The following is a 72089-nucleotide window of genomic DNA, read 5'->3' as shown; positions in this document are numbered from 1 at the left end:
CAGATTGAAAGAACAATCTGTTCTATGAACATAGAGCAGCCAGACTGCCCTGCACGCTCTCAGCAGAGCAGCTGACTGGAAGCTCTGCAAACAGGGCTGCCTGGGGAACCAGAAGCCCTCTCTGTTGACAAAAGTGGCTACACGAGCACTCTGTTAACACTGTTGATAGAGGCGCTATACCTGATCTGGAAGAGCTATAATGCTACCCCATGAACAGCTGAGTTTTGTCAGCAAACTCTCAACAGAGCACTTTAACCATGTAGATTCTCAGTGAGTTTGGGCGACAAAAGCCCAGTTTTGTCGACAGAAGCTACCCATGTAGCCATGGCCAATATGTCTTCCCCCTATTGTCACTGTATCGCTCCAGTGGTGCTTTAACAAATGTATTTGTGCATAAACTTTCATGGGCTGGATAGAGCCTATCCTTAGAGTTATTCTGTTACAGGTTTGTCTTTCTCCTCACAGAGTTTCCTTTCCTCCTCTTCTTTTACTCTTAAATGCCCCTGTATCCTCTGCGTATGGTATGTTATTTGAAGCATTTGTTTTTATATCTATCTTGCTCACACTGAGCTATACAGCTTCTCTGTGCTGCAAAGTAATACACATGGCAATATATAACCCCAAATATACATACAAAATGGTGGGATCTAGATTAGCTTAACTCATCAATAAGGAGATCTTGGACACATTGTGCATAGTTGTTTGTAAATATTTGCTCCATGTCTAGTGACAATCAAAAAAAAAACAACCCCTAACTGAATATTGGGACTCATTAGCAAAGGGATAAGTCAGAAAATATCATATTGCCTCTATGTAAATCCATAGTACGCCCACATATCAAATACTATTTGCAGATTTGGTCATCCCATCTGAAAAAAGAAATACATATTTAACTTAAAAAAGGTACAGAGAAAAGCAATAGAAATTATTAGGAGCACTGAACACATTCCTTATGAGGAGAGATTAAAAAGACTGGCACTTTTCAGTTTGGAAAAGATGATTAAAGGGGAGATACGACAGAGGTTTTTTATGAAATCATGAATGATGTGGAAAAGTTGAATAAGGAAGTGTTATTTACTCCTTCAAATAACAGAAGAACTAGAAATCACTCAATGAAATTAATAGGCAGCACATTTAAAACAAAATAATGTATTGAGGAACACTTTGCCAGAGGATGTTGGACAGGCCAAGACTATAACAGGGTTTTTAAAAGAATTAGATAAGTTCATGGAGAATAGGTCCCTCAATGGCTATTAGCCAATGTGGGCAGAGATCCAACACCGTCCCCAGCATGTTTCTCATCTCTATTTGCCAGAAGCTGGGAATGAGTGGGGGGATAAATCACTCAATGATTGTCCATTGTGTTCATTCCTTGTGAGGCACCTGGCATTTGCTCCTGAGAGAAGATAGGATACTGGGCTAGATGGAACTCTGGTTTGACCCAGTATGATCATTCTGATGTTCTTAAGTAGAATTCAAGTATAGCTGTCCCCTGCTATAAACCACTGGAATGAGAATCTCCTCGCAGTGCTGAGCCAGAAGCCAGAAGTTCTGTTAGGTGCTCTCTCTCTCTCTCTCTCTCTCTCTCTCTCTCTCGCCACAGAATTAGTAACAAAGTAAGAATATATATTAAAATTTTAAACTTAACAGTATCCCTTAAGTGACTGGCCAGGAAATGTCACAATAACCGCGTCTACACGAGCCGGCTACTTCGAAGTAGCCGTGCCAACTTCGAAATAGCGCCCGCCACGTCTACACGTGGCGAGCGCTATTTCGAAGTTGAAATCGACGTAAGGCGGCGAGACGTCGAAGTCACTATCCCCAACAGGAGATGGGAATAGCGCCCTACTTCGACGCTGAACGTCGAAGTAGGGCACGTGTAGACGATCCACGTCCCGCAACATCGATATAGGGGGGTCCGCCATGGCGGCCATCAGCTGAGGGGTTGAGAGATACTCTCTCCAGCCCCTGCGGGGCTCTATGGTCACCGTGTGCAGCAGCCCTTAGCCCAGGTCTTCTGGCTGCTGCTGCTGCAGCTGGGGATCCATGCGGCATGCACAGGGTCTGCAACCAGTTGTCGGCTCTGTGGATCTTGTGCTGTTTAGTGCAAGTGTGTCTGGGAGGGGCCCTTTAAGGGAGCGGCTAGCTGTTGCCCCGGAAGTGCTAGTCCACCCTGTGACCCTGTCTGCAGCTGTTCCTGGCACCCTTATTTCGATGTGGGCCGCTTTGGTGTGTAGATGCTCCCCTGCAGCGCCTACTTCGATGTAGTGCTGCCCAACGTCGACGTTGGATGTCGACAGCACCAGCCCTGGAGGACATGTAGACGCTATTCATCGAAATAGCTTATTTCGATTTCGCTACATCGAAATAAGCTATTTCGATGTAGCATCCCCGTGTAGACGTAGCTAATATGTTATTATTTGAGCTGAGTGGGTTAATAATTTGTCCTTTTATACAGGAACTAGATACAGGACTCCTGCCAGTTAAATGCTAGCTTATCTGCCAGAAAACAAGAGTTTTCAAGGGCCTAAATAGCCCCTTGTTCACAGACGATGCTGCTGTAGCGTCTCACACAGAAGACCAGCTTGAAAAACTGCTGGATCAGTTCTCCAAAGCGTGCAAGGACTTTGGGCTTACCATCAGCCTAAAGAAGACAAACGTACTCGGTCAGGATGTTGCTGAATCCCGATCAATCAGCATTGACAACTATACATTAGAGGTCGTCCACGAGTTCATTTACCTCGGGTCCACCATCACTGACACCCTGTCGTTGGACACTGAGCTAAATAGGAGGATCGGAAAAGTGGCCACAACTCTGTCCAGACTCAGCAAGAGAGTGTGGAATAACAACAAGCTGTACACTCACACCAAAATGCAAGTCTACAGAGCCTGCATTCTCAGCACCCTCCTTTATGGCAGCGAGTCTTGGACCCTATATGCCCGCCAGGAAAAGAGGCTGAACGTCTTCCACTTGCACTGCCTCAGGCACATCCTTGGAATATCATGGAAGGACAGAGTGACCAACACCGCCGTCCTCGAGCAAGCTGGAATCCCAACCATGCACACCCTCCTCAGGCAGCGTCGACTCCGCTGGCTTGGCCACGTCCACAGGATGAACGATGGAAGGATTCCAAAAGACATCCTGTATGGTGAGCTAGCCTTTGGCAAAAGACCACCCGGACGCCCCCAGTTGCGCTACAAAGATGTCTGCAAGAGAGACCTCAGAGATGTAGACATCGAGCTGGACAACTGGGAAGAACTAGCAGACGACTGCAGCAGATGGAGGCAGGGGTTACGCAAGGGCCTTCAGAAGGGCAAGATGAAGATCAGACAGCTAGCAGAGGAGAAGCAAGTGCACAGAAAGCACACTAAGGACTTGCCAGACACCCACCACATCTGCAAGAGATGCAGCAAGGACTGTCACTCTCGTGTGGGTCTCCATAGTCACAGTAGATGCTGTAAATGAAGTCCTCAATTGAAAATATAAAGGGCGCGATCCATAGTCTATGCAGACTGAAGGATACCTACTACTACTACTAAATAGCCTCTGAAATCGTGGTTAAAATTGCCTCCCCAGCCAAAATCCGAAACGGTGTGTCTGCAACTGACCTTACATCGTGTATGGGTAAAGCTATGGAAAGAATGGTGGCTGAAAAATGAACAACATAGCTAGAGAGAAATGGATTTATAGACAATGCACAAAGTAGGTTCAAGAGAGGAAGGAGCATAGTTGATCATGTAGGGAGAGTGGAGATAGAAGCATTCAAAATTATGAGAAATAAAAAATAGACTTTCCAGATACTCAGAAAAGCATAAGAAAAGTGGGCTTATTGCATAAAACAGCATTCCTGGGCATAAAAAGAAAAGTATAGGTGGATAAAGGCTGTGGAACTGGAACACTTTGGCTAGTGGGGATGCTGAAAGCCAGCTCCCTTATCTCGTCCACTCCTCTCTGCCCGATCTGAGTTGGGAGCAGGACCCTGTCTTTGAGGGGGAATCTGGACAGAGATAAGGGGCCCAGGCTGAGGCTTGGACTAGGTTAGGGCAGGCACTGAGTGCAGGGCCAGGAGTGAAGTCCCTCTGGACATGGGTCCATTAGCCAGGGCTCCTGGGTGCAGGGGTTGCAGCAGAGCCCCAGGCATGGGAGGGCAGATGGAACTCATGTAGAATATGAGGGTGCTGGAGCACCCCCTTTACCCTTAGTGCCTAAATCTGTGGATTAAGGATTTCTTAAGTAAAAGAACTATGCAGCTCAGGGTAGGGAGAGCCTACTCTAACATATATACAATGACAAATGGCACTCCACAGAGAGCACCAGCAGCCCTATCTTATTCAATATGGAGATAATCAGTCTCCTGAGAAGGATGATGGCAGGAATGGGCATGTCCTCCTTTGCAAATGAGAACCCCATGAGAGCTTAAAAACAGAAACCAAGAGAAGCAAATTAATGAAGAACTCAGGAAGAGTGCAGAAAGGGAAATGTACAGCTTTAAATTTCCAGTACTATACACTAAGGCTGTGTCTACACTTGCATTCCTCCTTCAAAAGAGGAGTGAAAATGAAGGAAATCGAAAAAGCAAATGAGGCACTGATTTACATATCTCATGCTTCAATTGCATAATCTCTTTTCGGAAGAGATTCTTTTGAAAGGAAGAAAGCAGCGTAGACAGGGCTCTTTCAAAAATAAACCCCATCTTTGAAAGAACCCTTCTTCCTATTTTGTTTCAGGAAGAAGGTTCTTTCGAAGATTGGGTTTATTTTCGAAAGAGCCCCCTCTATGCTGCTCTGTCTTTTGAAAGACTCTCTTCCAAAAAGAGATTATGCAAATGAAGCCCAGGATATGTAAATCAGTACCTCAGTTGCATTTTTTGATTTCCCTCATTTGCATTCCTCTTTCAAAAGAGGAATGCAAGTGTAGACACAGCCTGAAGGAATGATATTCACTAAAATAGAAAATAGGTTGTAAACTGGGTCAACATGGGCAGCAAATCTATCTGTGTGTGGTCCATTGGTTTGCCAATGACGCTCTCTATTTTTGTGGATTCTGGAATGACTCTCAAGTCCAGTGTATGACACGTATGCTCATGAGTATATCAGGCCAACAAAGTCAATAGTGAGCACTGTGATAGCTATAGCAGAAATATGATGCTTTCCTTTGGCAGCTAACAATTATTTCTGTCCTCTTCAAAGGCTTGGAAAGCTCTAGTCTAAGCACTATGTGCAGTGAGGCTGATCCATTTAATGCGGCTTTCTTGAGATCATCTGATTTTATTGCACCAAAGTGTGTGCTGTTCTTGATGCTCTTCTTATAGTTCTTTTGTGGGTGGCCTTGATTCTAATGTCCTTGTGCCAATTCTCCATAGGAAATTTTTTTTCGTGACATCAGTGTTCAGACATCCTCCTGAAGTGCCGAAGCCCGTGTAATTGGGCTTTTATAAGCATGGCTTCAATGCTTATGGCATTGGATTTTTCGTGAGCTGCCAGGCTGGTAAATTTGTCCTGCCAGCAGATGCCCATAGTGGCACACGGAAACTGCATATCGAAGACATCTAGCTGTTTGATTTGTGTGGAGCTCTACAGTCGACAACTATAGAGGAGAGGTGTGAGCACTAAGGCATTATACACCTTCATTTTTGTCCAGTGGGTTATGTTGTAGGATTTCAGGACTTCATTACATAGCTTTCCTCGTGACTGAGATATTTTCTGTTTGTGATCTCTCTGTGAAGAGCTCCGTCATTGGAAATATTGTTACTGAGATAGTGGAATCCAACTAGGACAAGTGAAGAATTTTACCTAATGGATAGGCTAGGCGATATGACACGGCATGGTGAAGATGACTGATGCAACATTACATTTTTCGCCAGCCTGACTGTAAAGCCAAATCATTCTGATGTTTCAGTGAAGTGATCTACGATGCACCAGAAGCCACACATAGAAGTGAGGTGCAGTGGGCTGGGAGGGGGGTGGGGTGGGGTAGAGCAGGCTTCTGGGCCACTCTGGTTCCCATCATCCATGTAGTGAGCTGGGGAGGAGACAAACCCTGTTACCACCATCATACCAGCCCCTGTAAATTCCGGTAAGGCGGCAAGGCAAAGACAGAGCATGGGTGGGGCTTGGAGAGTGGGGGAATACGGGGAGAGGATTGCCTCAGGCCCTGCACCAGGGGCACTGGGGAGGGGGTGCCCAGGCACCACACCCACCTCAGGATTGCTTTGACTACATGGCAGACAAAGTAAATATAAACAAAAACCAAAAATAGATCTAAAAGATTGCTAAAGGATATTAACTAAACGGCTTAAAAACCTAACTGAAAATAAACAAAGAGGACAGTGGCAGAGACAAAAGAAACAAGGAGGAAAATATTTCATGAAGTATGTCCTAGAATCAAAAATGCTGACCTACTGCAAGAACCAGGGAGGAAAATCAAGATAGCTGTTCTCCAAATAGTTACTAAACACTGTGGCTTACACAAAAATTAGGTTGTAATGAATAAAGCCAAAGACGGACTGTGTGAGAAATGGAAGATCAAAGAAATGGCTGATCAAATCCTCTGGAGTGTAAAGAATATAACACTGATGAGGGGAGGAGCTTATATGACAAACTCAGGCACGTAAAAGTGAAAAAAAATTACCCCAAAAACACCTAATAAGAGCATCAGAAAAATGGGGCACCATTAATATGGCAATATTACATTTTTTTAAAAACACTGGAGGCGAAAAAAGAGTCCCCAACTATATATTCATGAAGTCTAGTCCTGGGCTGTTATACGCACAGAATGCAAGTCTGTTAGGCTGTAAGAAGGAAGAAGAAGAAATGCTGAGGGATCATAGACTGGCAGAGGAGAGCCCTGGGAGTTGGGGCTGAGACTCCAGCCAGCAGCACGACCTGCCAAAGCAGGAAGGGAAAAGGAAGGGAGCCTTTTGTCTGGAAAAGCCCCAGGCAGGAAGGCATGGGAGGAGTAAGAAAACTTTTTAGTTTGATGTGGACATTTGGATGAGCTTTGTTTTGGGGGGTTGAATTTGATTTGGGCTTTGATTACACAAACGAATGCAGCCCGTTGTGGGGTAATGTTGTCTGTGGGAGCACCTGTATGAAGTTCTAATATTGATCAATTTAAGGGAGGGAAACTGGGACAGGCTACCTGAGGAGTGACTTCCAGGCAACGCAGAGAGGGTGGTGCTCAGAAGGTGGCTCCCCTCATAGCCACCATTGACCATCATTGACTTAATGGACAAACAAGAGCCATTTGCTTTAGTGCTCTACCTCTCACCCTTGCTGAGATCACAGGTGGTGTTTCAAGGTGTCCAAGCTTGTGAACGGAGAACACGTATCGACTCAACATAAAAGGACACACTTCTTCCCCCAGGGGAGAGACACTTAATGGGAAGACTGGCACTCGGAACCCAGAGGTTAGGGTGACAGGAATCCTTCCTGATCCTCAGTTTGCCAACCCCAGAATGGCAGGCCTCTAGATAAGACAGACATGCACGTACCTCTTCTGTTGTCAGAAAGCCTCTCACTTGTGTTATGCTTTGTTCAAATTGAGAGCAAGCAGTCCTTTGGCTTATGGAGGCTGCCTGTTCTCTATGTTCACCACTAGTCATAGACTCCTACTGATGTTACTCAGGGCTCTGTCTATGAGTAGGAGAATTGCAGGGTTCCTTTGGGGATGTACTTGGAGACCAGAGAAGAAAAAGCAATGAAGCTAGCTCTCTAAAGCTGTGTCTACACGTGCACGCTACTTCGAAGTAGCGGCACTAACTTCGAAATAGCGCCCGTCGCGGCTACACGTGTCGGGCACTATTTCGAAGTTAACTTCGACGTTAGGCGGCGAGACGTCAAAGTCGCTAACCCCATGAGGGGATAGGAATAGCGCCCTACTTTGACGTTCAACGTCGAAGTAGGGACAGTGTAGACGATCAGCGTCCCGCAACGTCGAAATTGCCGGGTCCTCCATGGTGGCCATCAGCTGGGGGGTTGAGAGACGCTCTCTCCAGCCCCTCAGCTCACTGGTGGCCGCGTGGAGCGGCCCCTTAAAGGTCCCCTCCCCCGCCCTGACTCTGCAGGAAGCTGAGGCAACGTGCAGGCTGCAGCCTGCACAGGCGGGCAGCCTGCACAGCCCTCAGTCCCCCACACAGCGGCGATGGCTGCCCAGCAGCCCCCCCAGCACCCCCAGGGGACCCCCCCCAAGGGGAGCCAGGGCAGCCAGCCCAGCCAGAGGGCCAGGCAGTCTGGGAAGCGGCAGCGGGGCCCCTCCTGGACGGAGGCCGAGCTGCGGGACCTGCTGGGGCTCTGGAGCGAGGAGGAGGTGCTCCAGGTAATGGGGAGCAAGAGGCGGAACGCGGATGCGTTCGCTCGGCTGGCCGAGGGCCTGGCTGCCCGGGGTCACCCTGTCCGCACTCTGGACCATGTCCGGAGTAAAGTGAAAGAGCTGCGGCAGGGTTACGCCCGGGCCCGGGATGCGGCCAGCCGATCTGGGGCCGCCCCCGTCACTTGCCCCTTTTACAGGGAGCTCAGGGACATCCTGGGCTCCCGGCACACCTCCTCCCCTCCGGCCACCCTTGACACCTCGGCTGACGAGCCCCAGCAGGCCCTGCAGACGGAGTCCGCCCCGGAGGCAAGCCCTGCACCCCGGGGGCTCCCCCCGGAGGCCATCCCTGGGACATCGCGGCAGGAGGAGGAGGAGGAGGAGGAGGGGGGCTCCTCCTCCACAGAATCCAGCCTGCAGATCCTCCTCCTGCCATCCCGGAGCAGCAGCAGGGCCTCCGACCCCCGGGGATCTCCGGACCGGTGGAGTGGACCCACAGGTAGGTACCCCTCTCTGGTGGACACCCCTGGGCTTGAGGGGCGGGGGTAACAGAGATGTGTCCAGGGCCCCCCACACACTCACATGGCCATGGCCCCAAGGACACCAGGGCCATGGCCCTCACAGCACTGCAGCCATCAGCCCCTGCCCCCACCACCCTGCATGACAGTGCCATGCCCCATCCCCGGGCCAGGGGGGAGCGGAACCTCGAGGGGCCCCCGGCCAGAGGGGGTGGGACACCCCGCAGCAGCAGCATGTGATGGAGTGGGGGGAGTGCCAAAGGGAGACTCAGGCTACATATGAGCCACAAGAGCTGAAGAGCTCCCAGGGCCAAAGGAGGATCCTGGCGCTACAGCTGGCAGGTGATACCTCTGCCCTGAACAAACAGGAGGGAGGAGCCGAGCTGGCTTGGAATTGGGGGGCAAGGGTGGGGGCCACAGGTAGAGGCTAGGGGAAGGGAGAGCCGGTAGGCAGCCAGCCAGAGGAGGGGGAAAGCTGCATCCCAGAGGAGCCCCCCTTGGGGTCTTCTCCCCACGACGGGTTGGAAGGACTGTCTCTCCCGACAGCTGGTGCTGTCACTCCTGCCAGAAACTGGCCATCTGTGGCCTAAGAAACCTCTCCTGCTCTCAGACCCTGCGGGCTGAAGTGAGAGTCGCTCCCACCAGGGGACGGGGTGCAGGGCAGGGGGACCCCTGAACCCCATCCATCACAGCAGCATCTCCCGGGGATGGGGATGGGGAACCTGCAGCACAGGGCGGGGGGGACAGAGGCCACGGCTCGGGGCCCACACTAACGCCTGTCTCCATTCTTCTTTCCCCCCTCCTCTCCTGTGTCCTGCACCTGCACCTGCACCATCCGAAGGACCGGAAGAGAGCGCCGGCGAGGCCTCAGTTGTCCCGGAGAGCCCTCCGGGACCATCGCTCCAGGGCAGCCCCTCGGCCGAGGAACCACCGGCCCCGCGGAAGGCAAGATGGCAGACCCCGCGCCCACTACCGGCGACGGCCACGGACTCCCAGCTGCTGGCCATCCTCCGCCGGCAGCTGGAGGTGTCGGAGCAGCACCTCCAGCTGCAGGAGCGGGCCCTGGCCTGGCGCCAGGAGGCATGGGGGGCCTATATCCAGACATTTAACCGCCTGGTTGAATACCTGGCCCCCCATGCCGCGCCGGCCCAGCCATCGCCCGCCCCGCCCGCTCCTGCAGCCCCACCACCAGCTGCTCCGGCCGTCGCCAGGCCGTCCGCCGTCGCCCCACCACCCACCCGCGAGGGCCACAGCGCCGAGGGACCCCTGGAGCCACCTGAGACTCGCCGGCACTGATACCTTCCGGTCCAGCCCGCTCCCACCCAGCCACGGACCAGACTGCAGGCACGGCGGGGCTCCCGGCCGGGCACGCCCAGTGCTGGGCTCTAGGGGCGAGGGGCCCGGGACGTGGCCCCCCCCTTGTTCTTGTGTATATAGTTGGACTGTTTTTTTTTGGTGCCCCCATTTGCCCCGTCCCCCCCATGTAAATAGTTCTCCCCGTTCTCCTCCCTGGTTTTCTTTTTGGTTGATGGCGCACACTTGTTTGCTTTGTTGTTGTATTGTTTTATTTGTGCACATCTTGCTTTTGTTGAACGTTTGTCCCTACTTTTTGGTTTGTGTTTGACATATTTATTGAAAAAAAAAAAAAGTTTCTGAAAGACAAAAAATAAGTTTACGTTCAGCCACAAGTTCGTGCTGTCATTTGTCCAGGACAAGTGGGGGGGGGGAGCGGTGGGGTGCTCCATGGTGTGGGCGTTGGGGCAGGAGTGTGGGGGAGGAAGGGGCGGGCAGTAGGGGACCTGGGCAGAGTTCACCCCACGGCCTGTTGGTCGAAGTGGGCCCGCAGGGCCTCCCGGACCCGGGTCCCCTCGGGGTCCACCTGCCGACTGGGAGCAGCAGGTGGCTGCATGTGTGCCCTGCCAGCCTCCGCGGCCCAGCCCTGCAGAAAGGTCTCCCCCTTGCTCTCCATGAGGTTGTGCAGGGCGCAGCAGGCACCCACAATCTGGGGGATGTTGTTGGGGCCCGCATCCAGGCGGGTCAGGAGACATCGCCAGCGTCCCTTGAGGCGGCCAAATGAGCGCTCCACCACCTGGCGCGCACAGTTCAGGTGCTCGTTGAAGCGCTCCTGGCTAGCGAGAGATGGCCTGTGTAGGGGTGCATGAGCCACGGCCGGAGGGGGTAGGCCGCATCTGCGATGACGCAGAAGGGCATGGTGGTGTCCCCCAGAGGGATCTCCCGCTGGGGGATGTAGGTCCCCGCCTCCAGCCGGCAGCACAGGCCCGAGTTCCGAAAAACCCGGGCGTCGTGGGTGCTGCCAGGCCAGCCCACGTAAATGTCCTGGAAACGTCCCCGGCTGTCCACCAAGGCCTGCAGGACGACAGAATGGTAGCCCTTCCGATTGAGGTATCGTCCTCCACTGTGCTGAGGGGCGCGGATGGGGATGTGAGTCCCATCCAGAGCCCCAAAGCAGTTGGGGAAGCTCAGGGTGGCAAAGGCGGCGACAGTGGCATGTGGGTCCCCCAGCCTCACGAGCCTGTGCAGGAGCATGGCGTTGATGGCACGCACGACCTGCAGAGAAAGCACATGGGACAGCCCCAATGAGGGGTCAACAGGGTGTGTGTGGCCCTGCCCTGCCCTGGCCCCCCTGCCCTGGCCTGCCCTGCCCTGCCCTGCCCTGCCCTGCCCTGCCCTGGCCCCCCTGCCCTGGCCTGGCCCCCCTGCCCTGCCCTGGCCTCCCCCTGTGGGTTCTCTTACCTCCATGAAGACAGCCCCGACGGTGGCCTTTCCGACACCAAACTGCTGTCCCACGGATCGGTAGCTGTCCGGAGTGGCCAGCTTCCAGACAGCGATGCCGACCCGTTTCTCCACAGGGAGGGCACGCCGCATGGCAGTGTCCCGGTGCCTGAGTGCGGGGGTGAGCCACTGGCACAGCTCCAGGAATGTCTGGTGGGTCATCCTGAAGTTCCTGAGCCAGTGGTCATCGTCCCACTCCCCAAGCACCAGCCGCTCCCACCAGTCGGTGCTGGTGGGGTAGCTCCACAGCCGCCGGCGTGTGAGGCGGGGGGTGGAGCGGGGTGCTGCAGGGGTAGGGGTTGAGCCCTGCTGCCCTGGGGGCATCTCCTCCCCTGGGGCAAGAAGGTACTCAGCTGCCTCCCACATGGCATGGGCCAGGGCAAGCCCTGCTCCTGCCGGGAGGGCTGGGTGGACCTCTAGCTGCTGCTGCTGGGGGTCCATGACTGCGGCGCCCGGGGGCTGTGTGCCTATGGCTCCTCAGACCGCATGCTGTGCAGGCTGAGTGTATGTGGGAGGGGCCCTTTAAGGGAACGGCTAGCTGTTGCCCCGGAAGCGCTAGTCCGCCCGTTGACCCTGTCTGCAGCTGTGCCTGGCATCCCTATTTCGATGTGTGCTACTTTGACGTGTAGACGTTCCCTCGCTGCGCCTATTTCGATGTTGGGCTGAGCACCGTCGAAGTTGAACATCGACGTTGCCGGCCCTGGAGGACGTGTAGACGTTATTCATCGAAATAGGCTATTTCGATGTTGGCTTCACGTGTAGACGTAGCCTAACTGTGACACCCACAGCCTTCCTGAAAAACACTGTTTACATGTGTCAATCAAGTTACTCTATTCAAGCACCCAGATTCATTGCCCTATGCTTCCTCGATTCAAGAATTTTGTGACTCCTGGTGTCTATGCAGTGTTTAAAATAGATCAGACGACACAGTCAGCAACTATCTCACAAACAGTGTGTGTTTGTGTCAGCAGCTTGATTTACAAGGTAAGGAAATTGTGGTGGTGCTACTGGATGTGGGGAAATCTCCTTCCTCCACAAGAAGCCATGCTCTTGAATGAGTGCTACTGCAGCTCACATATTGAAAAAGGAAGATAGTAAGCTATGAAAGCCGTCAAGAGGAGATTGAACCAACTAAATCAGGCAGTGTTGTAAATCCAATATTAGCTTGGCAGTCAAGACTATTGACTATTAGAATGAAGAGGTTGGTGAGTAAATCTTTATCTTCCATTGTAAAGAAATGAATGGGACTCCTCCAACCTATAAAAACTTGAGATAAGATTTTCACAAGTCAGACCTAGCACATTTTCTGACATTTTTCCTCCTCTTCCTTCTCCACTTATGGAGGTAGCTCCCTTTGCAAAACATGCATTTCCATGAGTGTCAGCAATAAGTCTTCAGCCACAATTTAGATGCTCAGTATTAGTGACTGATTTTATTTTTCCCTCTAATATATTTTTAGCTAATTTTTATAAAAGTAGTTTTATAACGAATGTTCTGTTCAGGTGCTGTGCTTCTGCTAGCAGGGCAGAAAATATCAAACAGAAATGGGTTTTTGCTTCTTTTCCACTCATTCCGAATCACTTCCTTAAGAAGACTGACAGCGCACATGTTTAAACAACATGGGTCATTGGAGTGAAGCCTAGCTGGAGAAATGCAGGAGTTTCCAGAAGAGAACACACTCTGTGGATGCAGTCTTGGAGTTCTTGTACATCCAGTGCTGTTCTCTACCTCTAGTAACAGCAAAGAAAACTCGGTGCTGTATAAATTATGGAAACAACACATATCTGTTCTGACCTCAGACAAAGAATATAATACCTCACATCAAAAGTGATTGATATTATTAAAAATAAGAGCATGGTTTTCTAACAGATTAAACATATTAACTCTTTCATTTTTTACTAAGTGGCTGCTTTGTTCAGTTACACAATTTTCCCATATTATTTCAGGCGCTCTGCCAACAAAACATTAGAAATGAAGGAACACTAGAAAATACAGTATTATTCATCTATTTTGCCAGCATGTAGCAAATAGGTATAATCCATCATTTCCAATGTCCTTTTCAATAGGATCTTTCACTACTTCAGATAATTTAACAATCACTCTGACAGTCTAACTCCTTCCTTGAATAGCCAAGATGTTTTCCAAAGTAACATTGTTTTTTTCCACTAGCATATTCTGGGTAATCCGCTACAACCCCTTTAGATGCAAAACGCCTCCCTTTCTTGGGATGATTTCAGGAATGTTGGAAAGATTTAGAAAAGATATTTTCATTTTTTAGGTAACTCCGAAAAAAATCCTCACAATCTTCTCATCATTTCTGTTCTTTTTGCACTCAGTCTTATACTGGAACTGTGGTACGAGTCTGAAAATATTTGGTTCAGTAATTTTGCCAGTGGTGAGCTCGGGACATTTCTTGATTGGGGGCTGTCTTGTCTCCCATCTCTTTTAGTGGAGAAAGAATGTTGTTATTAGCAATGGGCCAAGTGTGGATTATTTGATGCCCCTGAGTATCCAACATACGTAACTGTAGGTCCAGTGAGTGTGTGTGTCTTCCAATACTGCACCCATGACTGAAGACCTTATTGTATAATATCTGCAGACAGAATTTAAAAGGCAAAAATAATGCCGCACAAAAGGAAGTCCTTTGTTTACTTAATAAGTGTGGCTTAGTTTGTTTCACAATTAGCTCTCTGTAAGGTTATATAAATAAAATACCTGACTTTCTTAAAGCCCTCCAAAGAACCCTATCCCATGGAGAATAACTGGCACTGGGTCTATTATTTATTTCCTTTTGTAGCCAACCAGGCTCGGGTTCCCCAGAGACGAGGCTGCACCCAGAAGGCGAGTGCTATATTTGGTTTATTGAAAGCGCGTGACACCCGCGATGGGAGCCCCGGAGACGCCGCAGTCACCAGTGGGGAAAACCCGACGCGTCGGAGCTTCGCTCGGGGAGAGGCTCTACAACAGGCCTCCTAACGCTAGCTGATAAAGCTGAGCTCATTAACATAAAATTGCCTACAATTGCCTATGCATTCCTTATCACTATCTCTAGTGGCCTACTGCCAATGTAGCCTTGGAGTTTTGGCAGGCGCAGCGTGTTCCACAGGTGGTGCGAGTTGTTTTGCAACTTTTACCTTGCACAGCAATTCTGGTATCTCTTGTTTGTTGGCAGCATGCTTCTGTATATGATTCCTGTGAGAGTTCACAGAGGGGTCGGACTGCTCTCATGAGACCGTTACAAAGTCTTCTCGCACCCTACACCTTTTACAACATAAAACATTTTAATCAAATATGCCTATGACTGGACCAAATGTCTGATCTCTTAGAAATGTGATATGCACTTAATAATAGACGAATTATACTAAAGGGGCTCATAATATTAAATACTCTCATTCTGCAAAAGGAAGAATAGACAAATACTGTATTATATGGACATCCTATGTTGTGCCTTGGAGTGAATTTGTTTTTCTCTGTTGGTGAAAGGAGTATCATCAGTTTCATTCCTGATAATGTCATTAGCACTAGAGAAAAGTTTTTAACCTTGTACTAGTGTGTTTCTTCATTTTTCAGGTGTCAGTGGTATTAATAGGCTGGAAATTCAATAAGTAAGTCAAAAGTTTGTTTGCAACTGCAGCACCTCATATTGCTCCCATATATCACTGATGTGCTGGGGTTTCGAGTTTCACTTCTTTATAAAAATATATACTTTCTGAAACTGTAAGACACTGGTGATCAATCTGCAGCAACCATGTTCATATAACAATATAACATATTTAATTGATACAACAATACAATATTCTGCTCAAGAATTCTGCAGTAGATGCCTCCCCCGAAAGAGACTGGAAAACTAAAACACTGCTAATTGCTTTTAATATTACACAAATTACTTTCTGGCAAATAGCCAGAATAGCCCCATTTAAACAAGACTTTGCCCATAGTACTTTTTCTATGAGAGAGTGTGGTTTTCCAGCAGAAAAAAAGAATCATCATCATCATCATCAATAACCATGGGCTCAGTGCTTGTGGGTGCTGGATGCCTCTCTCATGATTTCCTTCCATCTTCCTCTGCCCAGTGTTGAGTGGCTTAGTTTCTGTAGACTAGCTCTGCACCAATCTACTACATCACCTATCCATTCTCTGTGGGGTCTGCATCTCCTATTCAAACTGTCCATTATGCTGAATACCAGGGTCTTGACTTTTCGTTTGTCATTCATCCTGCAGATATGCCCAAATAGCTGTAGCTTCCATTGCATAACCTTCTGCAGCAGGTTCTCTTTCAGCTGTATCTTCCTATATAATTCCTCGTAAGTGACCTTCTGCATCCATCTTATTCTCAGGATCTTTCTGTAACAACTCCTCTTGAATGCCAATATCCTTCTCTTTGAATCTTCCGTTATCACCCGTGTCTCACATCTGTGCAACATGCTGCTGAATACACACATTTTGAAGACGTGCAGCTTCATTCCTAAGCTAATCACTTTGCTTTTTCCAGATCTTATCTATCGCCTTCAAACTTGCTCCTGCTTTTGCTATTTTAGTCAGTATTTCCTTATAGTCTAGATCATATGTCATATTGCTCCCCAGATAAGTGAACTTCTCTAGTTCAATCCCATTTATATTGATCTTCCTTCCTCTTTCCTTATCTCCAAACACCATTGTCTTTGTTTTATCGATGTTTATAATCAGTCTGTACCGCTTCCCTGCCTCATTTAGCACCTGCACCATTTTCTCTAGCTTCTCTTCATCCTCCTCAATGATAACTATATCATCCGCGAACCTCAAGTTGTTAATTCTCATCCCATGCACCAATATCCCTTCTGCCTCTTCCTTGATCCTGACCATTGCTCTCTCTAGGTGTGTGACGAAGATACTAAGTAATATCAGATCTCCTGGTCTCATACCTCTACTCATCCTAAACCAACTTCCCAACTCTCTGCACGTACTCACCGCTACCTCCACACTGTTGTAGATATCCTTCAACAACCATATCAGTCTGCTTACCGCTCCATACAACTCCAACACTACCCAAGTCACTTTCTGATCTATACTGTCAAATGCCTTCAGAAAACCAACAAAGCAATTGTAGATGTTCTTGCTCTTCCATTGAGCTTTCTTCACTATCAATCTTAGTGCCAATATCTGCTGTATGGTATCTTTCCTGAATCTCACTTAATCATCCACTAGATGTTCTTCTATCTGTTCTCTCAGACTCTCCGTCAGTATCATCACCAGTACCTTGCACAGAAGACTCATTCGGGCAATTGTTCTGTAGTTCTTGCACTCCAGCGTGCTTCCTTTCTTGTGTATTATCACATTATCTTGCCCATTCCTTAGGTGCATTCCATTCCTACCACTCTATATTACATAGTCAGTATATTTCCTGAATTATACTTTCTCCACCATATTTGATCATCTCTCCTGTGATCTTATCATTTCCAGGGCTTTGTTGTTCTTTAGTTGTTTCCCTGCTCTTCCTACCTCCTCCTTCAAAACATCAGTCTCACTCTTGATACTTAGTGGTGACATCTCTTTCAGTTCTCCGATCAGTCCCTCTCAGATACTTGGGTTCAACTGTGCTTTGTATAGATTGGTGCAATATCTTGTCCATTGCTGCACAACCTTTTCCTTGTTCATGAGCACGTTTTTGTTCTCATCTTTGATCACCATTTGCTTCGCCTGCCACTTTCTGTTAATACTTATCATCATCTTATACACCTCCCTGGTCATGCACTCACTGTAATATCTCTCTATGTGTTCACACTGCTCCTCTAACCATTTTGCCTTATCCATTCTGGATGCTTTCCTTATCTCATTGCGTTTCACTCTATATTGCTCTTCTGCCTTCTCGGAAACATCCCTTTTGATTGTCAATGCACTCTTCTCTCGAACCAACTTCAGTGTCTCCTGCATAATCCACTTCTTACTGATGTTCTCTTCTGGAACAGTCTGCACAATTGCCTCTTCTATCGCCATGGCTATCCCTTCGACTCTTATGTTGGCCTTTCCCAGTGCCTGCATTCCTGATCTTCTCTTCAAACATGGCTCTTTGTTTCTTGAACTGTCTTATACTTTCTCTTGAGTTTCATCTTGATGTTCACAATCACTAGACCGTGGTCCAAATCCACATCGGCTCCTTGGAAAGTTCAGCACTGTTGTACTGATGTTACCCATTTTCTTCTTATCAAGATCATATCTGCCATGTTCTTAGACTTCCCATCTTTCAATCACCATCTACTTCATACAATCTTTTGCATGGAATCTTGTGCTGCATATCACCATCTCATGCTCTGTAGCAAACTCTAGTAGTTTCTTTCTCCGTTCAAATCTTCCCATGTTTCTCTCCCAATCTTTGTTGTCTGTTCCAACCTTTGCATTCCAATCTCCTCCAGTGATTAACACATTTGTCTTTGGTATGTCCTCCAGTGTCTTTGTCAAGTCTTTATAGACTAGCTTGATCTCTTTCTCCATGTTGTCACCTGAACAGCCAAGATGTTGAATGGTTTTGCTTCGAATCTTGCTACCATCATTATCGTACTCACCGGTTTGTATGCTAACAATGCTCCTCTCGCTCTCGTGGTAAGAAGGAATCCAACTCCTGTCTCATTTCATTCCCTGACCAAGTGACTTCAAAACCACACATCTGTCCCAATGCTGTCCAACGCATCTCTGCCAGTCCATGTATATCGCATCAGTATCTCTCCATCTCCTTTCAAAGCAGCTCTAACTTTCCAGTCACCCACAGTGTTTGGACATTCCACATTCTGATTGATTTTGTTTTGATTGATAAGTATATGTGTTGGCTGCAATTTTCTTTTGGTAACCAAATTGTCTATCCAACCCCGATCGCTCAATTGGCATTGCGGACCTTGTTTATCCAGATGACATCTTTTATCAGTTAGTCGTACTGGCATCAGATTTTATTCATATTGTTCTTTTATGATCAGCTCATCAACATTCATCTGACCAACTCTCCTCCTTCACCTAGGTTTGGGACTGGCATGGAGCCCCTAGAGGCTTCATAGTGGAATAAGAAAAAAGAAGCAGCAACATAAAAAGTGAAAATAATTTTAAAAAGACAAAGAGGAATGGAACAAATAACAAGTATGCAACTTTGGGTTGCTAGTACCATGAGCATCTCTGACTTGTAAAAATAATAACCTTTGATTTGATGTCACATTTTTTATTTTTAATTTTCTTCTTTCTGTAAGACAGCAGAGCTTTAAAAAGAAAAAGTGAAAGCATGTTTTGAGAGCCAAGGTCATGGTGTTGTAGTATTAAAGTATTGTCCCATATTGTTATGTCCATAGAAGAGTTTTTAAGAACAAATTGATTAATGAAACTATAATAAATCCCCAGGACTAGACAGTATTCACCGAAGAGTTCCAAAGGAACTCATATAAAATTGCAGAACTATTAACTGTAGTGTGTAATCTATGCTGAAATCAGCCTCTGTACCAGATGACTAAAGGGTAGCTAATGTAACACCAGTTTTTAAACAGGGCTTGCAAGGTGACCCTAACAATTGCAAACTGGTGAGCCTAACTTCAGTACTGGGCAAACTGGTAAACATTGTAGTAATTAACAGAATTATCAAACACATAGATCAACAAACATTGCCAAGGAAGAGTAAACATGCCTTTTGCAAGTAAAAATAATGTCTCACTGATCCATAAGAATTTTCTGAGGTTGTCAACAAACATCTGGATAAAGGGATCCAGTCAATATAGTGTACTTGGATTTTAAGAACACCTTCGACAAGGCCCCCTTGCCAAAAGTTGTTAAGGAAAGTAAGTGGTCAGGGGATAACAGGGAAGGTCCTCTCATGCATCAGGAAAAGATGATTAAAAGAGCAGGAGTAAATGGCCAGTTTTCACAATGGAGTGTAGTAAAAAGGAAATTACTCACCTAGGGTTTGTCTACACTAGCCCCCCTCCTTCAAAGGGGGCATGTAAAGAAGCCCATGCGGTGAATAGCAATGAGGTGCTGCACTGAATATGCAGCACCTCATTAGCTTAATTCTCACTGCACAAACTTCAAAGTTGCTAACTTCGAAGCACCAGGAAGCTGTGTAGCTGCAGGCACTGCAAAGTAACCACTCAACTTCGAAGTGCCCTTACTCCCAAAACGCTCCAGTGGGGGGGTGTAGGGGCCACGCTCTGGCAGAGGGAGTAGGCCATGCTCTGTCCCTGTGCTCTGGTGGGAGTAGGGGCTGCACTCTGGCAAGTGGAAGGAGGGTGCTCCAGCCCCATGTTCCAGAGCTATGGCCCCGTGCTCTGGCAGGGATGTGGGCAGACCTTTGGCAAGGGGGGACAGTGGCATGCTCCAACCACATGTTCTGGCTGTGGGGACAGCTATAGCCCCAAGTTCTACCAGCAGGAGGGGCCCAGCCCTGACCCCATGCTCCAGTGTGGGGCCCAGACCCAGCCCTGCGCCATGACTGGAACGCTGCACTGTGGGCTCCAATCCCAGCCCTGGGACTTAGCAGTGGAGCTCTGGCCCCAGCCCCATGCTTCCATCATCTCCCATGCTGCATGGGGGGAAAGAGGGGTGGGACTGAGCTCCCATCATGTGCCAACCCAAGTTGGCCTGAGTACCAGGAGTAGCTTGCATGTTGGTGGTTGCTGACCCCCGGGTATAAAAAGTCCCATTAGTTTGGGCTACAGGAGGTAAAATATAGGATAAAGAGACTGACACAGGTGCAATCAGTTTATATTGGCACCATGATTCAAAATGTTTCCACTTCCGTGTGTGTGTGTGTGTGTGTTAGGTACATTTCCTAGTTTAACAACTTGTTCTGTATTTCTGTGGAATGTGTTGTTTCAAATCCCAAGAGCCTTGGAGAAACCATGCTTTGAGTGGAAGTTTGTAGGGGTCTGGACAGATGAAACAGCCTGTGGCTTGCCATGGGAGCTGAAGCAGAGACAGACGCTTACACAGTGGAGAGACTGTCATGTGAAGAAGGTATGGATGCCATGATTGTCCATGGTTAAGGTTGGCAGTATGGATGGTGTGGATGCCATGTTTGGCCCCATCCTGTTTTATCTAGTAGAATACTTGGGACATAATGGGCTTGTGGGCAAGACATAGAGGAGAGGGGCATTCCAGTTGATAAGGAAGGCATTGCCCAGAGAGTGGTGTTCGAGTCATGCTCTGAACCAGAATTGGCAGCATTTGGAGATTTGTGAGGTTACAAAGAGCCCTGACAACTGGAAGATATCTTGGATGCTCCATGTTTTCAGCTCCCATTTGTGGTCTTGTTAGAACCTCCTACTCAGAGCATCTGCCATATTGCTATGGTAGCCAGGTAAGTATGATGTTATCACATGGATGGTGTGTCTGATGCACCATTGCCAGAGATACATGGCTTCCATGCATAGGGAATGTAATTGTGCTCCCTCTTGTCTGTGTATGTTGAACTTATTGGATTGTCCATGATGCACAGTATCGTTTTATTTTAGACCAATGTCAAAAAGCAAGAGTGGGCATTGCAAACCACGCAAAGCTCCAGAAGCTTAATATGAACTTGGGATTCTGTTGTAGACCAGCGGGGCTGTACAGAATGTGCTTGTAGGTGTGCCCCCCTCTCCCACTGCCTAGGTAAGGGTAGGCGGATTCTGCATGAAGAGCACTACAGTGCAGACATTGTCTGTGTTGGTTTACCATAAGGAGGAATCCTTGACTGCGCTGGGCATGGTGAGGAGTGTGTGCATGATGTGTCTCTGAGGAGTTTACTACGTCCATTTCCAGGCTTGAAAATAATGCATACCGAACTTTGTACGGTGGTTGACAAAGGTCATAATGGCCATGTGGCCAAGCAGCGGAAGGCACATTCTGGCAGAAACCCCATGTTGCCGTTCCATGTTGTTGAGATCAAAGTAGCTAGAACCTGAAAGTGTTTTATTGGAAAAGAAGCTGTTGCTTCGTGGGAGTGGAGATCTGCCGCACTGACTTTGAGGTTCTGAACTAGTGTTAGGGTGGGCTTTTGAAAGTTTGTTTGAAGCTCTTGGGAGGTAAAGAGATGGATCGTATGTTGGGTGGACTGCACGGCTGTCTGCAGTGTTGGTGCTTTGAGCAGGCAGCCATCTAGGGCTACGTCTACACGTGCAGCCAACATCGAAATAGCTTATTTCGATGTTGCAACATCGAAATAGTCTATTTCGATGAATAACGTCTACACGTCCTCCAGGGCCGGCAACGTCGATGTTCAACTTCGACGTTGCTCAGCCCAACATCGAAATAGGCACAGCGAGGGAACGTCTACACGCCCAAGTAGCACACATCGAAATAGGGATGCCAGGCACAGCTGCAGACAGGGTCACAGGGCGGACTCAACAGCAAGCCGCTCCCTTAAAGGGCCCCTCCCAGACACAGTTGCACTAAACAACACAAGATACACAGAGCCGACAACTGGTTGCAGACCCTGTGCCTGCAGCATAGATCCCCAGCTGCCGCAGAAGCAGCCAGAAGCCCTGGGCTAAGGGCTGCTGCCCACGGTGACCATAGAGCCCCACAGGGGCTGGAGAGAGAGCATCTCTCAACCCCCCAGCTGATGGCCGCCATGGAGAACCCGGCAATTTCGACGTTGCGGGACGCGGATCGTCTACGCGGTCCCTACTTCGACGTTGAACGTCGAAGTAGGGCGCTATTCCTATCTCCTCATGAGGTTAGCGACTTCGACGTCTCGCCGCCTAACGTCGAAGTTAACTTCGAAATAGCGCCCGACGCGTGTAGACGCGACGGGCGCTATTTCGAAGTTGGTGCCACTACTTCGAAGTAGCGTGCACGTGTAGACGCAGCTCAAATATGGGAATATCATTATGCCCTCGCTCTGTGTAGGTGGGCTGCTCCTATGGCAAGTACTTTGGAAGACACACTCAGCGCAGTGGAAAGGCCGAAAGAGCTTTGTCCTGAAAATGGTCCTTTGCTATGGTAAACAACAGAAATTTCTGATATGATGGGTGGATGGATATGTGAAAATACTCATACTGGGCACTGCAGGCTGAGAACCAGTCCCCTATTTCTACAGCTGGGATTATGGTACTTAGTGTGACCATTTTGAATCTTTGCATTTTTACATATATGTTGAGTCACTTTAGCTACGTCTACACGTGAACCCTACATCGAAGTAGCTTATTTCGATGTAGCGACATCGAAATAGCCTATTTCGATGAATAACGTCTACACGTCCTCCAGGGCTGGCAACGTCGACGTTCAACGTTGACATTGCACAGCACCACATCGAAATAGGCGCTGCGAGGGAACGTCTACACGCCAAAGTAGCACACATTGAAATAAGGGTGCCAGGCACAGCTGCAGACAGGGTCGCAGGGAGGACTAGCGCTTCCGGGGCAACAGCTAGCCGCTCCCTTAAAGGGCCCCTCCCAGACACATGCAGCCTGCACAGCACGCGGTCTGCAGAGCCATAGGCATGCACACCTCAAGAGACGCAGTCATGATGGACCCCCAGCAGCAGCAGCAGCAGCAGCAGCAGGAGCCAGAGGTCCACCCAGCCATCCCTGCAGGAGCAGTGCTCACCCTGCTCCATGCCATGCAGGAGGCAGCTGAGCACCTCCTTGCCACAGAGGAGGAGCTGCCTGCAGGGGAGGAGGACGCAACCCCCAACCCTGCAGCACCCCCCCCCCCCGCCGCCTCATACACCACCGGCTGTGGAGCTACCCCACGAGCACCGACTCGTGGGAGCGGCTGGTGCTCGGAGAGTGGGACGACGACCGCTGGCTCAGGAGCTTTCATATGAGCCAGCAGACGTTTCTGGAGCTATGCCAGTGGCTCACCCCCGCACTGAGGCACCAGGACACCACCATGCAGCGTGCCCTCAGTGTGGAGAAACGGGTCGGCATCGCTGTCTGGAAGCTGGCCACTCCAGACAGCTACCGATCCGTGGGGCAGCAGTTTGGCGTTGGCAAGGCCACCGTCGGGGCTGTCCTCATGGAGGTAAGAGGACCCACAGGGGGGAGGGGGGGAGGCAGCCCTGGCAGGGGAGGGCCACACACACCCTGCTCACCCCTCATTGGTGCTCTCCCATGTGCTTCCCCTGCAGGTCGTCTGCGCCATCAACGCCAGGCTCCTCCACAGGCTCGTGAGGCTTGGGGACCCGGATGCCACCATCACAGGCTTTGCCACCCTGGGCTTCCCCAATTGCTTCGGGGCTCTGGATGGGACTCACATCCCCATCCGTGCCCTGGAGCACAGTAGAGGACGCTACATAAACAGGAAGGGCTACCACTCAGTGGTCCTCCAGGCCTTGGTGGACAGCTGGGGCCGTTTTCTGGACATTTATGTGGGCTGGTCTGGCAGCACCCACGACGCCCGGGTATTCCGGAACTCGGGCCTGTGCCGCCGGCTGGAGGCGGGGACCTACATCCCCCAGTGGGAGATCCCTGTGGGGGACACCACCATGCCCCTTTGCATCATCGCAGATGCGGCATACCCCCTCCGGCCCTGGCTCATGCACCCATACATGGGACATCTGTCTGCCAGCCAGGAGCGCTTCAACCAGCGCCTGAACCATGCGCGCCAGGTGGTGGAGTGCTCATTTGGCCTCCTCAAAGGGCACTGGAGGTGTCTCCTCACCCGCCTGGATGCGGGCCCCACCAACATCCACCAGATTGTGGGTGCATGCAGCGCCCTACACAACCTGGTGGAGAGCAAGGGGGAGGCCTTCTTTCACGGCTGGGCTGTGGAGGCTGGCAGGGCCGATGTGCAGCCACCCGCTGCCCCCAGTCGCCAGGTGGACCCCGAAGGGACCCGGGTCCGGGAGGCCCTGCGGGCCCAGTTCGATGAGGCCGCGGGGTGAACGCTGGCAGGCCCCCCACTGCACCCCCCATCCTCCACAACACTCCCTGCCCCTACGCCCACACCACAGAGCACCCAAGAGCACACACCCCCACTTTTCTTGTAAAAATAAAAGCAGACAGTTGTTTGTCAAATCGAACATCTTTTGAACTGTTATTAATTATGGAAATTCTAACTTATATATATGTATATATTATAAAAACAGGGATAATAAGGAAGGGGAGAACTATTTACATAGGGGGGTAAGGATCAGCGATGGAGAACGGGGGTAACAAATAAATACAAACTATTTACAGCAAAAAAACAACGTAAAAGGGGAGGGAATATACACAAAGGGAGGGGGGGCACGTCCTGGGCCCCACACCCCTACAGTCCAGCACTGGGGGTGGGCGGCCGGGATCCCCGCCTCGGCCGCAGCCCTGGCCGGGGCCGGCTGGGGGCCGGGCGGACCGGGCGATACGGCTGGCGAGTGTCAGCTGGCCCCAGGTCCCCCTCGGCGGAATGGCCCTCGGTGGCGGTGCGATGGCGGACGGCACAGTGGCTGGAGCAGCGGGTGGTGCAGTGGGTGGAGCAGGCAGGGCAGGTGCAGCAGCGGCCGGCGCGGCATGGGGGGCCAGGTAGTCTGCAATGCGGTTGAAAGTCTGCATGTAAGCCCCCCATGCCTCCTGGCACCAGGCCAGCGCCCGCTCCTGCAGGTGGAGGCAGCGTTGCTCCACCCGCAGTCGCTGCTCAGAGACCTTCACCTGCCGGCGGTGCAAGGGCAGCAGCTGGGGGTCCGTCGCCAGCAGCTGCTGCTGCTGGGTCCGCCGTCTTGCCCGCCGTGGAGCCGGTCGGTCCTCCACTGAGGGGCTGGCCTGGAGTGATGGCCCCGGAGGGCTTTCCGGGACCACTGACGCCTCGCTGGTGCTCTCCGGTCCTTCCGATGGTGCAGCTGCGGAACACAGGAGGTGGGGAAGAAGAGTGGAGACAGCCGTTAGTGTGGGCCCTGAGCCGTGGCCCCTGTCCCCCCACCCCTCTGCTGCAGGTTCCCCATCCCCGTCCCTGGGAGATGCTGCTGTGATGGGGTTCAGGGGTCCCCCTGCACTGCACCCCATCCGCTGGCAGGAGTGACTCTCACTCAGCAGGTACAACAGGAGGTTTATTAGGCAACAGATGCCCAGTTTCTCCCAGAAGCGACAGTACAGCAGTCAGAGACGGTCCTTCCAACCCGTCCTGGGGAGAAGACCCCGAGGGGTGCCCCTCCGAGGTGTAGCTTTCCCCGCTCTTCAGGCTGGCTGCCTTCTAGCTCTCCCTTCCCCTAGCCTCTAACTGCCGCCCCCGATTCAAACCCAGCTCAGCTCCTCCCTCCTCTTTGTTCAGGGCAGAGGTGTAACCTGCCAGTTGTAGCCCCAGGATCATCCTTAGCCACTGGGAGCTATTCAGCTTGTTTCTCATATGTAGCCTGAGTCTCGCATTTGCACTCCCCCCACTCCATCACATGCTGCTGCTGTTGCTGCTGCTGGGTGTCCCACCCCCTTCCCCCGGGGGACCCTAGAGGTTCCACTCCCCCCAGTCCCGGGGATGGGGCATGGCACTGTCATGCTGGTGGGGGCAGGGGTTGATGGACTCTTCTGAGGGACATGCCACTGCTGTCCTTGGGGCCATGGTCATCTGGGCATGTGGAGGGCCCTGGTCATATCTATTACCCCCGCCCCTCAACCCCAGGGGTGTGCACCGGGGGGGGTACATACCTGACGGTCCGCTCCCACGCTCGTGGGACACCTGGGGGGCAGATGCCTGGCTGGAGCTCCGAGACGGCATCAGTATTTGGAGCCCAGTGTCGCTGGAGGAGGAGTCCCCCTCCTCCTGCTCCGGTGCCCCTGGGGTGGGCTCCTGGGGGGGCCCCCGGGGTGCGGGGTTTGCCTCCGGGGCGGACTCCGCCTCCGGGGCCTGCTGGGGCTCCTCAGCCGAGGTGTCAAGAGTGGCCGGAGGGGAGGAGGTGTGCCGGGGGCCCAGGATGTCCCTGAGCTCCCTGTAAAAGGGGCAAGTGACAGGGGTGGCCCCAGATCGGCCAGCCGCATCCCGGGCCCGGGCGTAACCCTGCCGCAGCTCCTTCGCTTTACTCTGGACATGAGCCGGAGTGCGGCCAGGGTGACCCCAGGCAGCCAGGCCCTCGGCCAGCCAAGCGAACGCATCCACGTTCCGCCTCTTGCTCCCCATTACCTGGAGCACCTCCTCCTCGCTCCAGAGCCCCAGCAGGTCCCAAAGCTCGGCCTCTGTCCAGGAGGGGCCCCGGTGCCGCTTCGCCGCCTGGCTCCTGGGCTGGGAGCCCTGGGTCCCCTTGGGGGGGGTCCCCTGGGGGCACTGGGGGGGGGCTGCCGGGCGGCCATCGCGTCAGGTGGGGGTGCGGGTGGCTGCGGAGGAGCGTGCAGGCTAGCCACGTGTTACTGCTGCTGCCTGCATGCTCTCTCAGCTTCCTGCACAGGAAGGGAGGGGGCGGGGAGCTTTAAGGGGCCGCTCCACACGGCCACCATTGAGCTGAGGGGCTGGAGAGAGCGTCTCTCAACCCCTCAGCTGATGGCCGCTATGGAGGACCCCGCAATTTCGATGTTGCGGGACGCGCAACGACTACACGGGCCCTACTTTGACGTTGAACATTGAATTAGGGCGCTATTCCCATCCCCTCATGGGGTTAGCGGCTTCGACGTCTCGCCGCTTAACGTCGATGTTAACTTCGAAATAGCGCCCAACACGTGTAGCCGTGACGGGCGCTATTTCGAAGTTAGTGCCGCTACTTCGAAGTAGTGTGCATGTGTAGACGTGGCTTTTAAGTCTAGAATAGGTCTCTTGCCTCCCATCTTTTTCTGTGTGAGAAAGTAGCGAGAGTAGTAGAACCCTTTCCCTAGGTAGTCAGATGGTACGAGTTCTACGGCTCCCAAGCAGGGGTGGATTTCGAGTTAATGGAAACCTATGCTTAGCTTCATTTTGAGCCCTCCCATGGGACCCAACCAAAAAAATAGAGAACATTCTCCCTTATCTTTCTCCTCTCTGTTTTCCATTCTTTGCCCTCTTCCTCCTCCTAAGTTATAAATAATAGAAAGTAAATGAAAATAAAGTGAGGTACCTTGATTGTTTTTGTAATCTAACTTTGTTTTTCCACAGACTACTTGAATATTACTGAGGGTCTTGGCAAACCACATAATGATCTTTCCAAATGCTGTTTGTGTCATTAGCTAACTACTGTAAAGTGCTTTGGATAAGAGTGCTTTTCAAAAAAAAAAGAAAAAAAAAACCACCTTAATAGCCTTTCCTCAGTCCACCTGAATGGAGTTCTCAGCTCACAGTTTGAGAACTTCTGGTTTAGATGAAAGTTTGTATTTGCGTTATGGTAACATGAAAAATGTGTAAAAATAAAAAGTATAGATGACGCATGAATGGAAAAAATAAAAGTTAACTTCCTCTGAATTAATTTACTCAATTTGAAAAATATATATATATTTATTCAGATTGCTTTTTTTCCTACACTTTTTCTTTACAAAATCATCAGTGAAGTCATTGTAAGTAATATTTTTGGAAAGAGGCACTTTCAGTTGTCACTATTGCCAAACTTGTCAAATGTTCCTCACTCATTGTATTTTGGAAATAATTTTAATTCATTTGAGTACAGAAAAAGAACATTCTCCAGAAGCATTTGTGACAGGTATTGGCTTCTACATTTGGAAGGGTTGCCTGCAAACTATCACATACAAGTTTTTACAAATCAACAGGTGATCTCAAAACACAAACCTCATTATTTTTGATAAAATGAATGAAATGATTTAATCTGTCTTCAAAAAGATTTGTGTATATTACCTCGTAGTAGAATTCACTTAATTTCTTACTGAGGTAGTTTTTTAGCATTTTCGTCCATACTTTGAGCAAAAAAAAAAAAAAAACATGCAAAAAGAGCATAGAACTGTGTGTGCCATGTACGTCATTTATTTGTTTTACTATTTTCCACTGCATGACATACAGGAGAGGGAAGCTAAATCAGCCTGGCAGAACAACATGCCTGAGAGCTGTCTTTGGACAGATAAGCAACTGATCAAAATCACATTCTCTAATCCCTTATTGGGGCCACATCCTGTTCCCAATGAAATCAAAAGGAATTTTGCTGTTGAGTTCAATGTGAACAGGCTTTGGCATTTGCAGGGGAAAGAACAAAACCCCCGGAGCAAGAACTGTGTTGCTTATACCAAAGGAATCAAAGGCTGCTGACTCATGTATAGCCCACTGCCAACCCCTTTACCTGCTCTGCTGTTTGGGGCTCATCCCCTCTTCCATAGCTCACTCTGCCCATCCCCTCTGTGGGCCCAGTGGGAAGCCAGTCTCACCCTGACCCAGGACTGTGAAGGGTCAGGGCCCCTCTGCTCCTTGGTGCAATAGGAGTAAAATGCCCACTGCTCCAACCTTTGGGAAATGCCAGAAGAAAGCAGAAGGTAAGGGGGCGGGGGGGCTTTTCTGGGCAGGCTCTCGGACCCTGGCCAAGAGAAACCAGAACTCTAGCACCACCTGGGCTGGGAGACATCAGAGATGAGCCCCAAAAAGGGGAAGGCTCTGCCCAGGCTGAACTGTCCCAGCCTCCACTCCCAGCCAGGCCCTCCCTGACTGACTCTTCCTTCTAGGTCCCTGAGCCTTCCTAGCCCACCCCTTCCCTTTCTATGTGAGGAAACGTCCATTAAGTCAAGTGTACACAGGGCAGGCATTTCCAGGGACTGTTGTGAGCTAAGTATTCCTTAATGGGCTGTTCAGCTTAGCTGTTGGCTTTTCCGCTGACTTCACAGGCTGGCTAAATAACTTATAGGCATAACCACAATAGCAGCTGTAAACATACAGCAAAGAGTTGGAAAATGAGGCATTTGTTTTCTTTGCTGCTCCACTGCGGGGCCACCATGTCACTGAGGGACCATCTATATCGCGGTAAATCTGCCATGGCCCAGGGATATAAGACATGCTTTACGTGTTCATGAGAAGAGTCCCTGAAGAGGGACAGAGAAGGGAGGTATGCAGACGGGTTGGAGGTAATCATCAGTTTTGATTCATTCTTGCTTGGTAATGAAGTGGGGTAAAATGGGATTTGGAGATTGCCTAAGATTTTGCCAGAAAGAGATTCTGAGAGTGATGAGGTGCTTGAGCTCTTAATCTAGGCTTCAGCTCTGCTGTCTGGAGGATGATGACTGGGAACAGCGGCCAAGGAGGCAGAGTGCCTTCTCCTGGGGGTTTTCTCTCTGTGAATCCACTGGTTTAGAACCTGTTGTGCTGAATGAGTGTATGAAGGAGTTTGGACTCACTGCTGAGTTTGGAAATTGCTTTGTCATCTCCCATTTCTAGGTGTGTAAAGTGGCCGTGGAGTCTTTCAGCGTGTGTAATGACTTGTCAGTCTCGTCGGCAAAGAGCTTGGCACCTCTAAACAGTAAGTCCACTGCAATGAACTATTTGGCTTTGGAGAGCCAGACAGGTGAAGCCGGAAGCTCTCCTCATTGTGACCAGGGTGGCTTTAGATCTCACCACAGAATCAGGAGAGTGGAGGATGGTTTAAAACACTGTTCTAGCGCTGAGGTGATGTTCTCTAACGATGCCTTTGTACTGCTCTCTTTTCAGAGGTGTCTGGCTGAAATTCATAGCGTTGACAGTAGGTGGCAGCATAAGCACTGAAATGCTCAGGACTGATGGTTTACTGGCTGTGGTAGGTGCAGAGCTGTGGAGTTTAACTTCCCCTTAGTACTTGTAGAACTCGTGTGTTTAGGAGTTCTGTGCTTTTTGGCATTGGTACGAGAGGGACCAGGTCTGTCATACGTGGATAAAGCTGTTGCTATCGGTGTCAGGAGTGCTTGGCTGCTATCAAAGCGACAGAGGGGGAGTTGCACAGGTCTCTCTCTCTCTCTCTCTCTCTCTCTCTCTCTCTCTCTCTCTCTCTCTCTCTCACACACACACACACACACACACACACACACACACACACACACACACACACACACACACACACACACACAGAGAGAGAGAGAGCGTTGGTCCTTTCCTGCGTTCCCCATCAGTGGGGAACTTGGCTGCCAGTTGGTGCTGGAGTTAGTGCCTATGCCTGGCAACCCAAACTGGACAGATGGAGTTTGGAGTTCCTCAAAACTGAAAAGAAACAAGTGCCCAACCCACAGATGACTGCTCTGAGCTGGTAGAAAGATTTTTCTGCATTTGCCTGCAGCTCTTTTTCCTGCTCTCTTCTTCCAGAACTGGGACTGCTGTTACTTCAAAGAAAATCAAGCTGAGTACCCCTCTGAGACCATGTCCAGGAGAGCCAGCCTGAGTGATGGGTGAGGAGTTGCTTTCCTCTCTTACTGCTAAGGGCTTGGTGACACCATGTGGCTGTTTTGATTTTTGCACATCAAAAGAATGGCTCTGCTCTGAAAAAAGTCGGGTTATGGTGTGCAAGCTGGAGAAGCCCAGCTTGATTTTGCACAGTTGTATTATAATTTGAGGTGTTGGCTGTTAGATAACCCTCCATTTTATGATGAACAAATTTTACCTGGAATGCAGTAGAACAAAACAAATAGATGACATAAATGATTTTTTTTCAAGATCGTGCTGCACCTTACAGGGTGATTTCTTTTTAAAGACCACCCCAGTCCCTCCTTCCCTTTTCTCAACATTTATGATAGAGCACCACCAAACATTAACATAACCAGAAGTTCTTTCATTAAATCCAAAGGCCAAGTGGTATCTATGCAACTGCTTTAAACACATCTAAAAAGCCTGGACCATAAGCAATTTATTTCATCCGGTGCAATGACATACATCCACTACTATATGATCCACTCTGTTTACAGATGGACCAGACCAAAGAACAGTTCTCTCATTCTGGTTTGTCCCAGAATGATTGGACTGGATCTGACAAAGATCCTTCAGGTTCCTGGCTCTCTTTATACCCTTCAACTAACTTGCTGACATCAGCAAAGACACACTTTGATGCCATTTATCCTTACAACTTTTCCTCTTCTGAGGCCTTCCTTTACTACCATCTTCAGCTTAACAGAAGAAAAGTTGGAAGGCTTGTGCTTGTTTCTTATCAGAGAGCATTTATTTGCCTTTTTACTGCAGTCTTCCCACACTACATTCTGATGTTATAACTTCTATTCTCAAAGCCTACTTTTATTTGTTGATTAGGGCCTTTTCTTAGTAACCTCAAATCATAAAGCAAATACATTAGTTTATCAACCAATCTTAAGCTAGCTTTAGTTCTTTAATCTCCTAACTATCCATATGCCATTTAAAAACACAAACAAATTTAAGTTAGTCTTTAAAATAGATGAAAAAATGGCAAAAGTAGGACCAAACTCCACAGTCCTATTTAAAAACTTCCATTAGTGGGTCTACCAACTATAGGGGAATAAATAATTTAGAAACAATTGAGATCTCTTTATTTTCATTATTTAAATAGCTGAATTTTATTTCCAGCCTACTTTTCTTGTGTTTTGTCCAATATCTAAATGGATGAACAGTTTATTTTTGAACTTGGCCTTTTTTGATTTCTGGGAGATTTTTGGACACATACAATTTGTAGCAATCCACCATGTGATCAATGACCACAAAAGGAAGAATTCCAATTTGCATTCCTGAAATAAACCACAGCAAAATGCTGCTTATTTATCAATATTACTCTTCAACATTTCAGAGGGCTTTTTCCATTTCTTGCTGAATATACTCACTGAATGTATCATGGGACAGTCATAACGGATCACAGAAGCAATCACTTTCTTTGCCTCATCTTGCTTGTTTTTTTTACTAAAATGTAAAGAAATGTTGCACACATCCTCACTTTTCTGCCACCAGCACGCCCACACTTTTTTCTGTATAAAAATGTAATGAGAATTAATACTTTATATTATAAATCTATAAGAGTCACCAACTCCACTATTTAGCCACATGTGGTCATCTTTTGGCCTTGAGGAGTGTTTTTCCACTTGATTTAGTTGAATTATCAAATCTCAATAGAACAGGTTCAGACTCAGTAGGAGTGACACTTCTCAATGGGATTAATCCCCTGCCAGGTTGGCCAACAGCTTTGATGAAGCTCTAGGGAGTGCAGCTCTGTGTTTCCAGTTAGGAAGTCCTGCAGCTTCTGTTCTTCTGGAAGGCCTCCACTCATTACCACTTTAGCCTGCTGACTGTCACCTTTATGTAAACATTCCCACCTACACTGCTTATCTCTGATTGTTCACTTTTTAGATATCTTCCTGGCCTCTGATTGCTTGCTCTGTCAATGGGTAGATATTCTCTCAGCCAATCAGCTAGCGTAACTGTAGCCAATGAGTGCCATCGGGTTTCTTCTGTTCCTTTCTTTTCCTTCTCTTTTTTCCTTGGTGTTCTGCAAGATACTGAGCGAGCGAGAAAGACAGACAGAGAGGACAAGGGAAAGGGCTCGAAACTTCTCAGGCAAGAAGGCAAAGAAAACTGAAAAGACGGTCTGGTTGCAGAGATTTATAACTTGCTGTTTCCCAATAGGTGGTCTCATAATACTTTATCTTTTCACTCATCATCCTGTGCGGGAGGGCGGGGAGGTCTGAGATGAGAGCTCCAACACTTCTGCTAGCTGTTAAACTCAGGCAACTACCCTGAGTCACTGTGGTCATGCAGCTTAAACTGAAAGCCTGATCTGGCCTATACTGTGACTTTAATGTGTAATACTTGATGCTCTCATTAAAATAATAATGAGACGTAAGGAAAGCTGCGTTTACAAAACATGATTATCATAATTTATATATTATAAGGATTTTGCATGCGATTGAATATTTTGTATTATTTACCATCTATACTACTATAAAAGGAACTGTCCAGCCATCCTACCCTGTCCAGGTCCCTGGGGCTGGAGCTGCTGGTGGAGCTCTGCACCCTAGCTGGCTCCTGGCCCCAGGACTGCTGAGGTTCTCCCAGGCTCCTGGCCCTGGGGCTGCCAGGGTTCCCCCAATCCCAGCTGGATCTCTGGGGCTGGAGCTGCCAGCGGAGCCCTCCACCCCATCTGGCTTCCAGCTGCGAGGTTGCCGGGGCTCCCCCAGGCCCAGCCAGATCCCCAGGGCTGGAGCTGCTGGGCTTCTCCCATCTAGGTTCCTGGGGCTGCAGTGGCTGGCAGAGCTGTGCACCCCACTTGCCTCCTAGGCCCGGGGCTGCCTGCGTTCCCCTGGCCCCAGCTGGATCCCTGGGGCTGGAGCTGGCAGTGGAGCTCTGCGGCCTGTCTAGCTCCTGCCCTGGGGCTGCCAGGGTTACTCCAGTCCCAGTTGGATCTCCAGGGCTGGAGCTGCCAGCAGAACTCCATGTGCTGGCTTGCTCCTGGCCCCAGGGCTGCTGCGGTTCCCCCAGCCCCAGCCAGATCCTCAGGGCTGGAGCTGCCAGTGAGATCCTGGACTATCTTGCTAATATAATATAAGTATATAGAAATACATTTAAAATTGAAACAAGGCTTTTTATACAATTTTCCAGAGCTGACTGTGTGCAAAGTAAAGAGTGGGTTGCAGCAATTGGAGCGCTGTCTTCTGAGTTAGCTGTGCTAATCAGCTTTGGACTGTTGCTGTTCTGTGGGGCATCATTTCTTACGCTGGGTAAGTGAAAAGAAAGAAATGTCTTGGAAAAAGTGGAAATGAAAAATGTGCCTAGTGGGAGATCATTTTACATGGCAGGAATCACCACAATTGCAAGCTAAGGCCACTGGGGATGTTAGTTTTCAAGATTTGTGACCCTTTTGTTATTCAGCGGTACAGAATGTGCAAACTAAGGGCTCCCTGATGGTGATGGCTTACAGCAGGATGTACGGTAGCAGAGGGCCATTCAGCTCAGTGCGATACTGGAGGTGGATTCATGCTCCCAAAAGCAGTTCTGCATTTTCCATAGACCGGATGAGGGGGATCCGCCTCATTTTCAAGACATGCTTTGTCTTTCAGAGAAATATTGTGTGTGTGAGAGAGAGAGAGATCGCACCATGGGAAAATGTAGCCATTACCTCACAGACAGAGGGGGTGGGTGACATTTTTTTCCTGTGGGTCCATAACTTCAGTTTATGTGAACAAAATGCTTATTGCTCAGCTTTATTCATTGATTGCTTTGCAATTTCAGTATTTCCCTTAGAAATTGATATTGGTAGGGCAAAAAGTATGCCCGGACTGGGGAACCTTTTCTGGATCAGGGGGCCATTGACCCACAGAAAAATTAGTCAGAGGCCACACAAAACTGGGAAACAAAACACCCTCACAAAACCTTCACTGATATGGCCCCTGACTGAGACACCTCACTCCCCTCTTGCTCCAGTACCATGGGCAGGAGGCTGGAGAAGTGGGGGACTATGGTTCAGGGCTTCCTCCAGGCCAGATTAACTCTTCTGGGGACCTGGAACCAAAAACGGGGGGTTCAGGGATCATTGTGCAGGAGGGAGCTGCTGGGGAACAAGGGTGTGGAGTCTGGGTGGGAGGGATGGTGCAGGAACAGGTGTGCATCTGGGGGTGCAGATATGGGTAGTGACAGCAGTGGGGATGGGGGGGTTAGGAGCAGGCTGGAGGTGAGGGGCTGGGTGGGAGGGAGAGTGCAGGAGCAGGGAGGGGGTGAGGGCCTAGGCAGGAGGGGTGCAGGAGCAGTGTGGGGGTAGGGAGGCTTGCAGGAGGGAGTGTGCAGGGATGGGCTGAGGGTGGAGGGCTGAATGGGAAGGGGTGCAGACAGGGGTTCTGGGCAGGAAGAGGAGCAAGAGCAGGGTGGAGGGTCTGAGTGGGAGGTGTAGTGCATTAGTGGGCTTGGGGCAGCAGTGCAGGGAGCTGAGGAGCAGAGCAGCTGGAGGTGAGGGATCTGGACAAGAGAGCAGAAGCAGGGTGGAGGCTCTGGCTAGGAGGAAGGGGAGGAAGCAGGCTGGGAGTGGGGTCACCCACCACCATGCGCTGACACTGGTGCCGCTGCTGCCTCCTACTCTGGCTACGGAAACGGCGGCAGTGGAGAAAATCCTCTCCAAGGAGCTTTTTCTCCCCCTGCTGCCAGGCCTCACCTCCCTGCTGCTGCTATGATTGGCTGGAGTTCCAGACAATCAGAGCAGTGAAGGAAGCCTCTCTGTGGTTTATCTAATCTGGCCCATGAGGCTCAGGGCTCTGCACTCCCTGCTCTGCCGTGGGCCGGATGCTTGGGAGGGGAGCCACAAGCCTTGGTACCCAGAGCCAGGCAAGCTGGCTAGACCTGACTCTGGGGCAGAGGTTCCCCACCCCTGCATTAAGCTATTAACCATTTCCCTTTTGGAGGGGGTGGTGTTGATGACATGTTCATTAGATCTCCCGTTGGCAACAGTTGGAAAGTGGATAGCCAAAACACATGCAGAGGCAGCTGTGTCTCTCACAACCACCACTCTCACTGGTGTTTTAACCTTCTGCCTAGGGAGCATTACTTCCTTTCAATCTGTGAAGTCCTTTTGCTGCCACACAGGAACTGCTTTCATCTTCTGTTATGTATAAAACATCACAGTCTTTGGAGCTGTTCTTGCTTTAAATGGAGCGAGAGAAGAATGCAACAGACACTGGCTAATTTGCACAAAACCAAAAGATGGTGTTCAGCCTAATTGTTTCCACTTGTACAACATGTGCTGGGTAGCAGGTTTTTCTACCAAGTCTTCTGGTGCAGAAGGTGAACCGCCAATGAATAAATTCTTTAGGAAATATTATGGTCCTTTCCTTTCAAATAACAGAACCAAAGTGTTTGTGGTAGTGTTGTATGGAGTGTTCCTAGCAAGTAGTATTTTTGTTTGTGGATGGTTATGTATGCTGGTCACGTGATGTAAGTAAGAAAAAAACTTAAGCAAAGGTTGCAGCTTGCTAAAATTATGTTTTAAACCCTAGGAAGTGGTGGCTTTTTACTTTGTTTTCTTGTAACCATAGTGTGGGTTTTTTTCTCTTGTTTAGTAGCGCTCAAATCTCTGTTCTTATTAATAAACATTTTCTTAGTTTGACTATAAACTAACTTGGTGCTGACAGGTAGACATGTTAGTCTGTATCTTAACAAAACAAACGAGCAGTCCTGTAGCATTTTAAAGACTAACAAAATAATTTATCAGGTGATGAGCTTTCGCGGGGCAGACCCACTTCTTCGGATCTGGTGGTGGAGAGGCAGGGAGGGAATAGGATGAGGGGAGAGAAGAGGGTGACTGAGAATGCTGTCTGCCCAGAGAAATGGGAGTGTTTCCCTCCCCACTAGCCATTACTTTCTGTTGTCTCCAGGGTGGATAAGAACAGCCATTCTGGGTCAGACCAGAGGTCCCTCAAGCCCAGTATCCTGTCTTCTCGCAAATGCCAGTGCCAGGTGCCCCAGAGGGAAGAAACAGAACAGGTAATCATCAAGTGATCAACTTCCTTTCACCCATTTCCAGTATCTGGCAAACAGAGGCTAGGAACACCCTCCATGAGCGTGCCTCAGGCTGCAGTGTGCCCTGGCCTTCCCAGAGCAGACGACAACCATCTGCCCATCCCCTACTGGCTATGTCCAGACCCTGTCTTAAGCAAACCAAAGTAATAGTTAATGTGTTGACTTAAATTCTGCAAATAAAACACTCTTGGTAGATGTCTGTCAGCATTCAAATGAAAGTTCGAGTAAGCCAGAGGCTCTGAGACCAGAAGGGAGACTGAAGTCTGCTCTACAACCTTAGCTAAAAGCTACTTTGCTGTTAACTCATGTGACAGAGGCATCTGGTTTCAGCCCCTGCGGTCCCTGTTTCAAGCCCATTTGCCAACAGCTGCGTCCAGTAGTGTTACAGTAGTATATTGACTTGGCTCACATTGCTATCAGATAACAAATACTAAACCTGTTTTTGGCACATACACCAGCAGTGGATGTGACCAACGTAACACAGAGTGAGCTGCATATGCAGCCCATAGCGGTAAACAGCTTGAAAACCACTGGTCTAGAGTGTACCCTGGTATGTCACAGGTATAACTACACCACTTAAGGGTGTGAAAAATCTTGGCCCTGAGCAACCACAGTTAAACTAACCAAGCCCCCGCAACAGACAGCACTAGATTGACAGGAGAATTCGCCTGTCACCTGAAGCACTGCCTCTCAGGGAGATGGATTATCTGCCCTGACAGGAGAAGCCCATCCTTTTAGTGTATGAGCAGTCTTCACTGAAGCACTACACGGGCACAACTGAAGCTGTGTCTACACGTGCACGCTACTTCGAAGTAGCGGCACTAACTTCGACGTTAGGCGGCGAGACGTCGAAGTCGCTAACCTCATGAGGGGATCGGAATAGCGCCCTACTTCGACGTTCAACGTCGAAGTAGGGACCGTGTAGACGATCTGCGTCCCGCAACGTCAAAATTGCCGGGTCCTCCATGGCGGCCATCAGCTGGGGGGTTGAGAGATGCTCTCTCTCCAGCCCCTGCGGGGCTCTATGGTCACCGTGGGCAGCAGCCCTTAGCCCAGGGCTTCTGGCTGCTGCTGCAGCAGCTGGGGATCCATGCTGCAGGCACAGGGTCTGCAACCAGTTGTCGGCTCTGTGGATCTTGTGTTGTTTAGTGCAACTGTGTCTGGGAGGGGCCCTTTAAGGGAGCGGCTTGCTGTTCAGTCCGCCCTGTGTCCCTGTCTGCAGCTGTGCCTGGCACCCTTATTTCGATGTGTGCTACTTTGGCGTGTAGACGTACCCTCGCAGCGCCTATTTCGATGTGGTGCCGCGCAACGTCGAAGTTGAACATCGACGTTGCCAGCCCTGGAGGACGTGTAGACGTTATTCATCTAAATAAGCTATTTCGATGTTGGCTTCACGTGTAGACGTAGCCTGAGTGGCACAGCCATGCACAGGGCCTCTGACTGGGAGGAGGGCAGAGGGGGCAGTTGCCTTGGGACCTGCCAATTTAAAAGGGCCTGGGGCTCTGGGCTGCCACTGCTGCTACTGCAGCAGAAACAGCAGCCATAGCCCCGGAACCTTTACATTGCTGGGAAAGCCTCACACAGCATGGTCCAGATGCTGCTGAGGGCTGCATAGGGAGGTCAGCCCCTGCCTCCCCGCCAGCCGTGTCCGTTCTTGTCCAGGTCCTGGTGAAGTCTGCCACCAGCCCTGGCCATGTCACTGGGTTATTTTAAGTATAAACAGGAGCAGACTGTATTGCCTTTCAAATCCGAGTTAAATAAAGATCTTTTTTTTTAAAAAAAAAAAAAAGGCTGAAGGAGAAAAAGGGGGTGGGAAAGAGGAGAGAAAAAAGAATTAAAATAAGGAAAAGACAAAGGCAATATTTCCTAGGTTTCTTTTTTTCTGTTTTTGATATTTGTTTTCTCGTTAGTAACGTATGGATAATAATTGGCTATAGAGAACTTAGTTCAAGTTGTTATATTGCCTGCATTTATACTTACTCATTTCGACATTCTTCACAGACATACGAAAATTTATAAATAAAACATCAGAAAATGTGTGTAGCCTTTCAGACAATTTTTAATATACTGTATAGCATCATGCAAGGCATTTCTTTATTTGAGATATATATAGCTATAAAATGTGATCTACAGGCTGAACCTCTTGTCTGGCATCCTCAGGACCTGACCAGTACCGAATGAGAGAATTTGCCAGACCACAGGAAGTTAATATTGTCTAATATATTACCAACGCTTTTACTGCTTACTGGGAACTAAGAAGACATTTAGGAGTAAATCACAGCTCAATAATAGCACAGAACACTGAGGAACAGGACTGGCAGCTGTAAACAAAGTTTATGGGACCACAGGAAACTTGGCCACACCCATGATAAGTGGTCCACCGACTAACTAAAATCATGGTTAATTACAGATGTTGCAGGACAAGAGAGTTCCAGATTAGAGAGATTCAGCCTGTACTAGTAATAAAAATATCAGTCTAAAACAATTGCTAAAATAATGTTGTTTTCTTGTGTTCATTAATGTCAAAAATGGGAAAAATGTACAGTTTACCTTATATTTTACCTCGTATACAAATCTGCTAAATAAATATATGCACAGGTTTACCTGTATTTTTACTAATATGCTTACAAAATATGAGCTAATATACTAGGTATGATACATCTGATAAACCACAGAGTAACAAAGATAGTGTGCTATCAAAATTAAGAGGGTTTAGTGGCCAAAAAGCTAATTTCTTATTGCTCAAATCTTTACTCTACGCAAAGTGTGCGACGATTATTTTAAAATGTCACTTAGGTGCCTAAGTTACCAAATTACTACATAAAATGTGTTCCTATAAACAGCTGCCATCATCGATACTTTCTACGACATGAGTTGTTTTCTCTTGTGACCCACTTTCATTAGAACTTGCTTCTAAAAGGAGAACTAAACTTGATATTGTTGTGTGAGGATCAAGCAATTTCACAAGGGGTATTTCCACCCTTCTGTCACGAAAGATCAGATTCTGTAGCGTCATGGCTAACATAGAGTCCATGCCCAGTGATGCAACTGATGTGTTCATCGTAAGATCACTCATGTTTGTGTTACAGAGGTGACTCACCAGTGAGGTGACATAATCTTCGGAATTGACTGCCAATAAATTCTGTGAGGTTCTTTGTTCAGATAACTCAAGCTTACTGCCTAGCTCTTCTGAAATGAGTGTTTCAAAGCGACTTTTGAGTGATGCTATCCGAGAAAGAACATTATTAGTTAGCGTCTCAAAATTTAATTTTACTACAGCTTGCTGAGGGTTATTCAGAATTAAGCTTTTTTTAAGGTAATCATAAGTTTCATGTACCTGAAGAATATCTATGCCTTTGGATTCCAAAATATTTTGAATGTGATTTTGATTTAGCAAGAGTCCAAGATTCAAGGCACCCCAATTAATAGATTGTCCTGAAAGTCCACAATTCCTCCTGTAGTGACAGAAAACATCAAGGAAAGAATTAGCAGCAGCATAGTTTGCTTGCATTGAATTTCCAAGAAATGAAGTAATGGAGGAGTAACACACAAAATAGTCAAGTTCCTGCGCTCTGGTAGCCCAGTGGAGATTTATTGCCCCTGCAACTTTGGGACTTAACACTTTCTCAAAGTGAGACAAGTTCAGAGCTTCGAGGCGTCCGTCATGCAAAACCGCAGCACTATGGAATACACCTTTGATTGGACTCTTTGAAAAGATGCTGTCAATTGAACTGATAGCGTGTTCAACGTGTGACCTAGAAATAACATTGCATTGCAGATTGACTATTCTGCTCCCTTTACACTGATTTTGCAAAGCCCTGATTTCCTCTTGTTTCTCAGTGCTAGGATGGCTCCTTGAAAGTATTGCAATACAGCCCCCTCCGTTCTGGGCTATAAATTTCACAGTTTCAAAGCCAAGTCCAGTAAGTCCCCCTGTCACTATGTAAACGGCATTCTGTTGAAACATTTTCTTCTGTGCTTCATAGACTGGTATGTCTGAAATCCAGTTAGTTGCCACATCCCCTTTCAGCACAGCAAGTGGGATCGATTGGCAGGTGAAATAGGAGGTCCCAGTATGGTCTGTATTGTCCGGGTGCTCAGGCTGCTGAAAAACATAATATGACAGGTTTTTAAATTGCTTCATTTGCATAGATATGATCCATCCACGAACGGCACTTAGAGATTGTTTCAGAGATGCTTTCTGAAAGATACTGATGGTTTTCAGTACACGAACGCAGATGTTTTCTTGATCATTTCCAATTAGATATCGAAAACGCTCAGACTGTTGATTACCATGTACTATCACAAGGTCTTGGAGATGGGAAAGATGGATCAGATCTTCCTTAGACATTCCAGTTACTGGTGGCAGACAAACGAGGGCACTGCACTGCTTTACACGTTGCCACTGATCGGAAGTAGGTTTTGCAAGTACTGTTCTCCAGCCTATTTCCTGTGCTGTCAGAGTAAGCACTTGGCACAAAACAGACTCTGGTTCAATAGAAATGACACCTAAAGCCCCACTGTGTTTTGCCTTTGGTAATAATCGATTTAAAATTTCCCAGGCTACCATAAAGTATGACACACAAGGTATGTCTCTGAAGCATGGAAACTTCTTGATGTTGAAACAAGCGGTCTCTGGGACCTTGACTCTTGATGATGCAACAACTGGATAACATGAAGCAACTTGATCTCCCACTTTTACTTTTGTCACTTCACTACCTACTGCAGTTACTGTGCCACTGAAGTCCAGAGCTAAAAGCTTATGTTTGCCTACTGAATATGAATTCCAGTACAACGTATTCCCAAAGTCACAGCTTGAAACACTAACAGGAAAATAGTCTTCTGAATGGATGCACATTTTATCAGTTTGAACTTCAACGCTGTGATTTTCAAGCTGAGTAATGGTATTATCAACTATTTCAGCAGATAAATCTTTCACATGATAAGGATCTGTAGTGTATAAAGTGAATGTCTCTGAGTTCTGAAGAGACTTGGAAGGTTGGCTGTAATCTATATCTTTAAATGGTGTGCGCCTGATTTCTGAAGTGTAAATTCTTCCTTGATTGATCCAAATTTCTGAATGATCCTGTCCTTTATATTTTACAAGGACAGCTGCTAGGGCTGAAATGTCCCGTGTACTCAAAGAGCTGATGTCAATCATCTGAAATGTGATTTCTGAAACTTCAGCTATGCAGGTTCTCATCATGCCACACAAAGCAAATCCAGGGTTAATATGATCTACATTTCTGTCTGTTGTTCTGTAGGTGATTATTCTAACTACACAACTGGATTTTTTCTCTTGTAATGCTACAATAATTTGTCGATAAGCTTCACAACACTTAGCTAAATGTGTCACCACTTTGCTTGGGGACTCGTCGTTTAACTTCTGAATTCCCCACATGAACAAAACTTCACGGTAGTCCCCAAGCTCCCTGTTCATTTTATTCTGTATGGCCATTTCTGGCCTGTTGGTTTCCAACAACATCTCCCAATCTTCATACATAACGTATCTCGACTCATTGTGTAAGTATTTTTTGAGCTGCTGAGTGATTCCAAGTTTGTCAGCAAACACAATGACTCTGGGTCCTTCCCCAACACTTCCTACTGTCTGAGCAGGAGATAGTTCTTTCCACTTATTTTCAAACAGCAAGTCATTGTCTCTGGGGGATGTTTGTTCCATAAAAGTGATCCCAACACATTTCAGTTCTGCCAGAACAGAGCCACGTTTATCTGTAAAGCATCCACAAACCTCTAAGTGGTTCCCAGTGGATTTACTTGTTTTCATATATATCATCATTTCTTCCTCCAAAGGTCTGAAAACTACAAGGCTGCCTATGTCAGAAGGAAAGCCTGCCCTGGTTTGGACAGTTAGTGTTGTCAGAATAGCAGTCATTTGTAAAAAACAGTCTAACAGCACTGGATGGATACAATAGTCAGACATTTCTTCTCTGGTCTTTCTGTTCACCTTTATGCTGGTTATGGCTTCCTCTAGATCTTTACAATAGAAAACATCATTTAAGTGTCTGAACCTGGAACCGTATTGAAATCCAACCTGTGACAGTGTTTCATAAACCATGTCAGCTGTAAATACGGATTTACACCTCTGAAAGATGTCTTGAAAGCAGATGCTGCTTTCTTCCAATGCAGCTTCAGACTTCTTTGTAACTTGTCCTGATGCATAAACTGCGGCTGAAGATGACAGTATGCTGAAGTCTGTCACCGTCTGTTGTGACAGCAATTTTATCTTTAAAACATGAGGATTTGAGTTTAAAACACAAGGCGCCAACAACTTGATGCTGATCTGACAAGTACTTAAAGGCACTTTTGGCCTCGAGCTACTCATCACAGATGCCAAACCAAGCTCTACAAAAAATGCACCTGGAACTAGAGCAACACCATTGTTCTGGTGCTCATATAAATAGGGTACTGATGCCTGGGATAGTGGGCAGATGAATTCCATGTTGTCACTGTTCACACTGTAAACCAAAGGATGATAAGAGTTTGCAGCCCGTTGATTTGCTTGCTGATGGATTTCTAAATAGTTCATTAGCTTCTTACGGTCAAACTGATACCTGGGAAAGGCTGCTGGGATACTTTGGTACCCTTCATAAAAGTGATGCCAGTCAGGATTATATCCCAGCTCAAACAGATTTCCCACAAGAGTAAGAAGCGTCTGATATTCTACATCAGTTTGCAAGGAGGACAAAACTCTAGTTTGTTTCCCTAGTGTTTCCACTATGTGCCGCTGCAAAGTTCTGTCAGGGCCTATTTCAACAAACACAACATTTTCCTTCTCGTTAGCTGAACTCACTATGGCCTGTGCAAAAGCAACAGGATCTCGAATGTGTTGGGCCCAGAATTTGCCTGTACAGAATTCATCTGCAGAAGCAGCCTTCCCAGTCAGTGTTGAAATCACTTCAATTTCTGGCTTCTGCTTTTCCAAATACTGTAAATGCTCCATCATCTCCTTTACTATTGGATCCATCATGTGGCTGTGGTATGCAGCCGGGACATGTAAAACATGAAGAAATATGTCTCTCTTGCTGAACAGTTGAGCTAGTTCTTTCTCAAGTGCACTCACAGAGTCTACATCTCCAGACAAAGTACAGGAAGAAGGGCTGTTAAAAGCTGCAATGCACACCTTACCAGAATACGGGCCAAGGGCTTCTGAAACTTCTTGAACAGGGATGTTACCAACAACCAACATTCTGCCTCCAGGAACCTTTGCCTGTAACCTGCTTCTGTGATAAATTATTTTGACAGCATCTTCAAGGGAAAGGAACCCTCCACAATGGGCAGCAGCAACTTCTCCAACCGAATGGCCAACAGCAGCCACCGGCTTAATTCCCCAATATTTCAGAAGAGAAGCTAAGGCAACCTGGAGAGTAAAAAGCAATGGCTGGGCAATTTCTGGCCTAGAGAAATCATGTTCATTTTCGGTGAGTCCCAGGAGGTTGATGGGTACATACTGCTGAAATAACAGTTCTATTTCTTTACATTTCTCTCTAAATATTGGCTCTGAACTCAGTAGTGCCTTGCAGATCCCTTTGAAATGTACTCCATTAGCACAGAACACAAAAACTAATTGTGGAGTCATCTTTGACGGAGTTATTTCTGTTTTAGCCGCTAGGGTAACTTGTTGCTGTAAATGTTGAAGAGAGTTGGTAAGAAACGCTTTTCTGTACCTATAATTTATGTGGGTTCTTCTACAGGCAGATGTATAGGCTAAATTTGGGAGAGTTACTGCGTTGCTCATGTTTAACTGTTCAGCTGTGTCATCCATAATCAATCTGAGGGACTTGCCTGAAGCTGCAGAGAGTACAAATAGTTCAAGTGGTTTTTTAAAAGTGGGAAGAACCTGTGTTTGTTTGAACTGTCTGATCACGATATGGGCATTGGTTCCCCCAAATCCAAAACAATTGACACCAGCTACTCTTCCAAATTCTCTCAACTCTTCCCATTGTTCTACAGTTGTTGGAATGGATAGATTTAATTTCTCTGTATTTATGCTGCTAATATCCTCTCGATAGTGCAAAGATGGAACAATCTTTTCATGATGCATCATTAAAAGAACTTTAATTAATGCAGCTGCCCCAGCAGCTGACTCTGTGTGGCCCACATTCCCTTTGACAGAACCAATTTTCAGGGCAGACATTTTAAGAGATCTGTTACTACCAATGATGCTACCTAGGCTCTTTGCTTCTGTAGGGTCCCCAGCAGGAGTCCCTGTGCCATGCGTTTCAACATACTGCACAACTGATGGGTCAACATGCGCCGGATAAATGCTTTGTAGTAACTGTTCCTGTGCTGTGTGAGATGGTCTTGTGATTGGAGTCACAGATCTGCCATTCTGGTTTACTGCACTGAAGCGTATAACACCCCATATTCTGTTGTAGTCTTCTAGGGCCTGTTTCAGAGAAAGGAATCAAAGTCTGGAATCATTTGTGATTTTTCACATAGTGAAGAAGACTACAAAAGCAAGAGCAGACAGAACATTTTGTTTGACTGATCAATGTACTCTTCTTTCTTATGTTAGGATAAGTGTCTAACTTGTTTAGGCTTGGACATTAACCTCAGAGCAGAAGGGTTAAATGTAGAGTTGTGACTATGTTCTCCTATAGGAGGACATAGAATGGGAATTGTACCATTCTTGGTACCTGCAAAACTTATTTTCTGAAGCTCTATGAAAATAACTGTACCTTTTTTAGTGGCTTCAGGTAAAGAACACCACAGCCTTCTCCCCTTCCGTAACCATTTGCATTTTTCGAAAAAGGCATACTCATTCCATCAGGAGAGATCATTTTTGCTTTACTCAGAGATACGAAGGTGCGAGGATCTATAATACAGTTCACCCCTCCACACAGAGCTGTTTCACAATCTCCTGTAGTAAAATAAACGTAGAAGTGTTTTCCACCTTCTATGCATCTCTATAGATTCACATTAATAGGAGTAATATGCTGAACTGATAGCTTTGGGCACTGATGATAACCAAAAGAATTCTCAGAGAGATCACCAATAACTCAATGAAAGTTCATAGATACATTCAGATTTTCAAGCCCTGTAGCCCAATAGATAGTGCAACTCAGTGTTTGGAATGGCACTGTGCAGACAGCAGAATACTAGTAGAAGTCAATGAGGAAGTAAATACTCTTGGTCCTTCTTTTAAAACAAAACCAAAAACCACTCAGCACTCTAAAAATCATGAAGGTGTGCTTTGGCAGCAAAGCAGACACTAAGAATTGCAGAAGTCTCTGAAAAAGCCAAGCTCATTGCAATCAAATGCACCTCTGTATTGTATTTGTATCCTACATACAATTATAATGAGCTTTGTGCTGAATAGCCCTGTGAAGTATCTTGCTGGTCAATAATATGGTGAAATTTATATAGCAGCATGATATATAAAATTGTGGATTCTCCTTGAATGTTGGTGTTAGCACATATTCACACTCACATAGCCCTGATTAGGCAGAACTGGTCAAACCATTCCATCTTAAATACAGGAATATGTGTTTAGTAAACTAGGCCCTAGAGATAGCAAGAGGAAGAGGAGTCAAATCTGCATCTTAGCAAACAACAGCATGAAATCTTTGTGACCAAGTGAATTATATAGGAAGATACAGCCAAAAGAGAACCTGCTGCAGTAGGTTATAAAAAGGAAGCTACAACTATTTGGACATATTTGCAGAATGAATGACGAACAAAAAATCAAGACCCTAGTATTCAGCATAATGGATGGTTCGAATAGGAGCGGCAGACCCCACAGAGAATGGATAGATGATGTAGTAGACTGGTGCGGAGCTGGTCTACAGAGACTAAGCCATTCTGCACTGGACAGGGAAAGATGGAAGGAAATAGTGAGAGAGGCATCAGACACCAACGGGTGCTGAGCCCACAGTTACTGATGATGATGATGATGATGCCTCCTTTTCTCCTTCTTCACATTGGGACTTATCTTTGCCTAGGGGTAACCCTCAGGAAAATTCATTTCAAAGAGCGATTGAACAATAAAAGGGAGGGACTAAAAGATCCCAAGTTCTCTGTCCCTATCCAGCTCACTCTCTCATTCATTCACCTAAGAAGACACAGACACAAACTTCAAATTTTGGGGCAGATCCTCGTCTGGGAATTTGATCAGCAAAGCCACTAGAAATACATGATAAGGGACTTCATTTTGAATCAAGTCCAGCTTTTTAAGTTTTAGTACTATGAAGTGTTTTTATTTCTCTTGTAACAACTTCTAACTTTAACGCCTTATACTTGTACTCACTTAAAATCTCTTTCTTTGTAATTAAACACAAGTTATTATTTAATCAAAACTAATCCAGTGCTATGAATGATTTTGATAGCTCCATTTAAGCTGACCAATTGTTGTATATTGATCCCCTTAGAACATGGGCAGCAACCCCGGTACAGATCACGAGAGTGGCATGTGAGCCAATTTTCCTCAGTACCTGAGGTGGGAGCCTTGCCTCACCTCCCCAATGCAGTCAGGTGCTTCCTCAAAGCCATACTGCCTGTGGATTAACAGAAGACCAGCTAATGCTACCAACCACCACCTAGACAGTAAAGCTCTTCATCTTAATTTGTTTATTTAATGAAGCTGTTGTAAGTAGGACTAGTAGTGTCTTGAAAAAGTATCACTGGCACTCAGACTGTACATAGAGGTCAAAAGGTCAAATTTCAGTACTCTGCCTCAGAAAGGTTGCTGACCCTCGCCTTAGAAGGACGGTGGACCTCTCATACTTAGACTGTCAAGGGAGGGTTGGGCAGTGCAGAACAAATATTTTTGGGGGAAATTCATGACAGGGAGTGTAGTAGAGTCCCCCTGCAAGTGTTAACTAAGGTTGGTGGAAGCCAGAATTTGAGAAGAGTGTGCTGGCAAGGTGTAGCTATACACAGACACTTAAGGTGTGACCTGCATGCTAACTGGCTGTTTGTGAGAGGTCCAGCTTGAGAGCTACAGCAGTAAAGCATTGTCACGTATCTCAGATTACAGGTCAGGAGGTGGCACAACTCCTCACCGGTCTGGGCTGCACCCCAGAATGTCATACTCACACCTTTCATGGGTGCCAGCAATCAATGAGAGTGGTTGGCGGTTGCTGTTGCCTGTCACAGGAACCGAGCATGAAAATATTTCATTTTGGTAATGATAAAAGGGAAATGCCTTTAGACTTTACCAGCTGCAATATTAGGAAAATTTTAGTACCTCACATATATACCTGAGCAGCTTAGCTGCTGCAGCAATCAATTTAGTGGCTTGTTTACTTTTTGTACCCATACCTTGCTGAATTGCTTGTGAGGCGTAATGCAAAGCAAAAAGGAACGATGAACAGGCAGTGTCAATGGCAAGTGAGGGGCCAGTCAGATTAAAAGTGTATGAAATCCTGTTGGCAGCTATACTGGTTGCTGCCCCAGTCCCATCATAGTGATTTATTTCCATTACCGCTTTGCTTGTGAGGACCTCATAATCTCGATTCATAAGGCCTGTAAAAACAGCAGACACAGTCCATGTTAGCAGGTGAGATTACAATAGGTGCTCAGATCTAATCCTGGTGGTGTTCTTTGTTCTCCTAGGTTTATCCCATGCTGCCTCAGCTCAGCACCTCCTGTGAAATCCTGATTGTATTGAAGTCAATGGCAAAACTCCCATTGACTTCAGTGGGGCCAGGTTTTCACTCCTGATTTACAAATTTGACATGTGAAACTTGCTGATGGTGTTAAATGACATGAAGGCCTCGTCTGCAAGAGAAAGCAGCCCTGGTCTAACTGAAGATGTGACTCCAAACTGATTCAGTGAAACTGGGACAAATCTCTAATTTGATTTAGCTTAAACAGATTCCTAATTAAATGAGCCTGGTTTAAAACTACAGTAGGAGAGTCCACAGAGCCTTGTGCACTGGTTGAACAGACTAGGTTTTACAATTGCACTGTTGTGAAGCCAGCCCAGCTTTCTTATGTAGCCCAGGCCTTAGTGCTCGATATTGACACAGCCCTATGATGCTGAGTAGGGCAGTGAGGCTGTAGAAGAACCATCCCCTTTCCTTGTAACCCAGCAGGGCTTAGGTGGCTTTTGAGACATTGGGATGGGTGAGACAAGAGCAGGGCCTGTTCTCCCAAGGTGACCGGGTAAGTGACGGAAACAGAGGTATTATTGGTGCTGTGCATGTGCACCCTGCAATGAGAGGAGGAATGAGCTGGACCAGCCCAGCTGGAGCACCAGGAGCTGGAGGCACAGAGATTCCCAGAGTTGTCAGGAGAGCGAGGAAACCATGCACACTGCTACCTCTATCCAGAGAGCACGGTGTCCACCTCATCCATAGCCAGGCAGCGCTGTTGTGCACTAGACCTAGGCTGTGTCTACACTACCACTTATGTCGGCAAACCTTATGTCACTCCTGGGGTTGAACATTCCACCCCCAGGAGTAACAAAAGTTACACTGACATAGGCATTCATCCAGTCAATATAGCTATCACTACTCATTGGGCATAGATTGATTGTGCTGCTAGGAGAGCACTTTTCCATTAGCTTAAAGCAGCTATACTAGAGATCTTGCAGTGGTGCAGCTGCACCACTATACAATCACTAGTGCAGACATGGCCTTAGAGTATCAGTTACATAGCAATGAACAATCCAAAAAGCTAGTTAGGGTAACGTGAGCTGGTCACAACACACAATATTGAGCATTGTTCATACTATGGTAGATTTAGATTTTCTATCATTAGTAAATAAATTAGATAACTTTCTATAGTATTTGGAAATGTGTACTGTTTTGCGAGACGCTAAATTTATTAAATAACTTGCCACAGACTGCTAACTTACCAACAAAAACCCCGGTTTTGGTGCCACTGATATTTTCCATTGTAACTCCTGCATCCTCCAGTGCTCTGTATGTGCATTCCAAGAGTAACTTTTGTTGAGGATCCATGCGCTCTGCTTCCAGGTCATTAATTCCAAATAGCTTGTTGTCAAATGTGTTAAATCTAAGACATATGAACCAGGAAATTATATGATATATACTTAGGAGATACACTGCAAGAGATTTTTTTTTAGATAGTTGTTATTACACGATAAGGCAAACCTCTGTATAGGTTGGGTCTAGATTGTGGAGAACTGTTGGCAAAAGATATGCAAATTGTGCGCCACAATTTGCAAATCTTTTGCTGACCATTCTGTTGGGAGAGGCTTTCCTGTCATTTGGCCCATCCACATGGGGCCAAATATTGGGAAAATCTCCTCTGCCAGGACATCCCATCTGCCTTGTGGCGTGAGGTGTACAGGGATGTCAGCAGAACACATCTGCTTTTCCGACCGTGGTCTTGGAAAAGTGGACGCGTTGTTTGGACACAGCAGACCTCTTCTGAGAGACCTCTGATATCCCAGACAAAGTCTGAAGTCTAGAAGAAGCCATATCTCTCCCCAAACAATAACTCTCAGAAAGCTTCATGCCAGTAAAAGTGCAAGTTTTGTTTTTCTGCCTATGACAAGCAACACCTCCAAAAATATTTGTATTCACAAGAGTGTAGCTACCAAATAGCAGAAGGAGTTCATAAAACACAAAAAGCACATAAAACAGTGACATAAAGAATGGAAGGAAAAACATTAAAAGTATTTTTAGAGTTATATAAGCACCACTGACCCAGAAAAGTAAAATTATTATTGTAATTAACTCTATCCATCTATATAGCATTGAAAGGTTTTACAATAGAGCTGGATGGAAAAATTGCAATCATACTTTTCTGATTGGAACTTGCTGATTTGTTAAAATCAAAAATGTTTCACACAGACAGTTTAATATCAGTAAACTTCTGATGGAACCTGGGGAGAATATTCCCAGTGTTTCCCACAGAATCAGGGCAGCCAAATGTTATTTTCATTTAGATGGAAAAATGGAAATTGGAACAATTTGCTTTCTCCAAAACAAAACAAAAAAGAATGGAATTTCAAACATTCTGAATTATTGAAATTTCCTGTGGAACAGAGAATCTACATTTCACCCAGCTCTGTTTATCAGCAAAGAGGCAGAGTCTCAGATGGTGTATATCATGGTGGCACAATTGAAGCCAATGACGTTCTCTTCAGTGGGAACAGGACTAAACTTTAACATATAATTTAAGAAAATTTGGCCAACGGCTTTGGAGCACAGGAACAGACTTACCCATCAATAAGAGCAGCTCGCGTTGTGCATATTTTTCCAGGCTTGTTATCATCTGGATCATACCAATCTCTGATATTGAATCGTTCAGGAGTTATTTCTATGGTGCAGTTTCTGCCCTCCACCAGCACTTGCCAGAAATTGTCAATGCCTTCACCTGTTGCATCAATATGTTTAAAAGTTAGATTATTTTTTTCCTTTAACAGCACTTACTGAAATTCAAACCCTCATAAATCTACCTTATGCAAGTAAAATGTTACATCATTGTCTTTAAAGATAAAGTATGATAAATATAAAATAAGGTTAATAAAATAAATAAAATATAAATAAAAATAAAGGTGACAAGGAAAATTCCCAGGTTATAAGGAAATGACAGATTTGCAGATAAATGGTGCTTCCGTGTCTCCTCCAACTGTGTGTGTTTTACAAAAAAAACAAACCACCCACAAAATTCAGATTTTATTCTCTATTTTGAAGTCATTGGGCTGTTTTCAGTAAGTGTTTCTTGGCGGACACTCGATAAGGAGTAGGATGTCGTCATGTCACCCTCCTATTTGTGCCACTCCCTACATGCTGGTTCATGACTAAAAGCTTCCAGATTTCACAATCCTGCTCCTGCTGCAATTTACCAGTTGCTCTAGGGCTTAGGTTCCCAAACTGGGGGCGGGGCATCCCCCCTGGCGGTGTGTGAAGAAATTCCAGGGGTGTGTGAGGTGACCCAGCTCCCCTATCAATCCCTTCCACCCCAAGAAAGTCATAGCTAATATCAGGAGAAGAAAGAGGTCAGGCTGGCGTTACTGCCTGCAAAAATGGAGGTAGTGCCATCTTCCTGCAGTGGGGGGAAGGTCCTGCAGCTGCACATCAGAGCTGGCTTCTCAGGAAGTGTGTGTGCTCCTTCCCCTCCCCAAACACCCACCGCATTTCCTGAAAAGCCGGGTCTATTGCCTGATGGCAACGTCTTTCTACCGGCTGGCTTCCTGCACACAGGACAGTGGAATAGGAGCAGCACGCCCAGACACCTACAAGTACCCTGCCCCAAACCCCATGAGTACCCTGCCCAGGGCCCCACCAGCACCCTTCTCCTGCCCCTTACCGCCTGGTCAGACTCCTACCCCAGCTTGCTACTGTACCATATTTTCCAACCAGATTCTGCACCCCATCTCTATCCCACTCACAGGCAGCCTTGTTCTGCACACTGGATCCCTCATTTTTGGCCCCACTGCAGAGTGTAAAGGGGCCCACAAATTCCACTAACCCTGGAACCCCAGAAGAATTAATCTGGCCTGAGGCCTTGAACCTCAGTCCTACCTACTTCCCCCTCACGGGATTGGGGTGCCAGGGAAGGGAGGTGTCTCAGTTGGGACTGCATCAGAGGGACTTGGGGGGCTTGGAGGGTTGTTGGGTTTTTTATTTACATCTCAGTTGTGTGGTCCCTGACTTATTTCTCTGTGGGTCAGTGACCCCAACCCAAAACAGGTTCCCCACCCCTCCCATAAATAAAGCCTTTTTTTTTTTTTTTTTGCCTTTCAATGTGTGGGGTACCAGTTTGATCAGTGGGGAGGCTGAAGAATGATGTCAAAGGCAATGGAACTTTTTAGCACACTCGCGGGAGTGTTTGGGACTGTTCTGTCAAGGGAGTAGGTAGCTAGTCTTGTGCAGTTACTGGTGGTGGGGTATATACAAGGCAGCACATGTCTGTACATAATAGTAGTAGTAAATAAACATTCACGGTAATGTATCAAAGTCACTTGCATCCACTAAAGTTATTCTAATCAGGAAAATTATTTTATAGATTTTTAATTAACATATTAGGACTGTGATTACGAAAAGGAATTATGACGATGGCTACATTAAGAATGGCTTCCCTGTGATGGAAAAAAATGGGATCAATTATCCTCAATGCGTAGTATGCCCCACAGTTCTCAGCAATGACAAATTGAGACCTAGTTGTCTTGAGTGACACTTGACAAAGAACCACAGCACTTTAACGGGCAGACCAAAAGATTTTTTGCTGCTAACCTTCAACTTTGAAATGCATGAAGCTGGACGCTTCCGGAGCTTTTCATCAAGCAACGGCCAAAGCAGTAGAAGCATCTTGTGAACTGTCATTGCTCATCGTTAAAGCCAAGAAAGCGCACATAATTGGAGAAACTCTTGTGAAGCCTTACTTGTTGAAAGCAGCTGATGTTGTGCTTCATGTCAAAAGCAAGAAAAATCTGTCAGACGTTTTGCTTTCTGACAGTTTCATGAAACGTTGCCTCGATGACCTGGTGAAAGATCTTAAACTTCAAGTCACGGAGGCAGTGCTGGCTTCTCCTTCTTTTGCAATTCAATGCGATGATACCACTGATGCAGCACAATGCCGTGCGTTGCTTGCCTACATTCGATTAATTAACAATGGTACTATTTTTGAAGGAATTGACAATCACAGCGAAGGCTTCTGATGTTTTGAAAACCATTTCTGACTTTTACAAAGAAAATAGACTTTCATGGGGAGAACTGGATGGTGTATGCACGGATGGTGTTCCAGCGATGCTTGGCTCTCACTCTAGATTTGTGACATTGGTGAAAGAAAAAATATCCAGCCGTAACCACAGCTCACTGCATCATCATACAGACAAGCATTGGCTGCTAAAATCCTTCCAGATGACCTGTGTGACTCGTTGAATTTGACTACCAAAGTTGTCAATTTTGTGAAGAACAGTGCTTTAAATACAAGACTTTTTGAGGCTCTTTGCACAGATTTGGGAGAATATCATAAAACCCTTTAATTTCATACAAGGGTACGATAGCTTTCCAAAGGTAACATGCTTTTGAGATTATTCGAACTGAAAGACAAAATGGAAATTTTCCACAAGAAACTGAAGAAGGAAAAGTTATATCATGCATTTACGGACCAAATATTTCAACTTTCACTGGCACACCGTGTGGACATTTTTGAATCATTGAACAGCCTCAATTTGAAGCTGCAAGAAAACAAAGCTGCAAACATTGTAGCACACAATGGTGCCATCAAAAAAATCCAGCTTTGGTAATGTAGAACACAAGCTCAGACACCTAATTTGTCTTTTCTGACATTTTCATCACTAACTGAAAATGAAGGTTTCCAGGAACTTTATAAAGAGGACGTGACGAACAAAAAATGTGTTCAATCTGGACTGCCTTGCTAACGAATTCATCTGCTCTTTTCCAGACAACTTTTCTGGCAACCCCATTCATAAATTAGTATGCAGTCCATTCAACACTAATGTCGATTCATTGCCAGAAGTACTTCAACAACAAGCACTCAAAATAAAATATGATTCAAGTGCGAAAGATAATTTTGAAAACTCAAGCTGGGAGGAGTTTTGGATAAAATATTTCCCAATATACTTGAAAGTTGGAGAAGTGCTACGTGTTATTCTTCTGTTTTCATCAACGCACCTCTGCGAAAAAAGACTTTCAAGTTTAGTCACATTAAAAATGAAACAAAGAAATCAACTGGATGTCGAAAGCGATTTGTGTTGCCCATTTTCATCTTTCAAGCTTAGGATTTCCCAACTTGTGAAGAAAATGCAGCATCATCCTTCACATTAAATTTGTTTGTTTCTGCTATTTCTGATGTTAAATTACAGTTTTATTAAATTTCTAGGCCAAGAAAAAAAAACTATTTGTGCTTATTTTTAATTTTAAATAAAATTTTTATAACAAGTTTTTGTGTTTAAGTTTTAAGTTGCAAATTGAATTTTTTGTTAAAAGGGGGGTTGGATAATGGTAAAGAAGAGGTGGGAGGTGGGAGGGTTTCTCAAAAATCAAAAGTGGGGGGCGTGATGCCGAACAGTTTGAGAATCACTGCTAGTTAAGTTTAGGAAAGCAGTACACAAAGGAAGATGCCTGTCCCTGACTTCTTTTAATGTGGAGGGACTGTTGCACTGCAGCCACCACATGGTTCTTGATGGATAGAAGACTCAGGTCCAATGGCATGGAATCCACGACAACTGAGAGGCTCTTGTCTGCTGCGGCCTTCATCTGCCTTCACAGCCGTTGTAGTGTTTCCTTTGCTATCCTCTGCCTGGTCTTCCGTTGAGGACTTATAGGCTCATTCTTTTTCTGGACCTTCCCTCTTGAACTTGCTGCCAAGGGTGACCCTGCTGGGAGCACAAGACTCCAGATCATCACCTTGTTGTGGTGAGTGGGCTTGTGTGTTTCAATGAACCCAAGATTCTAAACCATTAATGGCATCAGAGATAGTCACATCTGCCACGACACATAAAAGATATCAACTGACTAGAAGATTTACCTGGTGCTGATTGGGTTCTTTAGGGCAGGGGCTGTGGGTGTGGGGGGTGCAGGAGTCCTGGCAGGGCTTGAGGGCTCAAGGCAGGGAGTGGGGATGCAGGAGTCAGGGCAGGGGTCTGGGATGTGTCAGGGGGCTCAGGGCAAGGGTTGGTGTTGCAGGAATTAGAGTAGGGATCTGGGAGGTGTGAGGAGTCTGAGGGCAGTGGGTGCAAGGCTCAGGGAAGGTTTAGAGATTGGGGGGCACAGGATTCAGAGGAGTCGGGGGCTCAGGCCAGGGGGCTACTGCTGTGCTGACACCACAGCATATCATCCTGATCAATACTGTCCGCTTGTTTCCTTCTAGTCCCCCTCTGTCTGTCTCCATCTGTTGTCTTATACTTGGAACAGGGACTATTAAGTACTCTGAAAAATCAGTGCGTCTCAGATTGGGTAGTTTTATGTCCTGACATTAGCTGTGATTTTTGATATTTCCAGCTTTAATTTCTGTGCCTCAGTTCTCTATTAATGCAATGGGGATAATAATAAGTCTTCCCATGATTCATGCTTGTATGAAACTAAAATACTTTAAGAGCTCCACAGAAAAGCCTAGGAGGAAAATTATAATTCTGTCTTCAAGGTGGGGTTCAAATGATGTGCCTAAGTACTGCAACAAGTCAAACATTGAGTGATGATGACACAAAGAAAACTAGAAAGCTACCTATTCAGTGAGCATTGTTCAGAGACACCCTCAAAGCCAACATGAAGAAGTGTGATCTTGATGTAAACTCAGGGGAAACCCAAGCCCTCAACTGACCAATGTCAAAGGACTTTGTGGCAAGGATGTCAGTATTATGAGATCCAAAGCAGACAATGGGAAATGGAGAATCTGGAAAGGCGGAAGGAATGTTTAGCAGCCTAATTTAACAGTTCAGATGCACCTCATCCATTGGGAAATATCTGCACCAACTGTGACAAATTCTATGAATCCTGGCTAGATCTCCTTAGTCACCTGTAGATCCATCCATAAGAACTAGCTATCATTTTATTTGAAGACAATCACCCTTGAACTCCAAGGAATCACCAATACACATAGGACCGGCTACCCCGGGTCTCAATATGGTCTGTAGCCTATTAATCCATGTGAACTGTTGTATGATCAAACTCTTTATTTGTCATAAGCAAGAGATGACGCAGTCACACTACTTCCTGGAGCTGTGACACAGTATTAACAATGAGGTGTCTTCTCTGAACTTTAAAATATCTGATGTATTCCCGATCTAATCCCAAATCCTTATTCTATAGTTTGAACCCATAAATGAAAGAGATAATGATGCAGTCTCTTCCCGGTAGCATTAGTACATTTGGCACAGTAGCATACATGTACTGGAGGTCTCCCATCATATTGTAAACCATATGGGCAGCACACAGAGGCCCCTGTTTTGGCGATACTAGCCCCAACTCCATCCTTTCCACCTGCACTCCCACCACTCCCGCCCTGCCCCTTCCCCCATGGCCATGTTCCAAGACCCTCTCCAGTGCCATCTGGAAGAGCCCCAAGCACTCCCACATGGGATGTAAGACCCCCAATCTGTCTGAAGCCACAAGCCCTGCTCTCCTCTGCCGCTGCCAGGAGAAGCCATGGGCCAGCCACAACCATATCTCCCCTGCCCTGCCCTGCCCATATCTGAGCCACCCCAAGGACGAGCATCTCTTCTGCATGCTTTTGATACGCTCCGTGCAGGCTCTGGGGTGGCTAAGGAGGCATTAGGTGCTATCTAGCTTTCTGGGGTCCTCAACTATCTCTCTGGATTCTAGTGAGATTACTGATGAATCCAGGAAGCTGAGGAGCAGATACTGCCTCCTCAGCAGCCCTGGAACCTGCATGGGGCATAACAAATCAAAGGCTTATCCCCAGACTTCTGTAACTGAGGAGGCTGCTGGCCACAGCAGCACCAGGCCAGGCAGAGCCTCCCCTCACCTATTAAACCTGCTGCCCATAGTACAACACATGACTGAACGATAGCACTGAGATATGCAGTCTGTACTGAGATTTGTATTTATCCTAAACTTACCTCCAGGAAAATTGCATCCTATTCCCACTATGGCAATTTCATCCCCAGTTGGCTTCATTGTTTCTGACTTTTTCTTGAGCTGCAAAATATATTTATAATCATCACATAAAGTATGAAAGTCTCATTAAAATCATCATTACAGAAGTGAACTTCCCACAAGCACACAAACCCAGACAAAGTATGATTCATCCTGAGTGCTCTGTGTAAATTTCAGGGGCCTGGCCCTCCTAAATGGTGACCAGATTGCCACCATCTCAGCCTTTTTGATATTAGCCTTTCTTAAATCACATCTCATGGCTGACTCATATTCAGCAAGTAAACTGTTTAATAGCATATATTTAATATATTTAATAAGTGATTTGATAGCAGCCTTCAACTTCTAAAAAGCTCTAAAAAGGATGGTGAGAAACTGTTCTCAGTGGTGTCAGATAGCAGAACAAGGACTAATGGTCTGAAGTTAAAGAGGGAGAGGTATGGGTTGAATATTAGGAAAAACCACTTCACCAGGAGAGTGATGAAGCATTGGAATGCTTTGCCTGGAAAGGTGGTGGATTCGCCATCCCTAGAGATTTTTAAGTCCTGGCTTGACAAGGTCCTGGCTGAGATAACTTAGTGGGTATTGATTGTGCTTGAAGCAGGGGGCTGGACTAGATGACCTTATGACATCCCTTCCAGTCCTATGATTCTATGATAACCCCGGCTCCTTTTCAACAGTACTACCGCCCACCTAATAATTCATAATTCTGAAGTTGTACATTTACTCTTTTTTCTTCCCAAGTGTAATACTTTGCACTTTTTTGAATTTTCATCTTTTTGATTTCAAACCAGTTCTGCAATTTATCAAGGTGACTTTGAATTGTAATCCTATCCTCCAAAAGGTTAGGAACCCAATCATGTTGCGGCAAATTACAAAGAAGTCATATGGCATGATAAAAACCAATCACTGACTAGAAAGGTGTTAATAGCCAATTAGTTACATCTATTGCATGTGTGCTGTAATGACTAGGTTAGCGGCCCAAAGGGACCACTGTTATGGTTTAGTCTGATCTCTGTACAGTACACGCCACAGAACTTCCCTAAAATAATTCCTTGTACATACCATTTTAGGAAAAAATCCAGTCTTGACTTTAAAATTACTAATGACTCCAATTAATTGTTTCAGTGGTAAATTACCCTCACTTTTAAAATGTATGCCTTATTGCCAGTCTGAATTTGTCTTGCTTCAACTTCCAGCCACTGCATCATGTTATAGTTTTCTCTGCTAAAATGAAAACCCATTATCAAACATTTATTTTCTATTTAGGTACCTTTAAATTGTGATCATGTCATTCCTTAACCTTCTATTTATTAAGCTCAGTAGATTGAGCTCCCTAAATTTAGCACTACATGGCATGTTTTCCAATTCTTTAATCATTCTCCCAGATCTTCTCTGAATCATCTCCAATTTAGCCACACCCTTCTTGAACTGTGGACACCAGAACTGGATGCAGAATTCCAGAAGAGGTTGCACCAATGGCAAATACAGAAATAATATAACCTCTGTTCTCCTATTTAAGGTTCCCCTGCTTAGGCATCCACAAATCACATTAGCCCTTTTTGCCACAGTTTAAGTTCTGTGAGTTCATGTACAGCTCATTCCCATCCCCAAATTGTTTTCAGTCACTGATTCCCAGGATACAGTCCCCTATCTGCTAAGTATGACCTATATACTTCATTCTTTGATGTATACATGCATATTTAGCTCTGTTGAAATGCATATATCCTTCTGTCCAGATTGCCAATCATCCAGAATCCTTTCTATCAATGGCCTAGCCACATCATCATGTATCACTCCCCCAATTTTTGTGTCCTCTGCAAATTTTACCAATAATTAATTTTATCTTTTTTTTCTATGTCATTGATGAAAATGTCAAATAGCACAGGGCCAAAACTGACCCCCTGCAGGGTGCCACAAGTCATACACCTGTTTAACGAGGAGTCACCATTTACAATGATACTTTTAGACCTCTGAGTTAGCTAGTTTTTAATCCATTTAATATGTGCCATATTAATTTTAGATCATTCTGATTTTTTAATTGAAAGCTCATGGTACTGAGTCAAACACCTTACAGAAGTTTAAGAAACACCATTATCTTTACCAATCAAACAAAAAGATATCCAGTTAGTTCGGCAGGATTTTTTTTCCCATAAATTGATGTTAAATTACATTAATTATATTGTTTCCTGTAATTCTTGATTGATCAAGTGCCAAATCAGCAACTCTACTATCTTTCCTGAAATCAATGGTAATTAGTTGTTTCTTAAGGCAATCGCTTAAGTCAATCTAATTTAGGTCACTCAGGAGTTTGAAAAAGACCCCCTCTACCAATGCAAGTTACAGCAGTCTAAGTGGTGTCCACACGAGTACTCCGTTGGCAAGAGACACTCTTCGAATGACATAGTTTTCACCTCTCACAGAGCTGGAATAATTATGCTAACAGACGAGCCCTATCCTCCTGAAGTCAGATTCACATTAATTTCATTGACTGCAGTAGTGTTAGTCCATGATGACACTGGTGTAATTGAGATCAGACTCTGGGCCTTAATGTCTCAGCTCCCCCAAGATGGCTTTACATTTATAGTGTCCTGTGTTTATGTTTTTTCAAAGTTGAAAGCTGATTTGAGCAAATTATTATTTATTTGGAGTCACTCAGCTATACTTGCTCATGCTGAACAATATCACTACAGTGGTGTAAGATGAGACCCAAATATGCAGAAGCTGAGCAGAATCTGGACCCCCCAGAAGTAAGAGTCTGTTTTTATCTCTTGAAAACATTGTTTTCTTCAACTTCTTAGAAAAAATGCCACCCTTGCCCCTATGAACCTTGAAGATGCACTCCCCCAAAGCACAGAGAAATTTGACAATTACAAAATGTGATGGGGTTCTGGGGTCCCCCAAGCTCTGCACCCTGTCCGCAGGCAGGAGAGTTTCTCACTTAGCAGGAAAACAGCAGGTTTATTAGCCGACAGGACACAGCGTTGTACAGAGGAGTCAGTGCAGCCGGCAGAGACAGACAGTCCAATCCATGTTGGGGAGAGGAGGCCCCGAGGGGCCCCCAGAGCTGGGGCCTTGCCCCCTCCTTTGTCTCTCTCTCTCTCCCAGCCCAGACTAACTGCTTCCAACTCCCAGTTCCAATTTAAACCCCTTAGGCTCCACCTTCTCCTTTGTCTCCTGTACAAAGGTGTTACCTGGTCGTCAGGGTTACCCTCAGCAGGACCCCACACCCTCTGTGAGCCACTCACATACACACAGGTATCCCCCACTCCATCACATCTCTCCCCCCTTCCAGACCGAACTGAGCGGGGTCACTCAGCCGGTGACCTGGGGAAGTTCGGGGCCCTCCCCTCGTGATCGGGCATCGGCTGTACCCTCGGTGCTTCCCTTGATGTGCACCACCTCCATGTTATAATCCTGCTGGGGGAGGCTCCAACTCAGGAGCTTGGTATTGGCCCTTTTCATGTGATGCAGCCGGACAAATCCCTTTAGTTCCCTCAGGCTGGTTGGTCTCCCTGCTTTGGCCCCGGTCCGTTAGCCACGTTCTTAAGTTGGGCAGGCAGAGCCCATACAGATGCTGCAGCATCAACAGGTTAAATAGTTCTTTTTTGGTCTGGGCCCTGCCCTGTTTGACCACCAGCCCATACAGCTGCTCTGGCAAATGTTTGGAATTTAGTTACAGTCCAGTAAAAGAAGGTACAAATGCTTCCACCCTTGGCATTTAGCCAGACCACCAAAATGGTTGTGTGCCTCAGTTTCCCCTTCCATGCCACACAATAGGTTTGGAATGTTCCTCCTCACGTGAGAGGTTGCAAGACTAGTTACAGGGAACAATGGTGACATTTTAGAGTTACAGACTTCTTTAACATACAATTTATGCTTTTACATTAATGTCATTATGTTAAATGGCTCTTTCCAAACATTTAGTACATGGTACAATTTTACAGCTTTTGGTAGCAGCACCCCTTGGTTACAACAGTTAGCGTGAGTAACAGAACAAACCCATTGCAACTGTACATTTACGTTGCTCTTTGGTAGACCACAACCTTTGTGCAACAGCCTTGAGAATTTGGTATTTTGGGGATAAATGGCTGAGGCCTTTTTTAGCACCATCAAGTTCTAATCTTCTCTCTTGCCCCCTGGGGTGGAAATTTGATCTTTCTGGCTGTGCCCTCCCTTTTAACAAGAGCTGGGCCATTGATGATTTCAGGGAGACGGCCCCCTCCCAGCCAGCCTGGAAATTTGCAAACCAAACTGCTTTTTGAGAGTTGTTTTGTGAGTCCCAGACGCAGAATCCACATGGAGGAATCCCTGTTTATCCCTTACTGGCCCACCAGGACCACAGCTCCTTTGTCCTTCCACCTCCAACTACTGCCTCCCCATGGAATCAGAAGTGGAGTCCAGTATAAGAATATAAGTGTTTTCACCATCTGGAGATGGGGATTTGCTGGCCCTCTCCTGCATCCTACAGAGACTGACTGTGCAGCTGTTTTACTTGGTTCTTACAGGGCTGCTCACACTCCCTGATAGTTTTTACTTTACTTGCATTAACTTCCAATTTCTGAGAAACTTTTACCCTGCCTGCTTTGGACCCTTCCAGAGCACAGCCAGTGGTTTCACACTCAAGCAGGTCCTGGCCATCAGGAGCTGAAACAAACTTCTCCCCAGGCAAAGGTTTGGCTCTGGCTTTTACAGACATGCACCTTTTCTGTTTATTTTCCTTCACCTCACTCCCATTTTCTGCAGTCCCCACAGACGGGTCAGGAAAAGTTTCAGGGAAATTCTTTTCCTCAAGAGCTCCCCCAAACAATAACTCACCCCTGTCTGGCTCCACAGGGGCACTGTTCCCTTGAGCCACAACCAGCTCCTGGGTTTCACCTACGCCCAGGATCACTTCTGGCCCATCAGGCAGATTCCCATGTAATCCCCCTCCAGGCAGACAGCCAGTACCACCGGACAGAAGGTTAGGGTCCCTTTCCTCCCTTCTGCTACCAGCTTCTTTATCTTCATCAGTCAGCGTAACTCCATTGCCCGTTTGTTTGCCGTCTGTTCTTGTGTCCTGGCGAGAGGATGACTTTGGTAGGACAGAGTCCTCTCACCCCCTCCCAGTAACACCTCAGCATCAGGCAAAGAACAAGTACCAGAATCATCTGGTCTCTGGGATTCCCTGATGATACTAACTGGATCAGACCGAGTTAAAGCATTATCCCCCCTGAGAGACACAGAGGTAGGCCCACTTCCCATCTGGGCTTCAGCTGCCCTTAGATCCAGCTCTGGGATCTTGGCTCCATCTCGAGCCCTCACAGGCTCAGGCAAAGGATTCACTTCCCCAGAAGCAGAAGCACTTTTCTTGCACCAAGGACCAGTGTCCTGAGCAGTGACACCACTGCCCATCCCAGAGCCATTCCCTTTGCTCCAGCCCCCATGGCTGGATTCAGTCACACCTGGAATGCTCTTTCCTGGTGGTTCCTTCTCCAGCCACCCCAGGCTGGTGAATCTTCCTCAGACAATGGGCTAGTTTCCTCATTGGCACCTTTTCCAAATGCAGGCTCTGCTTTCTCCCCAGGCTGCTGCTGCTGTTCAACACAGACAGACAATGGGAGACACTCTCTCCTTTGTCCCAGCCCCCCGGCTGGTCTCCACACACACACAGAAGGTGGAGCAGCTTCTCTCACAGACAACTTGCCATTCCCAGTGGACAAGCTGCTTTCCTGCACAGACACACAGGGACCTTCCTTGGCCCAGGCCTGGAAAACTCTTCGCAGGTCTGTCTCGGCCACTAGTAGATGATGGGTTGGAATCGCTCCTTCCCTCCTTGAGCTGTGGCAGGCCACTCGGTTTAGAGCTCCAGGCAGTCCCGGGTTCCCTGCCCCGATCCGGGCTCACTTCTGCAGGATTCTCCTTAACCCTCAGCTCTGCCACTGCACATCCACGCTGCCTTGTCCAGCTTCTTTAATCTCGATTTCAGTTTCCAGGTGCTGCCACTTCACAGCGGAGTTGCTCAGTGTGGTTGCAGGCTCTCAGGCTGATGCCCTCTGCACCCCACGATTCCTGGAACAATCCCTTCAGTGTGCCAGACTTCTTGCGGGTCACAAGCTGCCCGGGGTTAGGCCGTAGGACCCTCCATCTTCTGGGACCGACTCCAACAGACTCCCAGCGGAACCCCTTCTTCAGTGTGACACCCGCTCTCAGGGACCATGAGCACCCTGTCTTGGGAAGGACTCATTCAGCGTCAGCCTCCTCAGGGGTCACTTGTTCCTGGGGGTTGGGCTCTCGGCCCCTCCACCTTCTGGGACCAACTCCAACAGATTCCCAGGAGTAACCCCTCCTCGGGTGTGACACCCCCTCTCGAGAACCACAACCGCAGTTGCCTGGGTTCGGCCGCAGGCCCCTCCGCCTTGGGGAACTGCACCTCACTGCCCTTCAGCACACCTGGGTCTCGCAGGCCCCACTTCTTCCAGGGCCCCGGTCACTTACTGCTGGATGCTCCATCCTCGGGGTGCAGAACATCCCACTTCTGACACCAGTGTGATGGGGTTCTGGGGTCCCCCAAGCTCTGCACCCTGTCCGCAGGCAGGAGAGTTTCTCACTTAGCAGGAAAACAGCAGGTTTATTAGCCGACAGGACACAGCGTTGTACAGAGGAGTCAGTGCAGCCGGCAGAGACAGACAGTCCAATCCATGTTGGGGAGAGGAGGCCCCGAGGGGCCCCCAGAGCTGGGGCCTTGCCCCCTCCTTTGTCTCTCTCTCTCTCCCAGCCCAGACTAACTGCTTCCAACTCCCAGTTCCAATTTAAACCCCTTAGGCTCCACCTTCTCCTTTGTCTCCTGTACAAAGGTGTTACCTGGTCGTCAGGGTTACCCTCAGCAGGACCCCACACCCTCTGTGAGCCACTCACATACACACAGGTATCCCCCACTCCATCACACAAAATGATAGCTATTTGGTTACTGGAATATTATATAAGAATATTGCCTCAAATTTTGATCCATTTGAATTATATCATTTGTAAGCTAAAGCTGAATAGCCAGGTAAATATGCTAGGAAAGAGATATTATAACTCATTGATGATAAACTAAAAGCTAAGTAGCATATACACAATTGTGATGGGAAAATAACAGCCTTACAATAAACATATTTCAAATTGTATAGTATATTTCTCTCTTTAAGGTGATATGTTGTTCTTACCTTGTTTCCCCCTGAATGGTACTAAATGCTGATTTGGTTTAAAACCATTATATAGGTTTCTGACGTGTCAAATGTCTCAGGCATAACTTAAGAGGAAAGATTGAAAGAACTGGGTATGTTTAGTTTTGAGGGGAAAAAAAGACCGAGAGAACCTGATAACAATCTTCAATTCAATTATTAAAGCCTGGTATAAAGAGGACAGTGTTCCATTGTTGTTTATGTTCTCTTGGGTTGCACAAGAAATAATTAGTTTAATCTGCAGGAAGGGAGAGTCATGATCTACACTAGGGAAAACTTAATAACTATAAGCATAGATAACCACTGAAATAGGTTACCAAAGCTGGTTAGAGCAACCCCATCATCAGAGGGTTTTTTAAGTCCATGTTAAATAAATGCACATCAGGGATGGTCTGGGTGTATTTCCTCCTACTTCTGCATAAAAGGCTGGATGAACTAAATGGTATCTCAAGGTGCCTTCCAGCCCTATGCTTTTATGAAATTCAACTAACTTCAATAAAATGTGATGTAGAAATGTTAACATCCTTTAAAGGAAATAAATCTGATGAATAACTGGGATAGTCACTGACCCCGAATGAAGTTTGAATAATTTTTTATATGGGGTATACTGCTGAAGTGGTGAACACTGAGTATGTTTTACATTAGTTAATGTATTAGATTGCTGGAATACAAAGTGAAGTCCACATATTGTTAAACAGTGCTTTTGCAGTTATCATTGTCCTGAAATAGGAGATATTGTCCTATCATTAAGCTAAGTCATAATGTGCTCTCAACTTAAGAAAACAATGAAAAGCATCTGTTTAAAGTAAATGGATTAAGGTTGTACATCCTTCATCTCTATAAAGCTCAGATATTATTTTAAAATATCATATGCAACACATATTGAGACACCTAAATAAAAAACCTTTTTTCAACTAAAATTGTATTTCATGTTGCTTTTGAGGTTGCTGGACCTTAAATTCCAGTTGTTTATAAATATGCAAATACAAAACTTTGTTAAAAGAGCAAAAAGTTGACAAGTTTTAAAGAGAGTCCAAGTCCAAATACAGTACTATGCTCTCTTTCCAAACATTCTGCACCATTAAAGAAAACAACGAATACTGGGAAGTACAGATGCAAAAGAGCCAGTTCCTCACTGCTATATAGTCTTCATGACTTCCCCCATCTCATTTTATACCACCCATCAAAACCTACCTTCGCCCCCTTGTTTGGATTTGAAAGGCTGTGCCTAGCCTAGCCCCCAACTTTGAAGGGAGCATGTTAATTAGGGTGTCAGGAGATTACTAATGAAGTGCTGCAGTGCATATGCAGCACTTAACTAGTCAAAATCTCTCCCATGGCAACTTCAGTGTGAAACTTCGAAGTGCCGAATTGCTTGTAGCCACACGTCAGCCGCAGGTACTTCAAAGTGCCCGCGCTCCTTTGAAGTCCCTTTACTCCTCAGAATTTTGGAGTTTCATGGCACCACCCAAACTCTCGTCACTGGCATCACCTTGACCTTGTAGTGGTACACAGGAAACATCTCTATGTTGCCAAATTTACACACACATACCACAGCTCAGATTGTGACACTAATCACTCCTTGATCATCAGCAGAGTGAAAATCATCCCAAAGAAACTCTATATGACAAAGGAATGCAGTAAACCAAAGATCAATACCCTCAAAACCAGAGATGCGCTGAAATGCTCCGTCTTCGCAGATGATCTCGCTCGCAAAATGGAACACAAACCAGACCAACAAACCGTTGTTGAAACATGGTCCATGCTGAGAGATGCAATATATGATTGTGTCAAATCTGCCTTTGGAACATGTAAATTCTCCCGCAAAGACTGGACTGAAGAAAATGCCCATATTCTTAGGCCTCTTTTCGAAGAAAAACACAAGGCACATCTGAATAACATAAAGAACCCATCTCAAAACACAAGAGGTCAATTTTGACATGCAAGATCTGTTCTTCAGAGAGAGTCCAGGTGGTGTGCAAATAAGTATTGGGCCGATCTGTGTTCTAATATTCAAAAGGTGTCCAATTTGGGCAACCTGAAAACTACGTATGATGGATTGAAGAAAGCACTCGGATGAAACATTACCAAAGTTGCCCCAATGAAGCATTTAAATGGACAGGTGATCACAGACAAAAAGCTGCAGACACCTAGATGGGTGGAACACTATCAAGTCTTTATTCCCACGAGCATACAATACAACCTGAACTTGGCAACCTCATCCCAACTCTTCCAGAAATCTCTGAGCTAGATGCAGACCCTACGGAGGATGAAATTTCACAAGCTCTTGGTGCTCTCTCCAAAGAAAAAGCACCAGGAAATGACAGAATTCCAGCTGAAGTCCTGGAGGCAAACAAGGCTCTTCCCCGTCTTCTATGATTTACTCCTAAAACATTGGAGAGCAGGAGATGTCCCATACAACATGAAAGATGCAAACATCACCACTCTCTACAAAAACAAAGGCGACAAGGCTGCAACAACTACAAAGGCATCTTATTACTGAGCATCACAGAAAAAGCATTTGCCCATGTCCTTCTCAAACACCTACAAAAACTCACAGATCAAGTCTATCCAGAAACATAATGTGGCTTCAGGGCTGGCAGGTCAACACTGGACATGATTTTCTCTCTTGGACAACTATAGGAAAAATGCAGAGAACATGGAAAGCCATTATTCATAGCATTTGTAGACTTAACAAAGGTGTTTGACACAGTTAGTAGATCATGACCACACAGAGTATTAACCAAGATTGGCTGCCCATTGACCCTACCCCAGCTCATAACATCCTTTAATGAAAACATGAAAGTAACAGTGTAATATGAAGGATCTACATTGCAACTGTTTGCAATGAACAGCGGAATCAAACAAGGGTGTGTTCTTGCCCCTACCCTCTTTGGCATAGTCTTCTCAGTTCTATTAAATTGTGCATTTCAAAACTCACGCAGTGATGTATTTCTCCACACAAGATTAGATGGCTCTCTCTACAACCTGGCACGACTCAAGGCCAAAACTAAGGTCAAGAAAGTCCTCCTTAGGAACTCCTCTTTGCAGATGATGCAGCTCTCATCACTCATAATGAAGACATGCTACAGTCACTGATGGATTCTCTGTCCAGAGCCTGAAAGTTATTTTCTCTTGACATAAGCATGAAGAAAACTGTTCTATTCAGTCAAGGTATACCTCAGCGACGCAATGTCATTCTGGATAACAGCCTATCATATGTGGTTCAACAGTTACCTGGGATCTATTTTCATCCTATCCATGGCCAAAGAACTAAACATCAGAATCGGGAAGGCAGCTACTACTTTTGGCAGACTTACGCAACAAGCATGGAACAATCCTAAGCTGACAATGAAAACAAAGATACTACCAGCCATGTGCATTGAGTATCCTGCTATAAGGTTCTGAGGCAGGGATCACGTATTCAAACCAGGAATAAAAATTTAACAGCTTCCATCTCCTCTGCCTCTGCAGAATTATGAATATCAACTGAGAAGATAAAGTTTCAAATGAAAAATGTCCTGTCAAATTCTGGCATACCCAGCCTCATAAGGATCCTCAGCAATAGAAGACTACATTGGCTTGGTCATGTGAGAAGAATGGGTGATGAATATCTTCCCAAAGAAATCTTTGGTGAACTCTCATGTGGGTTGAGAACAAGAGGAAGACCAAAGCTAAGATTCAAAGATACATGCAAAAACGCCATGAAAATAATTCAACATGGAACCAAAATCCTGGGAATCTACATCATCGGATCAAAATACCTGGTGACGACTGCTACAAAGCACGTCATCCTTTGATAGTATACATGCAAGCCATGCAAAAGAACATTGTCTTAGAAGGAAAAGCTCTCAGACTCAAGAATTCAGAAATAGACTGACATGCAGTTATTGCAATCAACCATGCAAATCCAATACTGGATGGATAAGCCATGAGAGAAGCTGCAGACTTAAATACTGCCCATAGATCCTCACCGCTGCTGCTAACCACTATCTCTTGAGAAGAAAAGGGGCCACATGCCGAAGTTCAGGAAAGCTTTGTCATTGATTTCACTGAGCACAGTACTGACTTGGCTGTGAACACCACTGTAACAGAAACTAGTCATAAACTGATGGTGATATCTACAACATGATCTTTGTTATCCAGAAACATCAAGGACTGTGGAATTCCAGTTAATCAAATGTTTGGGTTAACAGAGGTATACCTATTGGTTTAGAAATGTTCACACTTTACATGTAAGTTGGCAATTTGAACAAACCGCAGTACACTAAATTTTCACTTAGGCTATGTCTACATTACAGTGACCTGTCGACATAAGTTACTGTCGGAAGAGCTGTTCCAGGAAAAACCTCTGTCAACAGATCACTTCCACACACAAAAGCGGATCAAAAGAGCAATCCACTCTGTCAACAGAGAGCACCCAGACTGCCCAGCCACTCTCTCAACAGAAGGGCCTACCGGAAGCTCAGCAAACAGGGCAGCCCGGGGAACCTGACGCCCTGTTTGTCAACAAAAGGGCTCCCAGAGAAACGATACAGGTTTTTGGCGATGGAACTGTCGACAAAGGCATTATTCCTGAGCAAGGAGAGGCACAACACTGTCAGTGGATGTGCCGGGATTTGTCGACAGTCTGTCAACAAAGCTCGTTTTCCATGTAGATGCTCCATGGGTTTTTCTGACAAAACCCTGGTTTTGTCGGAGAGGGTTTTTCTCTGTAAGGCAGTTTGATTTTTTTAACCTGTGTGGCCTTCTCATTCTCCATTCTGATATAACAAATGGAGGGAAGGCCTTTTTACTATATCAAACTCTTAACAGAATCTTACATACCATGGGTTACACACAAGAACTTATTTTATTGTGCTTTTAAACAATGGGAGACAATTTTATGAAAACAGTTAAACTCAGATATAATAAATCAAATAAAACTAGCTTTGCATCATTAGGAAAAAACTATGCCTTGTTATTTTGTGTGAGTAAATACAAACATTCCCCTTTAAGATTTAACAGGGAATGTTTTACCAATAAATATTTTGTATTACAACTTATTTAGATCACAGAAGCATTTAGCAAAATGGAAATCAATAATAAAAATACACCTCCCCTATACAGGGGCATATGCACATTGATAATGCATTAAAAAGTTCTCATGTGAGGCTGAAAGCTAAAACGTTACAACATGGGACCTGCAGTTTTCAGTAGGTCAAATTGCTCCTGAACTGTCTCTGAGGAAAAACTGGTTTTCTTTCTTTCTTCAAGAATATCAGAAAACCTAATCTTAAGGCTACATCTTAGCCTTTGTAACACTTCTATCTTCAAACAATGAGTCAGGATAAGCTTCTGGGTGCACTTCCCATGCACAAAATTTCACACAACTTACCAAGTATCAGACGGATAGCCGTGTTAGTCTGTATCCACAAAAACAAGAAGTCCTGTGGCACCTTATAAACTAACAGATATTTTGGAGCATAAGATTTAAGGGGCAAAGTTTTGATAAGTTTCATGAGACTCTCAGAGAATATGGAAAAATTGCAGTGCAGATTTTGTAGAATATTAATACAGACACGTATTTTATCTAACAGGCCAGAATCCCAACATGCTTTATCAGTATTTTAGGACTCTTAAAACACAGAGGGAGAGAGAGTGCTTATGAGCACTACATGGTACCAGTATAAGCACAAACAACCAGAAACCACAAAGTTAATCACATACACACAAAGGAAAAGAAAAAAGCTACTTGGGGGCATTCATACTGACTGAAACTTCGATCAGTAAACACGGAAAGAGCATTGAAGACATTCCTTCCACATATTTCTCTTCTAAGTAAATAGATATCAGACCTTCCAGTCTCTAAAAGACTTCTTTCCTTCCTAAGATGTTGTGTTTATTTTAATTTGTTCGCAAAGCAAACGAAACAAGACTTACCACAGGCCTTTGTATTTCAGGTCCCAGGTCCATTGTTTGTTCGTAGTTCATCACAGTGCAAATTGTAACAAATAGCCCCGCCCCAAAGGCTGAGGAAAAGCACTAGATACAGCTGTCCGGGCTAGGCATCTTACTCGTGGCCTTTCCCTCACTGGTTTTGGCTCATCTCAGACACACCCAGAAAAGTCAGCAGGTTCCTAACTATCATATGAACAAGAATCAGGGTAACTAAAGGACCAGGAAGGACAGGTTTGGCTGGGAGTCTCAGCCTTTCCAAACAGGGACCAAATTGCTTACAAGGTAACTTTTAACTTCCAAAAACAGACAGGTAGACTAGGGATTTCTGGGCCATCTAAGTGGATCTTTTTTCAGTAAGAGAAATGTAAGCAACTTACTACAGGTTCTGGGGCAGGATCTGACAAATACTATGTGCCAGATCCTTGGTCCTGACCAAGTCCCCTTTGCATTGCTTCAATGGCACAAAGGAATTTAAAGTAGCCTCGAAGCACAGGCTGAAATAGTACTGGGACAGAGTGAACATGTCTGGCAATAAACTCATATTTCTTAACCAAGAGACGCAAGAGAGGTGAGTTTTTGGTTTAGACAAACTTCATCATCCAGGTAAAACCAACTTCCACAATGAACAGCATGGCTGGCCCATCACAAACTATTTTACTTAATACACAGGTAAGCTCTCTGAAATGCAGCCTGTGAGGTGGGTCATTAAGCCTTTAAAAGGAGACTTCTCAAAGTCATTATATTCGCAATAAACCATTTCCTACCACACAAATCTTTGGGAAAAGCAGCAAGTTCAAAACTCTTATTTTGGGTATGTCAACTCCCAAAAGTCAACAAAACAAAAATTGCTAGAGGATGTTTACATTTGTTCCCTCTTTGGACAGATCATGTTCACATTGTGGGCACCATCCCTGAATATTTCAGCAATGCACTTTCGGTATGTATCCCACAGTGCAGAGCTGTGGAAAGGCAGACCTAATCCCTGCGCATCTTGGAATTCCTTGTGAGATCTCCCACGGTACCCTGAGCTGCTGAAACGGTCTCATGAGTAGCTCTGTAAGTTCTCCAATCTTAGGAATGTCAAAGCTGCACACCAGCCTGTTCTCTCGCCCAGCTGCAGCAGTCTGCCTGGGCTGAGGAGCAGTCCAATGATTTGTTCTTTGTTTGCTCCCCAAACAGAGCAGCTGTCACAAAAAATACATATTTCTCCTAACAAAAGCCACACTGAATTGTAAATTCTCTCACTGTTTTTTCTCCAAAAGGCAGTTTTTGGAGACAAAACTTGGAAGTGCAGACATACCCTTAGTGTGTTGGTGTGAAAAAATGTATGAAAAAGGTACCATCCCTTCAAGGGACAGGCTGCAGCCTATTGGCTAGGGATAAACCACAAGGCCCCAACCCATCTACATGCTGAATAATAGAAGCAGAAACCAGAGAAAGGAGAGGCAGGTGTGGGGAGGGAGCAAGTAAGGTTACAGTAAGCTGCACCTGGTCTCTCCGATACCACAAGGCAAGCCCAAATGGGCATGGCTGTCGTACAGTGAATTTTTAAAACCAATGGCGGTAAGCATCAGAGCCTGGGTTCACAGATTCATGCTTACAGTGC

General features: G+C 46.4%; 1 protein-coding gene and 1 pseudogene across 1 annotated transcript; one reads left to right on the top strand and one right to left on the bottom strand.

Moving 5' to 3' along the window:
• Positions 1–39655: 39655 nt before the first annotated feature.
• LOC142008328 (mycolipanoate synthase-like) lies at positions 39656–57362 on the bottom strand. The gene is made up of 6 exons (XM_074985510.1): positions 57305–57362; positions 50979–51132; positions 49643–49803; positions 48103–48306; positions 45522–45703; positions 39656–45229 (listed from the first exon to the last, which is right to left on the bottom strand). The coding sequence occupies exons 1-6, from the start codon at positions 57360–57362 to the stop codon at positions 39656–39658; spliced, it is 6333 nt and encodes a 2110-aa protein (XP_074841611.1).
• Positions 51924–54010, top strand: LOC142009155 (protein FAM200C-like; annotated as a pseudogene).
• Positions 57363–72089: the final 14727 nt, after the last annotated feature.

The sequence above is a fragment of the Carettochelys insculpta genome, chromosome 2 (assembly GCF_033958435.1).
Source record: "Carettochelys insculpta isolate YL-2023 chromosome 2, ASM3395843v1, whole genome shotgun sequence".
Taxonomy (NCBI): domain Eukaryota; kingdom Metazoa; phylum Chordata; order Testudines; family Carettochelyidae; genus Carettochelys; species Carettochelys insculpta.
The sequence above is the reverse complement of the archived record's forward strand: the minus strand, read 5'-3'. Positions and strand labels throughout refer to the sequence as shown.

What these genes read in the sequence shown, in the direction of transcription:
- LOC142008328 (XM_074985510.1), bottom strand. Translation starts at nt 57,362, where the DNA reads ATGAAGCCAACTGGGGATGAAATTGCCATAGTGGGAATAGGATGCAAT. An exon ending in CGAGCTGCTCTTATTGATGG is followed by an intron (nt 49,804 to 50,978) that starts GTAAGTCTGTTC and finishes CATATGTCTTAG; the next exon opens with ATTTAACACATTTGACAACA. An exon ending in CTCACAAGCAATTCAGCAAG is followed by an intron (nt 45,704 to 48,102) that starts GTATGGGTACAA and finishes ATTTTACTACAG; the next exon opens with GAGATTGTGAAACAGCTCTG.